We start from the raw sequence: 72089 nt of genomic DNA on the forward strand, positions 1-72089 counted from the left end.
AGACAAGATGCAGACATAAAGGGGATCCAAATAGGGAAAGAAGAAATAAAACTCTCCCTCTTTGCAGATGACATGATCTTGTATTTAAAGAATACCATAGACTCCACTCCCAAATTACTCAAGCTGATTCAAAACTTTGGCAAAGTAGCAGGTTATAAAATTAACCCTCCAAAATCAAAGGCTTTTCTATATGCCAACAATGAGAAAAGTGTGGCTGAAATTAGGAAAGCAACTCCATTTGTAATTGCCCCACAAAAAATAAAATACCTAGTAATTAACTTAACCAAAGAAGTGAAGGACCTCTATGATAAAAACTTTAAAATCTTGAAAAAGGAAAGCAACACAGAACTTAAAAAATGGCAAAACCTCCCATGCTCCTGGATTGGCAAGATTAACATTGTGAAAATGGCAATACTTCCCAAGGCTATCTACAAATTCAACGCGATACCTATCAAAATTCCACCCTCATTCTTCAAGGAAATAGAAGAGGCAATCCAAAAATTCATATGGAACAATCAAAGACCCCGAATAGCAAAAACGCTCCTCAACGGAAAGAACACTGCTGGAGGAATATCAATACCAAATTTCAAACTCTACTATAAAGCCATAGTAATCAAAACAGCTTGGTATTGGCATAAGAACAGACCTCAGGACCAATGGAATAGAATTGAAAACCCAGAAATGAACCTACAGACCTATAGCCATCTAATCTTCAATAAGGAAGCTAAAACAATAGAATGGAAGAAAGACAGCTTCTTCAGTAAATGGTGCTGGCAAAAATGGTTAACTACATGTAGAAAACTAAAGCTAGATCCTTATATATCACCCTTCACCAGAATCAACTCCAAATGGATCAAAGACCTTGAACTCAAAGCAGACACTCTGAAAACATTACAGGATGGAATAGGAGAAACGCTAGGTCTCCTTGGCTCAGGCCAAAATTTTCTGAATAGAGACCCGGAAGCACAACAAATCAAAGAAAGGTTGGACAAATGGGATTGCATAAGGTTGCAGAGCTTCTGCAGGGCAAATGACATAGCTAGCAAGATCAATAGAAAGCCCACCGATTGGGAGAAGATCTTTAGTAGCCATACAACGGACAAGGGTCTCATATCTAAAATATACTTGGAACTCAAAAAATTAAACCCCCCAACAACAAATCCTCAAAGAAACAACTGCCCAATAAATAAGTGGGCGAAAGACTTAAAGAGAAGCTTCTCTGAAGAAGAAAGAAGGATGGCCAATAGACACATGAAGAAATGTTCAACATCCCTAGCCATAAAAGAAATGCAAATCAAAACAACATTGAGATATCACCTCACTCCAGTTAGAACAGCAAAAATCAAGAACTCTAACAACAACAGATGGTGGAGGGGATGTGGACAGAAAGGAACCTTACTTCATTGTTGGTGGGAATGTAAACTTGTTCAACCACTTTGGAAAGCAGTATGGAGGTTCCTCAAAAGACTTCACATAGATCTCCCCTATGATCCAGCAATCCCACTTTTGGGCATTTACCCAAATGTTTACAAACAAGAACACACTAAAGCTACCAGCACAACTATGTTTATTGCAGCATTATTTACCATAGCTAAGATATGGAACCAACCCAGATGCCCCTCAGTAGATGAATGGATCAAGAAAATGTGGTATATATTCACAATGGAATTCTATGCCTCCATCAGAAAGAATGACATTTCCCCATTTGTTAGGAAATGGAAAGTTTTGGAAAAAATTATATTAAGTGAAGTAAGCCAGGCCCAAAGAAGCATAGGTCCCATGGTTTCCCTTATTTGCAATATCTAGTATAGGTATGAGTCAAGCGGAAAAGTTCAGATAATGTGATGTTAGGAAAATGAACCCTTAAATATATATTTTAATGTTTTCGTTTCTTTCATGTATGTGTTTCTAACTCATTTATAAGATTATTTCTTTGTTGCTGTGTATGTCCCTCCCCCACAATGTAACCCCCGCTTTCACTATATTTAATGTCATTATAACTTGTTGAGGAGATGGGGACAAACAAGTCGTTTAAGGATTCAGGTTGACCTGTTGCAACAATGAGAAGTACAAAATGTCATGTCAAAACCAACTTTACAATGTCGGTGTGTTTGGGGGGTATAATTGGGTGGGGGGAGGGGGGAGGCTGGGAAGGGAGGTGAAGGGTAAACAAAGGAGGAGGCTGCGATGCTTGGTAAGAAATGTATGCATTATCCTGCCCATGTAAATGTAGCCCCTCTTTCCAGTATGTTCTCAAATAAAATAAAATTAAATTAAAAAAAAGAAAAGAAAAATAAATCACATACTAATTTTGCACATTTCTATGTATGTATATAAATATATATATTTGTGAAAGTCAGAGCCATTTTCACAGGAAGAATCATGCAATATAGCATAAAGTGATCATTTTTCTGTCCTTGATACCAATATTTTAATTTCAATATATGAAGAGATTTAACATTAGAAACTACTGAAATAAATATTATTCAAATTTACAAGAAATTTTACTTAGAGTTTCACATTTGTATTTATTGAAAACCAACTAATGGCATTCTTTTTTCCCTTCTTAGGCTCAATAGTTTTATTTTAATAAGGAAAGTATGTAACTTGAAGGGAAATTGCCAATATTACTTAATATTTCTGATTGCATCAAGTAGCATTTGATAACCTGAAAGTGTTTTGAATCACTTTTCCAGCAACCTAAAATAATGCTTTTAACTTATGTGTTACTATTTTCATATGCTCATTGACTCAGGTGGAATATAACCACCTTCATCTTTTCTCAGTTTTTGTATTAATTTCCCAGAACAAGTTCAATTAACAAAGCATGAGGAACTCAACTTTTTTTATTGTCAAAGTGATGTACAGAGAGGTTACAATTACATAAGTAAGGTAAAAGTACATTTTTGTCAAACTTGCTACTCCTTCCCTCATTTTTCTCTTACTTTCCCTCTCTCCACCTCCCCCCAAATTATACAGATTATTTCCAACAGATTGTCTTGTGTATATCGCTGTTGTATTGGCTTCCCCTTTATCCTTTGTCTAACCATTCTGTTTTTCCCCTTTCCTTCCCTAGTTCTGATAAATGTATATGCAATACCAAGGTACCAAAATCAAATAAAGTGACAACAAGGAATATTCCATAGGAGGAAGAACATACAAAAGAATAAAAAAAGTTACATAGTACATTAAAAACAATAACAAAAACTTCTTGTATTGGATTTCATTTCGCTTAGCATCATCTTATATGGTTATGGAACTCAGCTTTTTTTATTTGTACATCTTAGGAGAATTTTGTAGTTTCAAATTAGGGTCAAATTATCCAAGTCTGTGCTCTCACTGATAACTTCTACTTGAAAAGCCAAACTGGGGACAGACTGAAATAACACAGTCCATTTCATTTTGTAAAGTAGTAACTGCAAGTGCAAGGTATTTACAAGGTATCATTAGCAAAACCACTTCCCATGCTGTAATGGTCTCTACAGCAAGGGAATACATTCTCAGGAAAATCTAAACGTCAGGGTTTTTTTTTTTTTTTTTTTTTTAGCTCAAAGTAGGTACCACTGCTATGAAAGATTTTAAAAAGTTTTCTTGAACATTTTTTGAGAATTCAAGTTATAAGAATATATTCTATTGACCAAGCTTAGTTTCAATAGGACATATTTGACAATCATTTCTATATCATTTTCCATTAAAAGTTAAATTCAGAAAAAATAGTTTTCCAGGCTTATAAATGAGTCATAATTGTACTAAGTTGCAATTTATTCTGCAACACAATAAACTTTTGAGAATCTTATTTCCCTTCTTTTGCATTCCTTAATATTATTTCCAGGCAATTCAAAACTTCAAAAGCATTTGCCATTTTAAAATCATAATTGTCACTGCTATTTTACATTTAATATACAACCCATCCCCCAAATATTCTTATTGAGATAAGTTGTTCTTTGTGAGACCAAGTATATTTTTTCCTCAGAAAATTTACATTTAAAAGTTTTAATGATTGCGAGGTTTTTAATCAATGTTAGAATATTAATTTGAACACCTATGTTATATGATTTTGCACCATGTGATAATATCAACATTAAGCGTATCCTTATCAGTTGGCTAGTGATTTATTCATTAACAGCTAGTATTTCTGGTTGCACCAATATTCCAGGTGTAATAAATCCTTAGAAACTGTTCTTCACACAAATCACTGCTTTATATTTGGGCCCACAAGAATTCACTAAAAGCAAGATAAATGCCTGGCTTCCCTGATTTCATTTTACATCAGCGTCCTTCTGCCTCTGTCTCTCTGTCTCCACTTGCCCCCCTGTCTGTCTCTGTTTCTGTCTCTGTCTCTGTGTCTGTATCTCTCTCTCTTTCTCTCTCTATATCTCTCTCTCACACACACACCTTGATACAGAATTAATAGATTACATCTTTATGACAAGAAATTAAACCACTCTAAAGAACAGCAAAACCTCACTGAACAGACCAGTTCCTGAATGATGACGTTCACCCATGCTGATAAGGCTTCTCTTTAGAGTGAAGTAAGAGCGGAATTAAATATCTCAAATGGAAACCAGATTGCTCCAGTTAAGTGGTGATAATTCTAACCACTTCTGTAGACACCCTTGTAGAATCAGAACTGAGATATGATCAACTGGTTTATAATTTGCCTGAGACTGTTAAGTTCATCTCTCCCTACACCTCAATTCTTGGTGCATTTATCTCCAAACTTTATGCACTCTCTCCAAATCTCTTTCTCCAACGAGGCTGTGTTGTATGATTCACTTCCTTTTCTGCTCATCTGCAGCTACTCTATTTGGCATGTGACCAAATCCGAGAAGTTGAAAATCTGGATTTGGGCTAGAACTTTCGTCGATTTTTTACATGGAGGAAATTTAATTGGGAACCCAACAAAACTAAACTTGTGGCCCTGGTAAAAATCTGATATTAGATTGTCTTATGTTTATTCATATGTAGTAAGGTGAAAACCCTTTTTACAGTGTCTTTATATGCTAATTTTCATAAGCTATTCTTTATGTTAGAGTTTAATTTCAGATTATTTAATAATTTAAATACTTGTTTAAAGTGGACATTAGGCTTGATCCTCTTAGTAATATTTGTTTTAACCTAAAGGATTAAAAAACACATAACTTAATCTAAGAAGTACTCAGTAGGAAAAAGTTAGTTTGCAACTAAAGTGAGTTGATTTTTGTATATTAAGTCAATTTGTCAAAAGCAGAATCAAAATCAGACCTAAAAGAATTAAATGATCTTTGGTGCTTAAGATGTCATCCTGACATCCAAAATGCTTTTTTGGTTAGAAATAACTATATTTAAATTATGATCAAAATTTGTGAGGAAATATTAAAAATAGGTGTATGGATTTTAAGTAGTTCCTTTCTGGAATATTAAAAAAGAGATTATTTTCTATCTTTTTGATTAACACAAGGATAAACATGACCAACTGAATATCTTTCACTTATTATGGAAATTCCCTTTCTCCTTTTCAAAAATTTTCATTTTGAAAATCAAAATATTAAGAGAACATTATCACAATCTATTAATTAAAATAATGAAGTAATTTCAAATCATAGGGTTAATGATTTTATAATATATGACATGGGCAAAATGACCTACTAAGTGTTGGATGTCTGATTATTTTCTTATTTAATCCCTGGAGCAATTTTCTAAAATAACAGGTACTGCCATAATACAGTACTAGAGATTGGGAAATTGAGATCACAGGGCAATTCATATCCAAAGATACAGCTAGTGTTTATAGCCGAGTTATATTGTTACTAAACAAAAGCTAAAATATCTATCATCAAATTTCAGGGTTTTTTTTTTCTGAAATAGGGATACAGGCTGACCCATTGTAACACAAGGTGTAAAAGACACTATGTTGAAAATGAACTTTACAAATTTGGGGGATAAGGGAGGAGTTATAGTGGTGGAGAGGAAAGGGATGGTAGGGGAGAAAGAAAGGAGAGGGTAACAATGCTAGATAGGAAATGGCTCATTACCTTACTCATGTAACTGTAACCCCTCTGTACAGTATCTTTACAATAAAAATATATAAAAATTATGTTTATCATTGAAATCAGTGTATATATGTGTGTGTGTGTATATATATATATATATATATATATATATATATATATATATATATATATATGGCTCACTTTGTGGCCATGTTTGTAAACAAGGCCCTGTCTATACATGATCATATTAAACTGTTGGTCACAGAAGAATGAGATTAGTTATTTTCATTGTGCATTCCAAGAGAATCTAATACAGTGTGATTAAGTCATTTATTGAAATTCACAAGTAGAAATGGTAACTTGAATTTTGTATTCATTATTCCACAACTTCAATTTGAAATTTTAAGAGGAGATGTGTCTTCTATTTGTCCCTGAGTCCTGATTGAATCCTGTAATTCCAGTCTCTTTCCATATTTAGACCCTCCCTTTCAGTCTATTATTCTTTTGTACTTTTTTTTTGAGATACACTAGTTGTTTTTATAGTCTTCACCCTCATTTTGTATCTTTTAAAAAATAGTTTATTTTATTGTCATAGTGATGCCAGAGAGGTTATAGTTATATAAGTAAGGTAATGGGACCCTCAGTAGATGAATGGATCAAGAAAATGTGATATATAAACAAAACAGAATTCTATACATCACCCCTTTTGTAAGGAAATGGAAAGACTTGGGAAAAAAATCATATTAAGTGAAGTAAGCCAGGCCCAAGGAATTATAGGCTCCATGATTTCCCTAATTTGTAATACTAGTATATGTCTAGGATAGTCCTAATAGTGGATCACAATAGCTCAATAGCTATGTAAATATGACCATATAATATGATGCTAATTAAAAAGTACTCCAAGATATCAATATATGGAAACGAGGGGTTTTTTTTGTTTCTTTGTTTTTGTTTTTCAATATACTGTATGAAGTTATTTTTTCTTTCAATTTTTTCCCTTTAGTTTATCCCCTGTTGTCACTGTTTTTGATTTTGGTAGCCTGTATCTTGTATATATGTTTATATGATTTGTGGAAGGGAAGGGAAATAATAAAACAATAAGACAAAGTTGAACCAATGCAACAGTGATACAAGATGGTATGTTGGAAGTCAACTTTACAACTTGAAGGGGGTGAGTAAAAGGGGAAGGGAAAATGAGAGAAAACAAGGGAGGTGGTAACAATGTTCCACAATCTCTGTTATTCTGGCCTCAAACTAAGCTCCCACATCTAATTGCTATGAGTCACATCTCGGGAATGGTGCTAGATTCATTAAGACCACCTCTGATGACACTGTCTTTCTGATCCTAGTACCCCATATTGGTTTCCTGGCTTTTTGGATGCTGCATGATGATAGTTGTTCCTTTCAGTGTCTTTTAGTCATGTTTGTTTTAGTATTACCTACATGGCAAAATGTCATGGGTTTGTTATTAGAAGGAATCCTTGCTGGAAACTGCTGGCTTATGCCTGTAATCCAAGCTACTTAGGAGGCTGAGAATTAAAAATTGCAATTGAAAGCCAGTTTAGGAAGAAAATGCAATGAGACCAGAAAAATGAACCAGAAAAATACCATAAGTGAAGGTATGGTTAAGTGATAGAGTGCCAGAGCAAAAAGCTAAAACAAGAGATCAAGGTCAAGTTAAAGTTTTAGTACCAGCACAAAAACAAAACAACAAACAAAACAAAACAAAACACTTTTTCAAATATATAACCATTATGAGAAAAGGATTTGCCTATGTCATCTGAATTGGTATGGATAATTGGGTTGATTAAAGAAGGTGTTTTAGTTATTTTTAGGATAAGGCCACATAATTCATCTTCCCAATTTCACAGGGCTGTGGAAGACTAAATTAGATAATGTATCCCTATTTACTTATTTAATATATATTTTTGATCCATGATTATTGTTAAATTTACAAATCTGGCCACACAGTTTCAAAACAGTGATCTAAGCTCACCTTATTATACTTTTAAAAATAATTACTCAGGCTAGGAAGGAGTGGTAGAGTGCTTGCTTGGCATACATGAAGCCCTGGGTTTGATTCCACAGCACCACATAAACAGAAAAAAAACATAAGTGTTGTTGTGACTCAAGTGATAATGCACTAGCCTTGAGCTGAAGAGCTGAGGGATGGTGTCCAGGCCCAGAGTTCAAGCCCCAAGACAATAAATAAATAAATAAATAATTACTCATTGAGTTTAAATAAAAACATAATTTTTAAAGTGCAAGTATATTTTGAAATTCTTTTCATATGAAAGCATACCTTACCTTTTAGAGAAGAGTAAATCTTTATAGTTACTTCTTGGGATTATTTTCTTGTTCTCTTCATAATTTGCTTTTGTAGTCTGACAGGACATACTGTCAAAGAAATGGCTTCATGATTAGTCTTTTCATTTTATTTTACTTGTGAGCTGGGAAAATACAGAATCTTAAAAGAGAAATTACTGCTACTCTCAAATGTGACTTTGACAATGTGACCATTCATCCTGGAGAGCCCTCAATAGTGACAGAGTTTGGCTTGTCTATGAACTTTAGCTCTCATTTAAGTAAAATGAAATGAATGACCTGAGGTTCTATAACTCCATAGAGATAATCATTAACAATTCATGGGAGAGTAGCTTCATAAGGTCAGTGGTATGCTCATCTCAGATTTCTTCACATCGATGCACAGAATCAGTAGGTAATTGAGTAAGTTAGTGCTGTCCTTTTGGCACTGAAGATTTGTTGATTGTTAGTTGATGGGGAAAATGCTATTATTATAATATCATGTCTTTCACATTATCTCTCTGTGTATGTAAAGACAGCATTTTATAACCTATCGGGTCTAAGATTTTGAGTGAAGATGTTTTACAGATCTAGAAGAAAACCTTTGCTTTCCAGAGGATGAATTACAGTTTTTACTGGAAGAGAGTCTTAAGCTAATAGCTTTCAAGCAAGTAATGTATTTCAAAGAACAAAAGAGCTTGAGAGGTCTCTTGGGTCTCTTTTCTTACTGTTATTATATATCTTATCATTCTAGGAAGTACCTTGAGATGTTATTCCTGCAAAAGAATAAGATACAACAGCACAATTTGCTGCAAGGGATATTTTGGTTTTGCACATCTACACCTAAGTTACAAAGTCAAAATCATACTTTCAACAAATATATTTATTTCGCAAGGCATATTACACTCAGTTTAAGAATTATTAGACTGGGGCCTTCACATTTCAGCTGTTTGATAGGTAGGCATCACATTAATTACCTTCTATGTGTTAGAAAGAACATCATAAAAAAAAGATAAAAAAGAATCCAGGTACAACTGGCTCACACCTGTAATCCTAGCTGCTCAGGAGGCTGAGATCTGGGCAGGAAATGCCGTGATACTCTTATCCCCAATACATTACCAGAAAACTGGAAGTGTCTCTGTGACCCAATGGTAGAGTGCTTGCCTTGAGCTGAAGAGCTGAGGGACAGCGCTCAGGCCCAGAGTTCAAGCCCCATGACCAACCAAACAACAACACCAAAAAGATTAAAAAAGAAAGAAATTTGTTTTCTTCTGAAACTGTTCCCAAGATTCCACAAATTTGAAATGAAAAGCAAGCTTCATAAATATACACATACACATGTTTATATATATGTGTGTATACATGCTTATATACATACAGATATATGCATAAGCATAAATATATATTTAAAATATTTATATTATATATGTAATGTTTTCAGCATTTAGAATTATTCCTGATTTTCATTTTTCTATTAAGAGCCCATCTTTATTTGCTAACAGGAGATGTTTCTCTTCAAAATTATCTTTCAAAATTAAGCATTTATCCTTCCACAGAGGTTGGCAGATAGAAGGAAATTTTTGTCAATACTGACATAACTAAAAAACAATTGGTGGTCTTGATGTATGAATTCAGGTTATTAGGTTAGGCAAACAACCAAAGCTCTTCCACTTGAGCCATGTCCCCAGACCTTTTGTTTTTTTGGACAGGGTTTCATGCTTTTTCTCAGGCTGTCTCAGACTGTAATCCTCCTAAATGTGCTACCCAAGAAGCAGGGATTAAAAGACTGTTCAATCACAAAGAGCTGGAGAACTGGTTACATTTTATCAGTGAATGGATATTTATATATTTGTATAAATTTATATATTTATACAAATATATAAATACAATATTTATATTGTATATTTATATACAATATAAATATATTTACATGTACATATATTTATAAATATATTTATATGTTTATATAATATATCTATGTATTTTTTTGTCAGTTGTGGGGCTTGAACTCTGGGCCTGGGCTCTGTCCCTGAGCTTTTCAGCTCAATGCAAGTGCTCTATCACTTGAGCCACAGTGCTACTTCCAGTTTTCTGGTGTTTAATTGGAGATAAGAGTCTCACAGACTTTCCTACCAAGGCTGGCTTTGAATCATGATCCTGATATCTCAGCCTCCTGAGTAGCTAGGATTACAGGCACGAGCCACCAGCACTGGGGTGGATAAGTAATTTTTAAATTTGAAAGATACTACATGAGAACATCCAAATAACACTATTTATTACATTGCATTGCAAGAATATGTATTGAACATTTAAGCACATTCACTATATAGCTAGATATTGGAATTCAAGTTCTATCTCCAAGACTGGGGAATGACTTAAATCAAGGTAATTCAAATCTCTACTACTCTTAATGTATATTAACTGTGAAACACATGTAATACTACTATTTCTTATTTTCAATGTGGGTATAATAAATCCATGAAATCATGGTTACAGATCCAGAACACATTTTACTTTTCAATTGTATTACCTAGTTACCATTGTATTCTTTTGGATGTGTATGATCTCAATGGCAGTCACTACAAATTCCTAATATTGTATTATAAAAACAATGAACCTAACGTAGAAAAATGTAAAAGGTTTATTTAAAATTGTGTGAATACCCTCATTTGTGACATAACATTACCAAGTGCCAGAAAACATTGGCAAACTAGATTTTTTTAATGTACCCAAATGCTGATATCACATAAGCAGGTTGGATTCATTGTAGCGATGCAAGACTAGTTCAACATATGTAAGTCAATAAACATAATATGGAATATAAAAAGAAGCAAAGATGAAAATCATATAAACATTTCAAGATGCAGAAAAACTTTGACAAAATTTCACATAGATTCATTTAAAAAACTTGGAAGAGTCTAGGAATAGAATAGCCTTCCTCAGTGTTAAAATGGGTATACATGGAAAACCTATAGTCAAGATCACACTAAATAGGGAGAATTTATAACTATCCTTCCAAACATGGATTGATACTCACTAGTCTTATGTAATATAATGCTTGAATCCCTATTCAGAGCAGTAAAATAAAGAAATAAGGAGAATATGACTAAAATTAAAAAGAACAATTGCAATTTCAAAAAATAATTGTGCGGTAAAGTTGCTATTATATTCAAGGTGAGAAAAGGAGAAGAAATGCAACAGCAATACTCAGATGACAATATGTTGGAAATGATCTGTACAAATTGGGAGAGTTGTGGAGGAGAAGTGGGAGAAAAAGTAGGGAGGGAGTAACAACTTTGACAAGAATTGTACTTACTAACTTCAATATGCAACTGTAACCCCTCTGTATGTCCCTGTGACAATAAAATTAAAATAATCATAAAAATAAATAATAAAAACTACAACATAGAAGAGTATTAGGTTCAGTGTCAATCTGTGGGAGATTGTTAAAATCCATAGAAAAAAATTAGTGTTATCCATCTAAACCCTCAGATATCCTTTAATAATCTAATTTGTGTTGTTCACTGAGCTGTTTCATCCTTTAAATAACCCACATATTCTATTTACATTAAAACTAATATAACAACCCAGGCCTTTTCTTCAAGGACACATTTGGCTAGTAGTATAGATTTCACAGACTGTTTTGTATTGGGTCACTTTTTTATTTGATGATAATTTCTCGATTTAATTATAACAAAAGATATTGAAATGAACATGCAAAATAGATTAAATTCATTTAAACCTCATACTTTTATTCTGTACAACCATGCTCACTACTCATGGTCTTCAGGTTATGTATTTTACTTTGACTAATACAACGGAGACACTGATGAATTTTTCTTCACTTAAAAATTCATTTTAGTAATAATATTGCTTCCCTCTTAGTAAGCTTTATGTCATCATATATAACTTCAGGATTTACCAAAATATGTAAAAATTAAAAAAAAAAAGCTTGGAAAAACAATAGAAAAAATTCACCTTAGATGATTAAAAAAATACAAGTATTGTAAATACGTGCAATTTCTTCTACACTTGATTTTAGAAATATGATTTTAGGTATTATTTTTAAAAGAATTTCTTTCTTTCATTTTTCTTATTCTTTCTTTCCTTCTTTCTTCTTTCTTCCTTTCAATTTTGTGTACAGTGTCAGTATATCATGATTAGTTGAACTGGTACACATCCATTTAACTACCTATATTAAAATGTGAATGTTTGGACCATTGGTATTTATTAGTTATTTTCAAATATTTATGTTTCTCTTATAAGTTATATTAAAAGAGTAAGACAAATCAGATATAAAATAATCAAACTGTAACATTTTATATGAATAGTTTCTCTGTTTTAGAACCATCTAAATTTTAATTTCCATTGAAGGAATATTTACAATTACAAAGTATTCATAAGTGTTCAAATGATTTTGCCCTGAAAAATTCACCATATATTTATATCTAGGGATATCCATTTATAATTTTAGTTTTAGTTATATCTAAATTAAGTTTTTAATTTACAGTAGGTTACCTTCTGATGAAGAAAATGGATGTTTTGTGCTTACTACTCAGAATTATATGGAGAAACAGAACAAATAGAAGAGATCTAGAGAAATCTGTGTATATGTGTATTTAAACATATGTATCTGTGTATACATGTACAGAATATACATGTATGATAGTATCACTATAAAATACTGTCATTTTCCAACTTTTTTATATTTATTTTTTTTCTCTTTTTTTGGTTAAGTCATATGAGCAAGGTAAGGAGCACATTTCTTATCAAGCATTGTTGCCTCCTCCTTTGTTTTCCCCTACCATTCCTTCCCTCCAATCTCCACAACTACTTTTCTCCCCTTTATCCCCCAATCCCCCTGCCTAAATTGTAAAGTTCGTTTTTCGACATAGCATCTTGTACATCTCATTGTTGCAAATGGGTCAACCTGTATCCCTATTTAAACAATTCGTTTATTTCCCATCCCTTCCCCAAATTATACCAACATCAAATACAGTGAAAACAGGGGTTATACCATGGGGGAGGGACATACAAAGCAACAAAAAATCACTTGGTACCTTATAAATATGTTAGAAACAATAGCAAAAAAGAAAAAAAAACCACTTGTGTCCTTACAATATTCATTTAATTTAGGACATGTTAATTTTTATGTGTAAAATTATATTATGAATTATATTTTTGTGTTAAAATTTATTTTGCAAAGTAAGTTTTATATTATATAAACTCTCAGATTTAACAATGAGTTTATTTCCTAAGGCTTAATACTTATAGTTATATGATGAATTTAATCTTTGAAAGTACAACCAAAAGCTAGATTTATTAAATATGCACATGTATTCAAAAATATATTTGATATTGTAAAGGGACATTAAGGGGAGGATATTGACAGTAGGATAGTCTTCAAAAATGATTAGAAATAAGTCTTAAAATCAATAAGTATCAACAATAATTTTATGGCAATTGTTGCAAATCGATTTTAGCTATGATTACTCATGTATTCAGTGGAATAGTTGAATGCTCATGTAGCTCTAAATTTATTCCACAAGATCAAAACTTACTAAAGTTTTAGATTATAATTTCACAAAATCTAGAGATATCTTTAATAGAAGAATGAATTTGAAACAAGCTTGAGTTTTAGAGTAAATATCACTACCATATCTGATGAAAACCTTCTGTTTTTCTGCTGTAATATAGATCCGAAGAAAACACATGGCTTATTTTTGATTAATGGAAGCTTTACCTCATTGATATTATTTAATATGTGCTTCTATATTTTAAGTAATCTTTAGTACTATCACAATTTTTGCATTAATTTCATTAAATTTTCATAAAATTGCTATAATATGAATTATTATCCTTAACCACTAAATAATAATAACTTACATTATTTACAATTCTTTACATGTATGATACAGTACTAAAAACTTTATCATTGCCTGTAAAGACTGGAAATGATTTCATGGAAGGTCAAAGAAAGAAAATTACAACTAATGTTCATCTTTAAGATTATATCTTACTCAATTATTGCCCATGATGTACATTCTTCATGTTTAATTCAACATAACACAATTTGAAGTGACAAATTCCTGTTTGAAAGGTAAGTGCCACACTTCTAAGCCCTTATACTATTTATTATGTAATGTTGCTTTTACCAATTGTATAGACTGTACAAATACTCTGGTGATGATTTTTTTAAGCAAAAGGTAGTTTAAATGATTTTTAAAAATTTATTTATTGAAGTTAGAAAATAAATAACATGTGGAGGAGATGGGGACAAACAAGTCGTTTAAGGATTCAGGTGGACCTGTTGCAACAATGAGAAGTACAAAATGTCATGTCAAAACCAGCTTTACAATGTCGGTGTGTGGCGGGGAGGGGGGTATAATTGGGTGGGGGGAGGGGGGAGGCTGGGAAGGGAGGTGAAGGGTAAACAAAGGAGGAGGCTGCAATGCTTGGTAAGAAATGTATGCATTATCCTGCCCATGTAATTGTAGCCCCTCTGTACAGTATGTTCTCAAATAAAATAAAATTAAATTAAAAAAAAAAAGAAAAGAAACTGACTCAATATTTTAACCTGGGCAATCTATGAAAGAGATTTTTTCCCCAGACTTGTAATTTTTAAACAAGTCATTGAATAGGAATATAGTATGAGCCATATATAGAATGATGTTCTGCATGCATGAATACAGGGTAGTCAAAATCAAAATCGATAGAAAATAAAATTGTGTGCTTCTATCACTGAATTCAAGTGCTGAATGACATATTTATTTGATTATTCAATTAATAACATGAACTGTCTTGGTACTTATTAAATGACTTACCTATTCCTTGGAGAAACTATACAGCTAGATTAAATAAAAACAATTCTCAGCTTGTTACAAATAGAGAGTTCTTCATCAAACTGAACTTCTACAAAATCCCTACAATACCTATAATTCTTAGGATTAGAAAAATCAAAGCATTTCTCTTATGATCAAAAACAAGGCAAACTTTATTCACAACTATTTTTGAATATTATAACACATGTACTAGATAATTTATACTAGAAAAATAAGTCAAAACTATACATACTGATAAAGGAAGAAATAAAAATACTTTAAAAATAGGTTATATGCTTGCCTACATATAAATGCCAAAAATGTACAAAATTTTATAGAGCTTTTAAACAATTATAGTATTTTTACAGAATATGATATTGATATGCAAAACCTAATCACTTTCATACATATCAGAAATCAACAAGTAGAATTACAAATTCAATACATTAAGCAGTCTTCAACATGAAATGTTTAAATAAAAAAATCTGTTATATATATGTATATGTGTATTCATGTGTATGTGTATGTGCATATGTATATATTTTTGTGCAAAGAAAACTATTTAACTTGATAAAAATTGAGTAACTAAATAAGTGGAAAACTATCCAATATTAATGAATATGAATGTTTTTAATCATGTTTTTTGACAACATGAGTATAGATTCAAAGCAATCTATTTTATGGATGGAAGCAAACTAATTTTAAAATTGATGTAAAGATTCAAAAGGCACAAATATCCAATACAATATTGGAAAGCAAACAAAACTAAGGATTACATTGTACAACCTGAAGATTTACTATAAATTTACAGTAATCAAGCTACGATAATGGCAAAAGAATGAAAAAAATGCAATGGAAGTTGAAACATGCACAAAGAGAACCACTCTAGTATGATTGATTGTTGATAAAGAAACAAAAACATAGCAAGGAAACAAAGCATTTACTCTAAAAACTAACTGAATTTTCCTAAGAAAAATTAAAAATCAAGACACATTCTGTTCGTTTAAATTTTGATTTTTAAGGTGTTGTACAAAGAGGTTACAGTACAATAAGTCAGGTTTTGAGTCTTTTTCTTTCTTTTTATTGTCAACCTGAGGCATAGAGTTGTAACTTTTACATAAGTGAAGTAATAAGTTCATTTCTTGTCAAATTTGTTAGCCCTTCTCTCATTTTCCTCCCATTTACCCTCTCCCCACCCCTCACCACATTGTACAGATCACTTCCAACACATTGTCTTGTGCATCTCACTGTTGCATTGTTTCCCCCTTTGTCCTTTGTCTCTCCATTCCTTTGTTCCCCTTCCCTTCCCTAATTCAAAGAAAAATGCATAAAATACCCGGGTACTAAATTCAAATACAGTGATAACAAGGGATATAACTTAGGGGGAAGAACATAGAAAAGAAACAAGAAATCACATCGTACATCCAAAACAACAACAACAACAAAGTAAAACTTCTTCCATCCATATCGTGGAGTTCATTTTGCTTAGCATCATCTTAGATGGTCATATGTACATAGAGCTATTGAGCTATTCTGCTATCTGCTAAGATTATCCTAGATTTATACTAAACAAAGAGCTCCCTTATGACTCAGCAGTCCCACTTCTGGACATTTACCCAAATGACCACAAACAAGGCCATACTAAAGCTACCAGCACAACTATGTTTATAGCAGCATTATTCACCATAGCTAAGATATGGAACCAACCCAGATGCCCCTCAGTAGATGAATGGATCAAGACAATGTGGTTTATATATATAATGGAATTCGATGCATCCATCAGAAAGAATGGCATTGCCCCATTTGTAAGGAAATGGAAATACTAGGGAAAAAATCATATTAAGCCAGATCTAATGAAACATAGGTCCATGGTTTCTCTTATTTGCAAAAAAGAGTACATTACTTTTTGAAGAGTGTTACCTCTTCCCTCCTGTTCTGGGGAGATATGTGTTAATAAAAATGGTATAACTATGGTAAGTAATCATAAGAATAGAGTTTCAACATTATAAGCCTTTAAACTTTAAACTTTCAAGGAAATCACACTAAACAAAATCTCTTCTGCTACAAAAAAATTCCAACATTTCCAAAATCGGATATATTTTGATGACATCAAAGCCTGACAGGAAGATAGACCAATAAGAAGTATCGCTTATTGCTAGTGGTGTCAAACTGATATAAACAATTTGCAAGCCATTTTCTTAAAAAGTTAAATATGCTTTTGCATATATGTCACACATAGTTACATTTAGCAAAATTAGTTGAAAACTGATTTCCGCACAGACATCATAAAACCCATAAAAACCAAGGTAGTACTGTTCATAATTGTCAAACAGATAAGCATCCAAATTGTCTTTCATGTCTTCCCATAGGCAAATGAATAACTCATGATAAAATAGAATATCATTTAGTTAGAAAATTTAAATTCATAGAAATGGAAATATATAAGGATAACTGAAATGCCTATTAGAGTGTAAGAATCTCACATGAAAAAATTTCTATATAGTTCCAACTGCATGATCTTTACTGGGAAAGACAAAAGTATAGATACAGAAAGAGAATTGGTAGGTGTTATGAGTTAGTATATGAGATAGATGATAGCCAGACAAAAATAATTCTTATGTAAATGAGAATTCTGTTTCATACTACAATGGTGAACCTTGTCATTATAAATTCATCAGAAGTAACAGAATGAACAGTGCCACCAGGAAAACTTAATGTGAGCTAGGGTCTTAGTGTGATAAGCATAGGTCAATGTAAGTGAATTGATCATAAATGAGCCTTGTTGTGATATAGGATGTCAAAAAGAACGTAGGTTGCCATGTGTTCTCAGAGCTTCTATGTGGAAACATGATACTTTCCCTCTGATTTTACTGTGCTCAAAAATTGTTCTTCATGAAGTTTATCACTTAAAAATTGATTGCAAATTATCTTATAAATATGAACAGTAATGAGCAGTCTCAAGATAATTCATGTTCACACAGATGGTTTTAAATGGAATGACACTGGAAACAAAAGAAACAAAAAGCTGAATCAATCTTCCAAAAGAATAACAGAGTCACTAAGAACATCTCATTAACAAGTTGTCCTAGCAAAAAAATCAGGAATTTTCTTGTAAATAGTTTATATGCAATAATGAAATGATTTGTTTGAAATTCTTCTACATTTCTTTACCCTTAATAATTTCTATGGCTACATATTCTGGCTTTAAAACTTTTTAATGTTTTAATTTTAACCATTTATGTCAAGTGTTCACTTTTCTGAAAAATATAATTGCTGAACTATAGCATTTAAAATAAAATTAAACTCTTTAATTATATAAGAATTTTAGAAATTGTCTTTTAAGTTCTGTTTATACTGATGTCTATATAAATAGATGCAAAACTATAAATATTTTCAATATATGTTATATCTTTATAATATTTACATGTGTTGATAGAGAATAATTAAAGTAGGTAATTACTGAGTATCTTTTCTAGGTACTCTGTTACGAGAAGTGTTTTTTAAATGGGAAAACAGATAAATTTCAATTAAAAAGATGATAAATGGTAAATATATGTGTGTTTCAGTTCATACATGTGCATAAATATATGTGTATCTCAATAAAATATGTTGCTGGATATTTCAGTTAAAAATACTAAAAAATTATTCAGTTGAATGTGATAGTTTACACCTACTATTGTCCATTCAACTCAGGAGCTTGAGGTAGGAGGATCTCAGCCAAAGGTTAGCATGTGCAAAATCACACAACCCTATCAGAAAACTAAAACAATAAGGGCTTGAAGCATAGTTGAACTGGTAGAACACTTACGTAGCTTGTGCAAGGCCCTAAATTTATTCTCCAGTGCCACCAAAGCAAGGACAAAAGCAAAAATAGAAAAAGGTTTGTAAACAGAAAAAGCTCTAAACCTTAATATGCATCAAGAAAGGTGACTTGAGAGAGTTTGGCATCCGTGGGGTATTTATAAAATATAATAAAATTGAGATTGAGTTCAAGGTAGAAATGTAGGGGGAGATGGAATTTATAGATCAAGTTGGCAGATCCCTAAGCTGGAAATGTATAAAGAGGATTAGGAAAATGATATTTGTATTTATTCTAAATGTAATAGGACAATACAAAATGCATTTTGAAATGCTAATTGTGGTAAAATACAGATTTTACATTTATTATTCTGAATCAACATAAAGCACAGTGAGGCAAATAAATTATAAGATGAAAACTTCAGAAATAAAATTAGGACATAGCTATTATATTTATATTTATAATTGTCTGTTTAGTAAACTTAAATGGTAGTTTTGATTTCCTTATATTATTAAAAATTCTCTCCACATGAGAAATCAAGCCAACAATGGAAAAGTAGTGAGGAGTTCTAATGCTTTAGACTTCATTTCCACGTGAAATAGACAACCCTGGGTACTGATGGCCAAGCCTAGCTGTAGGAAATCCTGAGAACTTTAGAGAGTTAACTGTCACTGAGCATTTTATGCTCAAGTCTACCATTCTACCAACTGAGCTACAGCTCTTTTTTTGGCTTTTTGGTGGTTAACTGGATATCAGAGTCTAATCTGTTTTTGTGCCTGAACTGACTTTGAACCATGCTCTTCAGGTCTCAGATGCTTGAGTAGCTAGGATTACAGGCATATAACACAAGTGCCAGACTGTCTCTTAAATATAGTAAACAATATAGTAAAAATAATTATCTTCAAAGATATTATTTATGAGACAGGATAGAGGAAACAGAATTTCATGTATCCAAAGTAGGTATGAAGTAGATTACTCCTTACAGAGCAGCTGTAGTTTAAGAATCCTGAAAAATATGACAAATAGAGCTTGATAGGGGTAGAAAAGAATGATCAAATAAGAATTCTTTTTTTTTTTTTTTTTTTTTTTTTTTTTTTTGTCGGTCGTGGGGCTTGAACTCTGGGCCTGGGCGTTGTCCCTTAGCTCTTCAGCTCAACGCGAGCGCTCTACCACTTGAGCTACAACGCCACTTCCGGTTTTCTGGTGGTTTTATTGGAGATAGGAGTCTCACGGTCTCTCCTGCCCGGGCTGGCTTTGAACCGAGATCCTCAGATCTCAGCCTCCTGAGTAGCTAGGATTACAGGCGTGAGCCACCAGCGCCCGGCTCAAATAAGAATTCTTAATGAAGGTTTGGAAGGTGGCTCAGTGATAGAGTGCTTGCTTTGCATGCATGAGGCCCTGGGTTTGATTTCTCAGCACCACATAAGCAGAAAAAGCCAGAAGTGGTGCTGTGGCTCTGGTGGTAGAGCACTAGCCTTGAGATGAAGAGCCCAGGTTCTTCTTGAGATGACAGTGCCAGGCCTAGAGTTCAAGCCCCATGACTGACCAAAAACATTCTTTATGAATAATGAGAGAATGCTCATTTTATGCAAGACCTATGGTAAGACTTGAAACAATCTTATTTGGATATGAAGACATTCAGGCTAGAATAATAATATTAGGGTGTGTTTTTAGCCCAACTTGCAAGTCTAAAAATGAGAGCTTTATAAGGTCACAAGGCAAATACCTAATATTATCATTCTTCTTCCAGGAACAGTAATTTTGTGTCCAAACTCCATTTACTTTCCTGTCTCACACTACCAATGTGCCAACTGCTGTGAACTCTATTTTTTGTCAATTGACAATAATAATGGTCTTTCAAGATCAAGTTGAAAATTTCTGCTATAAAGTGCTGAGATTCTGTTTCTTAGAGTTACTTTAATCTTAAAAATAAAGAGTGAAACTCTTACTAACTCCAACTCCTCGATACTATGGGACACTACCCAAGAAAGAAAGTGCCAATCCAACCAAATAAGATGACTTAACTGTTCTTATAACATCACTTCATGTATTGTATGTGTTACTGTCACCTACTGTTCATTCTTCTCACACATATTTCAACTCATGTCACAGTGGATCCCTGGTGATCCTTTACTTTAAAAATATTTTATATACCATGCTTCCATCAGAAAAAATGACACTTCCCCATTTATAAGGAAATGAAAAGACTGGTAAAAATATTTTATATACCATGCTTCCATCAGAAAAAATGACACTTCCCCATTTGTAAGGAAATGAAAAGACCGGGGAAAAATAATAAGTAAAGTAAGCCAGTCCCAAAGAAATATAGGTCCTATAGTTTCCCATATTTTCAATAATTAGTATACAACTAGGATAATCTTAACAGATGAGCAGAATAGCTCAATAGCTATGTATATATGACCATATAAGATGACACTAAGCAAAAAAAAACCTCCAAGACATGGATATAAGAGGTTTGCCTTTGTTGTGGTTTTTAATGCACAATGTGATTTTTTTGTTTCTTTTGCCTGTTCTTCCCCCTATTGTTCTTTCCCCTGTTGTCACTGTATTTTGATTTTAGTACCCTGATATTGTATATACTTTTATTCGAATTAGGGAAGGGGAGGGTAACAACAGAATGGTAAGACGAAGACCAATGCAACAGCGATATACACAAGACGATTTGTTGGAAATGATCTATACAATTTGAGGGGGGGAGGATTGTGGGGAGAAAGTCGGAAAAAAATGAAGGAAGTGGTAAGAAGTGTGATAAGAAATGTGCTTAATCCCTCTGTATATCACCCTGACAATTAAAAAATATTTAATAAACCCCATAGGAATCTTATGTTACATAATATTTTAAAATCTGAGATCAACTCTGTAAGAGAAACCATATTTGAATTAAAAAATTGTATAAGTTTAAAATATCAATTTCATGTATTGTTTTACAAATGTATATTTAGACAATGGCATTTCTCAACTTGGAATAATTTTTAAAAATAGAATGTACTTTTAAAACTAAAGAGCACTATGGATATTTTACATATAAGAATATGCACCTAGTGTATTTCATAAAATGCATTTCTAGAATGTCATCAAAAAATTGTTTGAATGTACTGATAGATAAAAGCACAAATAATCATAGAATTGCAATAATTATGTAGTACACAGAGCAAATGTAATATTTATTCTTTGGTCGGTCCTGGGGTTTGAACTCTGGTCTTGGTCACTGCCCTCAGCTCTTTTGCTCAAGGCTAGTGCTCTACCATTTGAACCACAGCACCACTTCTGGATTTCTGGTGGTTTATTGGAGATAGGAGTCTCACCAGTCCTGACTTTGAAGCGTGATCCTCAGATGTCAGCCTCCTAAGTAGATAGGAGAACATGCATGAGGCACCTGCACTTGGCCAAATGTAATATTATTAAAAGTATTTTGATTTACATTCTAGAAAAATATGTGGTTTGCAGGTTTTTATGGTAATATATTCAGAGACAAGTTTCAAAAAATGTAACATGTTTTACTTTAACATTTTTACTTAAACTGAAATTTCAGTCTGTCAGGATCAATAATATGTGATACTTTTGATTTTTTGTGGCAACAATATTTCTAAACTGGTATTAATTAGGACAAGAATTTTGGAGCAATACAAACATTGAATTTTTTATTTTTCATTTATTTTTATTTTTTTAAATTTTTTGAAATGATGACTGCTACTAATTATTGCAGACCTAAATAAGGCACAAATGTTGTTCTTCATTGTGTGTGTAAGGTCTATCCAATAAAGATGTTATACTGTGGATTTTCAAATTTAAAAGTAAATAATGTAATAAAATTAAATTATAAAAGTAAAATTGAATGAAAATTAAAATGTAATAAGTGTACACTCAGTAGAGCATTCAACATAACTAACACATTAGACCATGAGGGATGACAGAAATAAGTGGGCATGCTTCCATGTAAGAATGAAATGCAGCTTTCTAATAATTAAGATGTGACTAGAAGGATCAATAGGGCATAGTCTCACAAGTATTTAGAAGTGAAAGAGTTCCTAACTCGTTCATGTAGAGAAATAATATTAGATTGAAGAAGGAAGAAAAGTGATAGAAGGTGATGATTAATTATGTAAGCTGTTTAGTGAGAGAAATACACAGGACATGCTTTGAAGTACTGAGTAAATGGTAAATGTTTTGAATTTGATTTAAGGGTATTTTTGTCTCAATGTCCTTGAGAAAGCAGTATGAGCATAGTTGTTCAGGTCACTCTGATTTGCACTGTGAGGCATGGCTGGAGATCAATTAGAAGGATGCTACAATAACAAAGGAAACAGCTATTGACTTGGATTGTGGCAATGGGTAATGAAGAAAATTGAATGGAAATCAGATAGGACAAGATAGAATCAACTGACCTTATAGGCTGATTAAATGTGGAAAGGGTGAAGAAAAAAAATGAGAACATAACAAAAATGGTTAGGCTAACTGCAAAACTAGAAAAACACTACTATCATTTAATTAGACAAAAAGAAAATATAGGTTTGAGAAAAAATAATAATTTGAATGGTTTTATAAATGCTTAATTTGGGACATGTATACTTTCATGTGGAAATAAATGATAGGTGAACTGGATGTGTGTCCAGCACACGTGAAGAAGGGTCTGGTGATTGCTATGTATATATGTCATGTAACATACTGGAAAAAGGTTTCATGGAATTGCATAATTAAAACATAAGATAATTTAAAAGTGTTTAGAAGCATAAAAATTATGAGTTGAGGAGGCTCTGAACTTTGGTTATAGAAAAATGATTGCAAACTAAAAAAAATCAAAAGCTCTGGTTTTCCTAACAGGAATGAGTCAGTTAAGAATTCACCATCTCTTGATTGTACTCCTGGAAATCTAAAATAGAGAACAATGAATATTTATGTGCTGTCCTCATGTCTTGGTTCAGATGTAGTTGGAGCCATGTGTTCTGGTATAAGTTCAGATACACAATCATGAAATAAGCTTTGATAAAGAGACCAATCTTTACATGTAGATTTTGCCGAAATTGAGGTCAAGAATGATGAATGAACTTCTGTATTATAATGATCTTTCACAGTTACCATTAGTGTTTTCAGGCATTGATCAATTATGACATGGCTATGGGAAGACAAACTATTGTTACTTCACAATCCATGTATTGTTTCAATATAGTGTGTCAGGTACTGAATAACAATACCCTTGATTGGGCATGTTCTGGTGTGTTCATCATAAATCTACAGGTAAGTTGTGAAAATCTTTCATAAAATAAATTACATTTACTTCACTCAACTACCAATTATATACCAATGCCCGTGGATTCCTCAAATATTTTGTGGGTATTGATACAAAAGGAAAACAGACTGGACCTGTGCTAACTGACTCTACTTTGGAATTATAATCTAAGACTACTAGCATGGAGTTTGTTACTAACATCATTCACATCTGCATTTTTGGGTCTACTCTTCCTGTGATAAACATTATTAATAAGTTTATGTTGTTTTGGCATACTGTCCTGTTGGCTAGCACTAGACAGGTCCTAGATGTATCATGTATATTTCTTCCATAGCCCTAAGATGAATCTGAATATTGTTTTCATTGTATCCTTTGGGCTATCTGTACTGATATTCTTTTTGTATTTGTAAGTTTTAAAATTATTTAAAATTTATTAGTTTTTTATCATAGACTCATGAATTTGTCAGATATCTTTTGAAAAAAATTTCTATCCTGTAAAGACTCTACTTTCCTGTTCTCTTACCAGTGACTTTCAAGATACTAATTTATGGTAATTTTAATAAACTTCATACTTTTGTATGAGGCTTTTTTTCAGTAATCAAGAATGAGCTCAGGGTTTTGTATTTTGCTAGCTAAGTGCCTTTACAATGAGCTAAATCAGAAATTCTTCAATCAGGTTTTTGATAAAGTATATGTTTGATCACCAAAAACAGTTAAATAAATTTCCTTCTGTACTTCTTTTAAAAAACTTTACTTACAAAAATGACATGTGCTATATCATCCATTTTGAAGTACTTCTGTGCAATGTGTCTTTTCTTGGTTGGCAAATGGATGTTTATCCTGTCAGTGGCAGTTGTTGAAGTGACTCTCCTTACTTCATTGATCCTGCTGCACTGAATTCTCAGAGATCAGGCTCTTACATTTGTGGATTCCTTTTTCTGGACCACTCATTTTATTCTATTGATTTGGGCTTCTTCTTTGCCAGTATTATGTGTGGCTCTATAGTACTTCTTAAAAGTGGATAATATGAACATTCCAGCCACGTTCTTCATTGATTTCAGTGCCTATCACCTAGGCCTCCCACACATACTTTACCAAAATCTGGTCAAAATCTGTAAGGTGGCCTTTAAATTATTGCTTAATATCAATGAACTGGTTCTTTGATTACATAAACAGACAACTGTGGAGACAATTAAAATAGAAATATTTAGACTTCTATTCCATTAAAAGAATTGTAGATACTGGATTTGGAATATAGCAGAGGAGAAGCTGGAGGCTAAATAAGCTCTCGCATAGAAAGCAGTTTTCGTGTTCCTATGAACAGTCTTAGGATAGAGAACCACACCAAGTGTGCCACCACAGTACAGACAATTTGGTCAGAGAGGGAAAATCCAGCAGCTTGGTCAAGATCTGAGCACTTGCCAGGTAACCACAGTTGCAGCACCTGCAGCTGCCATACCAACAGAAAAAGTCTGGGACAAAGGCACCAGACTAGGCATGTATGTGGATTATAGTCACCACCAGCAAGAACTGACAAGGAGCAGATATTTTCATCTTGAGGATTGTAGACCAGGGATGGCCCAGGAACCAAGAGCCTGGCATGAGTAGAACTCTGAATCCTCACTCCTCATGGAGGAGCTGTGGGAAAGCTGCCCCTCCCAACCACTGGAGATCTCCATCTTTGATACTGACAAAGACCCAGCTGAGCAGCTAGCTCCAACTCAGGCCTTGGAAGAAAACAGAAAGAACCATTTAGCAGTTTACAGGAGCCTACCTGACCTGCCAGGCTCAGCTCCACCCAGGGGACAGTTCTCTTGCCCAGGCAGAGAAAGCTCTGCCCCAAGAGGAGTGACTGGGTAAACAGAGCCAGAGGCTGCCCATTCCAACTGTAGCCTAGACAAACAATTGAAACTCAGTAAACATAAACCCTGAGAATGGTTCTAGGCTGGGCTCTGTGAGTGTCTCAGTAGCTAGCCCCTCAGGGAAAAGCTACTGATTGGTGATAGGCCTCAACCCTACCCAGAAAATAGCTTCATCGCATCAACTCCAAGCTAGAGGAAAAAGCCATTTCCCTCTTTTATGATACTCAAAGCAGATCTCCCTCCCACTGAAATAGCCTGGGAGGAGGATCACAAAGTCTTGGGTAAGGTGGAGCATTTTTCTGCTTGCTCAAACAAACTGACTTAAGAAACCAATCAAGCCACAGGAAAGCCAAACACCAAAGCAGACCAGAAACTCCACCAAGAGACTGATTGCAGACACAAGGCAGAGTACAAGATCTCCCCCCCCTCAAAAAAATTGATGAACTCTTTTTTTTACCTATTTTTTAATTTAAAATTTTTGAATTATTTTTTCTTTCATAATTTTTATTTTAGGTGTGTATGTGTGCATGTGTGCTTTAAAAAAATCTCTTGAACTTTTCATCTTTTTTTCTCTCTTTCTTTTTTGCATGACCTAATTGCTGTTCTGCTCATCCCCAGATATATTTGTGTCATTGGTTATTAAACCTTATCCCTCATTGTGTACATACTTAATCCAGAAATTTATTACAAAATTCACAACCTCTTAGGCTTAACTTCTTTAATAGTAGTATTATTATTATATACCTATACAATTTTAAAGTATTCAAATTTTAAGATTTTTTATTTTCTATTTTTTCAGTTTTCCTTTTTATCTCTCTTCCTCTCATCCTATTCTTTTCTTCTCTCAATATCATTTATTTATAATTACATAATTTTTAAGTGTTTCATTTTTTAAATTAAAATTTTTGTTTTAACATTTTTTTCTATTTTTTTTCACCTCTCTCCTATAATCTCTCCTATCCATTTCCCTCTCTGAGATTGGGACTTGGTTAAATTCACTCTCCTTTTACCTCTCCATATCCCTCTAATCCTGTTTTTCCCCACAATTCTCCCTAAATCTAATAATTTTTGGTTTGCTGAATCCCTCTTTGATGTTCTTAGACCATTAATCCATAGTTGTTTGATGTTGAATAGATTGTATCTGTTGAACTAGATTGTATCTGCAGCCATTTTGACTGTGCAAATACAGGACTCTGGTTGATGCTTGCTTTAAAATAGTGTTCTAGGACAAAATTGATGTTACTTTTATACCAAATGGGCAGAACAAGCTGGAGAAACACAAGAAAAATGGCAAGTCTGGGTATCTCAATGCCCACTTATGATAATCAGGTGACAGAACAGTTAATGATTAATCCAGAGGAGAGTTCCCAAAAAAAGTTCCACAAACACTACTGGTGAACATGGTGAATGAAAAGATTGAACATCTGCAAAGGACTCAGTATGAGAATGATTGGGAGAGAGATGAGGCAAACCAAAGATTAATACAGGAACTTCATGAGCATGATTAGGCTAACAAAAAATTAATACAGGAATCTCATTAGTGTTAGGAAGCTATTCAAAGAGTAATACAGGAATTATGTAAGCAGCCTGAGAACACTTAAAGAAAACACAGGAATTGCCTGAGTAGGCTGAGAAAACAGTCAAAGAGAAATACAGGAATTGCATGAGCATGAGGAAGCTAATCAAAGAGTAATACAGGAATTGCATAATCAGGATGAAATTAGACAAAGATCAATAGAAGTATTCATGGAATCCATAAACAGACAGCTGAAGGAATCCAGGAAGACCACAAAGGGAATGCTGAATGGAACCCATCAGAAGGAAAGAAAGTCCAAGGAAACCATAACAGATCAACTAAGGGATTTGAGAATAAACACAAATTAAGGAAGTAAAGGAGTTCATACAAGATGCAAAACAAAGGTCCAACGAAGAATTTGAAGCCATGAACGCTGACCAATTAGAAAGAAATGAAATAAAACACAAAGTAGAAAGTCTTGACAGTAGGTTAGACCATGTAAAAGATCCAATCTTGAGGATTGAAGACAGATTAGATATTATAGAGAAAGAAAATAAAACTATCCATGAAATATGATAAATATATTCAATATTTGGAAAATATCATACAGAAAGTCAAACAAAAACCTTCCATAGCAAAGAAATTTGAAACAATGTATCTCCACCAATGAAACTTAGAAAAGATACTTAAAGATGTCCTACACATAGAAAGACTGCAATAAAGGCCAAGGAACCGCACCCAAACTGAGAATTCAAGAACTATAGGAAGAACCCAGTTGTCCCAGCCCCCAAGAAGGTGAGTAACATGGCAGGAACTACCAAACACCTCTCAGTCATAACTCTAAACATTAATGGACTTAACTCTCCAATTAGGGGACATAGACTGTATAGTTGGATTAAAAAGAAAGATCCTTCTATCTGCTGCCTTCAAGAGTCACACCTTGCCCATAAAAACAAACATATTTTTTAAAGTGAAAGGCTGGAATAAAATCTAAGAAGTAAACAGCCCCCATAAACAGGCATGAGTTGCAATCCTAATATCAGATAAAATAGACTTCAAATTAAAATTAGTGAGAAGAGATAAAGAAGGTCTCTACATACTAATTAAGGGATCTCTCCTTCAGGAGGATATTACAATTCTAAATATCTATTCCCCAAACAATGGAGCACCCAAATTTATCCAAGAAACACTACTTTCCCTCAAATCTCATATTGACACAAAGACATTAATTGTTGGGAACTTTAATCCACCACTCTCCCCACTCAAAACTCAACAGAGAAAACACAGATCTAAACAACTGCATCTACCAAATATTTAACAGACATCTACTGAATATTTCACCCAGCAGCATCAGAATACACGCTTATCTCAGCAGCAAATGGAGTATTTTCCAAAATAGACCACATTTTAGGTCACAAAGCAAACTTGTCCAAATTAAGAAACATTGAAGTTATGCCCTGCATTCTCTTAGATAACAAAGGAATATAATTAGAACTCAACACCAAAAGCCACCAAAGAAAGTCCTGTAACACATGGAGGCTGAAAAATACACTGTTGAGTGACCAATGGGTTATGGAAGAGATTACAAAGGAAATTAAAATGTTCCTGATATTCAACAAAAATGAACACACAAATTAACTCCTCCTCAGGCACACAGCAAAGGCAGTACTCAGAGATAAGTTTATATCTCTGAGTTCTTACATCAACAAATTAGAGAGATCTGAAACCAACAATTTAATGAGACATCTGAATCTCCTTGAAAAAAGAACAGCAAGCCAGGCGCCGGTGGATCATGCTTAAATCCTATCTACTCAGGAGGCTGAGATCTGAGGATCATGGTGCAAAGCCAGCCTGGGCAGGTAAGTCTGTGAGACTCTTATCTCCAATAAATCACAGAAAATCAGAAGTGGTGCGGTGGCTCAAGCAGTAGAGTGCTCACCTTGAGCTGAAGAGCTGAGGGATCATGCCCAAGCCCAGAGTTCAAGCCCCACGACTGACAAAAAAAAAAAAAAAAAAAAAAAAAAAAAAAAAAAAAAAAAAAAGAGCAGCAAGCTAAACCCCAATCCAGTAGATGGAAAGAAATAATTAAATTTAAATCAGAATTAAATGAATTAGAATCAAAAAATAGAAAGAATTAACGAAACAGATTTGTATCTATGAAAAATTTAACAAAATTGACTGATCCTTAGCAAATCTTATCAGAAAAAGGAGAGAACACACCCAAATGAACAAACTCAGAGATGAGAATGGCAACATCACCACAGGAACAACCAAGATTCTAAACATTATAAGGGAATAATCCTCAAACCTTTATGCTAATAAGTTTGAGTATCTTTAAGAAATGGATGATTTCCTAACAAATATCGATATGATGAAACTAAACCAAGATGAGTTAAACCAACTTAATAGGACCATATCAAGAACTGAAATAGAAACAGCAATAAGAGACCTCCCATCTAAGAAAAGCCCAGGACCAGATGGTTTTACAGCGGAATTCTACAAGGCCTTCAAAGCAGAATCAGACCAATACTCCTCCAAATCTTCAATGGTATTGAAAGGGAAAGTTTACTACTGAACTCCTTCTATGAAATCATCATAACCCTCATCCCAAAAACCAAGCAGGGACTCATCAAAGAAAGAGAACCATAGACCAATTTCTTTGATGAACATCGATGCAAAACTTCTCAACAAAATTTTGGCCAATCGACTTCATCCAAAAAATCATACAGCACAATCAAACAGGATTCATTTCAGGGATGCAATTCTGGCTCAATATATGCAAATCAATTAGTATAATTCATCATATCAACAAGAGCAAGGAAAAGAACCACCTAGTTATCTCAATAGATGAAGAAAAAGCTTTTGACAAGATCCAACACCCCTTTATGATGAGGGATCTGGAAAAATTAGGAATCAATGGAACATTCCTCAATACATTAAAGGCTGTATATGACAAACCTACAGCCAGCATTATACTTAATGGTGAAAAACTAAAGCAATTTCCTCTAAACTCAGGAAAGAGACAAGGATGTCAACTCCCTCCATTTCTCTTCAATGTAGTATTAGAATACCTAGCTATAGCTATAAGACAAGAGGCAAACATAAAGGGGATTCAAATAGGGAAAGATGAAATAAAACTCTCCCATTTTACAGATGACATGATCTTATATTTAAAGAAACGCATGGACTCCACTCCAAATTTCTTGAGCTGATTCGAAACTTCAGCAAAGTAGTGGGTATAAAATTAATCTTCAAAAATCAATATCTTAGCCGAGTATCAGTGGCTCACACCTATAATCCTAGCTACTCAGGAGGCTGAGATCTGAGGATCGTGGTTCAAAGCCAGCCCGGGCAGGAAAAACGGTGAAACACTAATCTCCAATAAACAACCAGAAAACCAGAAGTGGCACTGTAGCTCAAGTGGTAGAACACTCTCCTTGAGTTGAAGAGCTGAGAGAGAGTGCCCAGGGCCACAGTTCAAGACCCAAAACTGACAAAAAAAAAAAAATCAATGAATTTTTTATGCCAAAATGAGAAGAGTGCGGATGAAATCAGGAAAGCAATGCCATTTGTAATATCGCCACAAAAAATAAATAACTAGGAATTAACTTAACCAAAGAAGTCAAGGACCCCATGATGAAAACTTTTAAAATCTGAAAAAGGAAATCAAAGCAGAACTTAGAAAGTGGAGAAACCTCCCATGCTCCTGGATGGGAAGGATCAACATCATGAAAATGGCAATACTTCCCAAGGCTATTTACAAATTCAATGCGATATCTATCAATATTCCAACTTCATTCTTCAAGGAAATAGAAGAGGCAATCCAAAAATTCATATGGAACAATAAAAAGCCCAAATAAAAACAATCCTTAACAGAAAGAACAGTGTTGGAGGAACATCAATTCCAAATTTCAAACTCTACTACAAAGCCATAGTAATCAAAACAGCTTGGTACTGGCACAAGAATAGACCTCAGGACCAATGGAATAGAATCGAAAACCCAGAAATGAACCCACAGAACTGTAGCCACCTAATCTTCGATAAGGGAGATAAAAAAATCAAATGGAAGAAAGACAGCCCCTTCAGTAAATGTTGCTGGAAAGAGTGGTTAATCACCTGTAGAAAACTAAAGTTAGATCCTTATATATCACCCTTCACCAGAATCAACTCCAAATGGATCCAAGACCTCGCAGTCAAAGCAGACTCCAGAAAATATTACAGGTTGGAATAGGAGAAACCCTAGGGTGATACAGACCAACATTTTCTTAATAGAGACCCAGAAACACAACAAATCAAAGAAAGGTTGGACAAATGGGATTGCATGAAGCTGCAGATCTTCTGCATGACATAGAATATAGCAAGCATGATTAATAGAAAGCCCAAGGATTGGGAGAAGATCTTCACTAGCCATACAATGGGCAAGGTTCTCATACTAAAATATACTTGTAACTCAAAACATTATATACTTCAACAAGAAATCCTCTAAGAAACAACTGCCTGATAAATAAGTGGGCTAAAGACTTAAAGAGAAATGTCTTTGAAGGGGAAATAAGAATGGCCCATAGACATGAAGAAATGTTCAACCTCTTTAGCCATAAAAGAAATCCAAATCAAAACAACATTGAGATTAAAACTCCCCAGTTAGAATGGCTATAATCAAAAACTCTAATTACAACAGATGTTGGAGGGAATGTGGCCAGAAGGGAACCCTACTGCATTCTTGTTGGGAGTGTAAACTTATTCAACCAGTTTGAAAAGCAGTATGGAGGTTCCTCAAAAGACTCTACATAGAGCTCCCCTATGATCCAGCAATCCAACTTTTGGCATTTATCCAGACGATCACAAACAAGACCATACTAAAGCTACCAGCACAACTATGTTTATCGCAGCATTATTTACTGTAGCGAAGCTATGGAACCAACCCAGATGCCTCTCAGTAAATGAATGGCTCTCAAAAATGTGATATATAGATATAGATGTAGATATAGATATAGATAGAGATAGAGATAGATAGAGATATATGGGAATTCTATGCCTCCATCTGAAAGAATGACATCCCCCCATTTGTTAGGAAATGGAAAGATTTGGAAAAAATTATATTAAATGAAGTAAGCCAGGCCCAAAGAAACATAGGTACCATGGTTTTCCTTATTTGTAATAACTAGTATATGTCCCGGGTCAAGCAGAAAAGATCAGATAAGATTATTTTAAGTAACATGTACTCCAAGATAGGGACACAAGTGTTTTCTTTTTCTTTTTTGCTATTGATTCTAATGTATTTATAAGATACCATGTCATTTTTTTGTTGCTTTGTATGTCCCTCCTCCATGGTATAACCCCTGTTTTCATTGTATTTGATGTTGGTATAATTTGGAGAGGGAATGGAAAAAAAACCAAATTGTTTAAATAGGGATACAGCATGACCCATTGCAACAATGAGATGTACAAGATGCTATGTTGAAAAACAAACTTTACAATTTAGGCGGGGACGGGGGAGTGGGGCAATTGTAGTTGGAGACTTGGAAGGGAAGGGATGGTAGGGGGTACACAAAGGAGGAATCAACAATGTTTGATAAGAAACGTACTCATTACCTTGCTCATGTAACTGTAACTACACTGTACAGTATTTTCACAAAAAAACTTATTCCAAAAAAAATTTATACTGGATTTTAGATACTCACACACAGTGAGACCAAAAGAGGATACTCTATGGAAAGGTTGGGGGGTAGGGTACAGAAATCAAGGGAAAAGGGTGAAACGGTGCAGCAGTGGAACCCACTGGACATTGCTGTAATTGAACTATACAACTCATGTGTGGAAACAGGTGGGAAGGACTGAGAGAGAATGAGATAACATAGACACTGTAAGAAAGGAAACATACTCATTACCTAAATCATGTAACCTCTGTACATCAGCTCTATAATAAAAATAAAGGAAATTAATTTTTTAAAAAAGAATGTCTATTCATGTATTTGAGCCTTAAGTATTTCGTTAGTGATTTATATGTGTTTTACATATACATATATGCACATTATATATATTTGAATATTATCTTTGTTTTATTATTTATTTTTTCCATTGTGCTTGGATTGTTATTTGAAATTCTAAATATTTTGTTACTATGCAGGAGAGCCATTGACACTTTTTTCTTAGTCTTAATGAAATTCATTTTACATAAACTATGTCATTTCGGTATGTTTAAATGTACAATTCAATGATGTTAAGTGAAGGAACAATGTTTCACAGCAATCATTGTCATCATATTTCAGACTTTTTAACTTCCCTAAGTTAAAATTCCATATCTATAAAGAAATCACTATTTTTTCCTAATTGCACAACTCTGACAATGACTTGATGTGTTTTCTTTCTGCATGAATTAATATCTGCCAATACTATATTTTTTCTATTTGCATTATTCATTTGTTTTTATTTTGTAATTTGTGTTTCTGTGTTACTTGGGTTTAGTTAAGCATTTAGAGTATATTTGTTCTATCTCTCTTAACAAATATGTTACTGTAAAATATTATTAATTAAGTCTGCCTTCAAACAACAAAGCAGGTTGTTGCCCCAGCACAAATAACTAATACCAGAAGATTCTCTTTTCTCCTCAGCTTTGTGACATTGCTGTCTCTCATTTCATCCATATGTTATATATACACAATATTATGCAGCTTTTTAAAAATAAACAGTTGTCATCTTCAGATCTATTAAAAGAAAAAATAGTTGATTTTAAATACATATAATTCACCTTCTGCTTCCCATAATGCAATATTCCAAGAATTTAGACTCAGTGTACTCTTCCTTCAAAGGCTTACTGTTGAAAGGTTAATTCTCCTCCTAGTTTCCTTATAGGTAAAATAAATAACCAATACAACTATCTGTTTATGGCTGATTTCATTGAAGATATTTCTCAATCTGTGTTCTTTCTATGGTTTGAATATGTTATACCCCAGTGTGTGTGTGTGTGTTTGTATGTGTATTATCTGTGTCTGGTGTTCCTGTCTATCTCTGTATTTTGCATATTTAGCATTCCTTGATCATTTTGGATATCTGTATTTGTTACTAATTTAGGAAAGTTTTTACTCACTATTCTTAGGTAATATTTCTATTTATCTTTCTGCTTTTCCTAATATGAGAGATATTATCATTAATGATACCTCCTGATATTATCCCACATTTTTTCTCCTTGTGTTGTAATTTTTCCTTCCATATTAGTTTGTGATTCTTCCATTTTCACATTTTTGATTCATTTATTTATTTAGTTATTAAAGTTTAGTGATTCATCTATTGATGACAGTGTTTATTATTATTATTAACTTGTTATTATTAAACTATGCACTAGAAGCTCATACCTATAATCCTAGCTATTCAGGATGCTGAGAGCAGAGGATCACAGTTCAAAGGTAGACTGAGTAGAAAACTTTGTGAAATTCTTACCTTGAATTAACCAGTGAAAATCAGATGTGGTTGAGCACCAGCCAAGACTTTGGGGCCCTGAGTCCCAGCTCCAGTACTGAGCACAAAAATATATTTTAAAAATTTAATCTTTACAAATTAAAAATTAATCTTTACTATTGTATGCTTTCCCACACTGTTGCTCCCTCTGCTATTATCAATCTCCATGCTTGTTTCTTTTCTACTTTTTTTCACTAGAGCAATTAATATATCAATCATAGACATTATAATTGTCTTAATATCTTGTAAATAAGTCCAACTTCATATAATTTTCTTTGTAGACATTTGATATGCCTTGGATTTTCTAAAATTATTACACTTAGTAAATCATACAGTAAAGTAAGTAGGCCTTCTTCAAATAATCTTTGTGTTAACATGGAGATATTGAAGACTGTGTCTAATACTTATTGTGCCAAACAATTCCAGATGTTTTACAATCCTCTATTTTTTGGCTCATTTCATGACTGTCAAGCTTCTGTACAGATTTTTCTTCAGTAATTCTGAATTATGCATATCTTTCATCAGAAATCTACTGGGACTTTACTAGTGACCATTTGATGTGGTTGCCATATATGAGAAAGATGTTGGGTCTTTAATGTTCTAGTAAAGTTTCTTAGGTTTTCAATTTTCGTAAATGTTATGATTGTCCTCTCACAAGATAGTCTTATTCCTCACACCCTTCCTTCTCTCTAATTGGAACATTTTTTTTATCATTTGTAACTCTCTCTCATGATCTAACAAAACTGCTTAGATGAAACAGAGGAGGTTGGAGAAAGCTGTGGTTGGGTCAGAGTATTTTTTCAGAGATTAGGAAATATGTCTATGGTATTGATAAGTCTCTTTCTAATTTTCATCACTTCTTCTATACTAGAAGAGACAGAGAGGACTTTCTAGCATCCTAAATCGATAGACTGAGTGGGGGAGGAAAGCAAACTTGATGAAAATTTAGGAGATACATGAAACTATGATCCCAGAAAGTTTATCTTACTCTATTCCATATTGGCCTCTAGCTGCTGACTGAAATTGTGATTTGAATATTCTCATGGTAATTAGCTCTTAGTTCATCTATCTTATTATAAAGCACTTGTCTCTCCACATTTTAGAGCCAGAAATTTCAGTTCTCTGAGTAGTCCAATAAAAACTATTGATTATCTTTTGTTCACACAGTTTTTCTTGTTCCAATACTAATAGTGATGATTGACCAGGACCTTTAAATGTTGGAGCAGAAACTGAAACTGAATAATTGGTTTTCCCTCATCACATCTGCCCATATGCTACTTTGTGGAGAGTTGGTTATGCTAATAAGAATTAATATACCACTGAAAAGAATTAATGACTAAATCGTTACAGGCTCTGAAAAGAAATGACCATCACCTGCAGATTAAGGACTTTAAGATTGACAATGCTAAAGATTGCAGATCATATCATCAAGGGAACTTTTAAAAAATATCAATACCTATGTTCTACCTAAAAGGAATCTTACTTACTATGGGTGTGATGGGCTCAGGCATCAATGCTTTTTGATATCTCCCTAGGTAATGTTAATGTGCTCACCAGAGTTGAGAACCACAGCCTTAAAACACAACTTAAAAGGAAATGGAAAGATAAAATTTAAAATAATCCATTGACTTTTTTCTCATGAAGGAACTAAAAAGAGCTTCTAATATTTCTCAGTTGAGTTTTGAAATACATACTCTATAAATTAGAAAGGCTTTGCAACAGAAATCAAATGTTTCTGCATGTTATTCATGAAGAAATGGGTATTATGCTACTTACAGTGGCTATTCTGCTTAAATGGTCACCTATGGATTATTGCTTTACTTACAGACATTCTGTGTCTTTTGCTAACAAGGAGAATTGGTTAGCAATTCAGAAGGTGCATACTGACTCAAGTCTAACTATTTCAGATACACTTGCAAACTTATTCTAAAACAGGTGAGAAACCAATTATTTTCACTCAAAATGTGTAGCAAGAAATTTGTGGAAGAAGGATTTGTTAATCTTATCGCATATCAATGCAACACATAATATATTTAGAGGTCCTGATAGACCCTTTGTAAGCTGAGTTTGGGTAGGTACAGAATTGAAGCTTTGTAATTGTGTGAATGTGTAAATGTATCATGGCAGAGCACAAGAGCAAGGAGATAGAGACCAACAAAAAGCCTCCAGAATATTTTAACTCTAGAACTGATAGGTAACTAAAATTGCCATAGTTATGTTCACACTTGGATTTTATGAAACAGATCTTCTGTTATATAACAATAATCTTTCACTTGAGGCTGTTTGAAGAGGGTTTTTTTAAATCTTGTACTCAAACGTAGATGATTAAAATTTTGAAGTTTCCATATAATTTGGCCAAATGAAGCCCAGTTTGTTCAGCTATTGTAACCTGTACTTAAATAGCAATTCCAGTAGTTTCTAAGTTTCTAGAGAAAGCATAGCAGTGCTTGTAGGATCTTTGATCAACCCACGTCCTGCTTAGAAAACTACCTCTGGAACAAAACTGGTATGTAAACTTGAAACCCTTGATTATATTTATAGTATGGTTAGCTATATACCAATAGATAAGAATGTTAAGCTACAGAAATGTTGGATTCTAAAATAAACTTTATTAGTTCATCATAAAATTAAATGAATTCATTTCTAGAAATTCTAACTTGACACTTGAAAAGACTGACTCTATATCATTAGTGCATTTGTATTGGATGGAAGAACAGAGCTAGCCCTTATTGACATGCAGAAAGTAAAGGGCACATTGTTATTAACCATGATACAGTGGCTTCAGGGATTTTTACTTGGGTGATAAATCTTCATTGTGGTAAATAGGGTTTTGATTTATCTAAGAAGTTTACAATTATATTTTGGTCATGACAAGACTTGAGAAAGTTATTTTTTTAATTGAAGAGCCTAAGAATGAGATGAAGTATTTTAATTCTGCTAAATTCCACTCCATCTGAATACTAGGGGGAGCTATAAGTGGTATAGAACATGTCTGGATCTGTATGAATGAGGTAGTATATATCAGGGAAAATGAGACTTGGGAAATAACATTCAGGAATGCAGAAACAAATGCTCTAATGATGAATAGTTCAATTAGAAGTAAATTTACAGTATTTACTTTCTTTTAAGCCTTACACTTCCCCAAGACATATGAAGTTTTGTACAAATGAAAATGAAAATAAGAAAAGTTTCTCTTTCTTCCTCACTGTCTCTTTGTTTCTGTCATTCTCTCTCCCTGTCCCTCTGTGTGTTTCTGTCTCTCCGACCTTGACCGCTTTTCTAAGCAATTAATATATTTTGGGAACTGAGCAATGTTTTAAAAATTTTATGTTTAAGGGAGAAAAGTATTTTAGGGAAGGATGCCTGTCGTGTCTGTGACAGAATCCATTATTTCTTGCATTATTTCTTGGAGGGAATACCTTACCAACAGTGACTCAAGTTGAATAAACAGTCAAACTTCGAAATCACTGGACCAGTTATTAAAATAGTGCATAAGGAAGAATGAAAAAATGCACATGGTGTTGGAAGAAAATTAAATATGAGCCAAACCTCAATTTACTATTTTACTAACAATTCCAGTGATGTTCAAGCATTCATTTTCCTCTGTGTTGTGTATTCATTCTCTGATTTTTCCTTCTTAAACCTTAGTAATAAACTTTCTTAGTCTTTACTTCTAAATGTCCTCAAATTCTTTGTTTTAACAATATCATGAATTCAGTACCTAAGGGCCAGGTAGAAATTTCCTCCCTTTTGAAGACTTGGGCCATCTCCAGTCAGCAGATCAGTAACATGAACTGTGGAGTGACATATAAATAATATAGAAGTCTATGCAGGTGTTTCAATGAAATTTCTATAAAATAAATAATTTCAGGGCTCCAACATGGGGCAAACTATTGCACTGCAAGTACACCTAAGTAGTAGGGCTATGTGAATTCCTTGTGCTACAGACATATGAAATTATCTGGTTTTGATAATGAAGTGTTATATTGAATATCTGAGGTATGTCATCTCATCCCTTACTTTTTCCTGCAATTAGTATATATACATTATTAATTTTTTAAACCATAACTTCCTTTAATTTTAATTGTTTTTCCAAAATTTGTACAATCATCACCAATATCTAACTACTGAATATCTTGATAACTCAATTAGAAACCTCATACATATTAGCTAGTAATTCTCATTTTTCATGTTCTCTAACTTGTATAATGTTATGTTTGAATCTGTTTAGTCTAGAAAATTAAAGTCATTGAACCCATGAATTATTTATCTATTTTTTGATTTTTCTTTTCAATACATGATTCCTCAATGTTTTAATATGTGTCAATATTTCTCTTACCCTGTGGATGAATATTTCTACCACATAGCATTTCCTAGAAATAATGTAATAAAAGTAAGTGAAAAGCTTAAAACAGTAACAATGTATTTTACCATAATTGTGGAGAGAATTCTGAAATCAAAGTAATAATAGGGCCATGTACCCAATAAAACTCTGTGTTGAATGTTTACTTGCTTCTTCCTAGTAGCTCTTGGTATCTGTGATTTTCCTTGGTTTATAGTTGCTTCTTTCTAACCTCTCCCTCTCCTTTCACCTGGCTTTTACCCTGTGGGCTTCCCTCTGTATATTGGTTCTCTGTTTTTTCAATGACAAAAATGATGTTTCATTTCCAACTCACATGAACTCCATTTTTATTAAACACAATTTCAAAGATCTTATTTCAAAATAAGATTACATTTCCAGATACTCAGAGATTTCAACGAATTTTTGTGGGGACATGGAATCAACCATATCAAAAAGGCATCATCTACTATGAATTAATTAATTTCTTATTTTATGGCCATAGGAAATCTTTTGGATCTTATAAATAAGCTGTCATCAACATTATGTACAAGTTTTTCACATTGATTTTATTTGTTCATATCAAAGGCTTTCACCTGGTAATTTGGTTTATTTCTCAGGTATATATCTTGAAGTGGAATTTTTGATCATATGCTATCTTTTTTAAAAATTACCTTTATGATTGCTATTGCAATTGTATTACAATAGAATATTTCCCTCTGGAAATGTATCAAATTTCTCCATCTTCATCAATATTTCCTCTTCTTTTGATTATACATATCAAATGGGTATAAATTGTGTCTCATTTTGGTTTTGATACTTATTTCCCTAATTATAATATCAACAAACATGTTTTCCAGTGCTTCTGATCATTTCAGTATCTTCTTTGGAAAAAAATTCTATTCAAATTTTTATCTCAAATTTGAAATTGAATTTTTTTTGCCCATTATATTCATCAGACTGATGAACAGCTCATGTCATCATATCAGCAGCTAGCAAGAAAGTCAAGTCAAGGCACAGGCTCTGAGTAAAATCCTTGGTATTGGAAGATACACACACACACACACACACACACACACACACACACACACACACACACAAAACAAAGGATAAAAAAAAGAAAAAAATAAGCTCTGATATACTGTCGGCAAGATTGTAAATTAATACTTTCTAGGAAAGAAAACAGCACAAAAGTTCCTCAAAATCTAAACAGAACTACCATATAGTCCCTGCTATCCATGCTCATATATAAAACAATGTGATCTGCATACAAAAGAGTCACCTACATGCTGTGTTTTATTGTGGCACTATTCATAGCAGCCAAGATATTGAGTCACCTTTATTGCTCATCAGCAGATGATTAGATGAATAAAATGTGATGCAAATGTCCCATGAAATGTAATTCAGGCATAAATAATGAATGCCTGCATCTGTAGATAAGTGGATAGAACTGGAATATAATATTTAGTAAAATAAGAGAGAAACAGACAAACACACATGTCCCTTTCATATATGAAGTTTTAAATCAACATGAACATAGAATAATGATGAAAGATTGAAGAAAATGGAGGAAGTGCTTGAAGAGCAGATAAACAGAAGCTGAATTTGGTCTAGACTAATTCTACACATGTATGAAAATCAGATTCTGAAATAATATATTTACTTAATAAATGTTAATAAACAAAATAAAATAATTCTTAAAATAGCATTAATTCTCTAAAATGCAAAGAAATTCTTTCATGTTGAGTGAAATTGTATATTTCCATTCATTTCTATCTCTATCTCTATCTGTATCATCTCTATCAGACTTTCAATTCAGTCCTCATATTGATGTCTCTTAGAATAACTTTTGCCATTTGAAGACTAAAGAAGACCCTATTGCAAACAATCCCAATTAAAATCCACTTATCATTCTTTACTTCTTTCAGCTAAGGAATTTACCATGAACACCAGTACCAAATCCATTTCTATAAGATGTATATGTCAATATGCCCATGTTGATTTATTAACTATCTGCAACAACTTTCTTAAATACCATAGTTACAAGTAGCTTCATACTTTTGCTTCACTTGACATAATTTAAATAGTAAAATCTGTGTTTTAAAACACATTTCTTTTTAAATTTTTTTCATTACAGTTACACAAGGAAGGTAATGAGTACATTTCTTGTCAAATATTGTTACCCACTCCTTTGTTTTCTTCCTACTATCCTTTCCCTCCCCCAACTCTCCACTCCTCCACCCTCCTCCTGAAGTTTGTAAAGTCTATTTCCAACATAGTGTTTTGTGAATATCATTGCTACAATGGGTCATCCTGTGCGTCATCCTGTTTTGACATTTTGTTATTCCCCTTCCCCTCCCAAATTAGAAAATTGTATATAAATGATGCAGGGTACAAAAATCAAATATGTTGCCAACAAGGGATAAACCATAGGGGGAAGAACATATAAAAGAAACAAAAAAATCACATAATACATTAAAAACAACAAGAACAACAAAAGATCTCTTGTGTCCATATCTTGGGATTCATTTTGCTTAATATCATCTCATATGATTATATGATAGATAGCATTTGAGCTTTTCTGCTTATCCAATAGATGATTATCATAGATATATATTAATTATTGCAAATAAGAGAAACTCTGGGACCTATACTTCTTTGGCTCTTTCTTACTACATTTTCAAGTCTTTCCATTTCCTAACAAAAAGAGCAGTGTCATTCCTTATGATGGAAGCATAGAATTCTTGTGTGTGTGTGTGTGTGTGTGTGTGTGTGTGTGTGTGTGTGTGTGTGTGTGTGTGTCACATTTTCTTGATCCATTCATCTACTGAGGGGCATCTGGGTTGGTTACATATCTTAGGTATGATGAATAATGCTGTTTTAAACACAGTTGTGATGGTAGCTTTAGTAAGGCCTTGTTTGTGATTACTGGGGTAAATGCCCAGAAGTGGGATTGCTGGGTCATAGGGGAGCGCTATGTGGAGTTTTTTGAGGAAACTCCATACCACTTTCCAAAGTGGTTGAACAAGTTTACACTCCCACCTGTAACAATGCAGTAAGTTTCCCTTCTGTCCACATCCCCTCCAGCATCTGCTGTTATTAGAGTTCTTGATTATAGCCATTCTAACTGGGGAGAGGGAAAACTCAATGTTGTTTTGATTTTCATTTTTTTTTGTCGGTCGTGGGGCTTGAACTCTGGGCTTGGGTGCTGTCCTTGCCCTCTTCATCTCAAGGCGAGCGCTCTACCGCTTGAGCCACAGCGTCATTTCTGGTTTTCTAGTGGTTTATTGGACCTAAGTGTCTCACAGACTTTCCTGCCCCCGGCTAGCTTTGAACTGTGATTCTCAGATCTCAGCCTCCTGAATAGCAAGGATTTCAGGCTAATATTACAGCTAGGATTATACCAGGACCCGGCTGATTTACACTTCATTTCTGGCTAGAGAGGATGAGCATTTCTTCATGTGTCTATTTTCAATTCTTATTAACTCTTCAGAGAAGTCTTTCTTTAAGACTTTAGGCCACTTATTAATGGAGCAGTTGTCGATTTGAGGATTTGTTTTGGGGGATTTATTTTTTTTAATTCTAAGTATATTTTCTATATGAGGCCCCTATCTGTTCTATGGCTAGTGAAGATCTTCTTCCAATCGGTAGGCTTTCTATTGATCTTTCAAGCCATGTCATTTGCCATGCAGAATCTGCAGTTTCATGCAATCCCATTTGTCCAACCTTTCTTTGATTTGTTGTGTTTCTGTGTCTTTATTAAGAAGCCCTAGATTTTCTCCTGTTCTTTCCTATAATGTTTTAGGCTGTCTGCTTCACTTCGAGGTTTTGATCCATTTGGAGTTGATACAGGTGCAGGGTAATATATAAGAATCTAACTTTAGTTTTCTATAGGTTTTTAACCAATTTTGCCAGCACCATTTACTGAAGAGGCTATCTTTCTTCCATTCTATTTTTTTGGATCCCTTATTGAAGATTAGGTGGTTATGGGTCTATGGGTCTTTGTTTTATTCTGTTGGTCCTCAGGTCTGTTCTTGTGCCAGTCCCAAGCTGTTTTGATTATCATGGCTTTGTGTAGAGTGTGAAGTTTGGTATTGACATTTCTCCAGCACAGTTCTTTCTAATAAGGGTTCTTTTTGCTATTCAGTATCTTTATTGTTCCATATGATTTTTTGAATTGCTTTTTCTATTTCATTGAAGAATGAAGTTTGGATATTGGTGGGTATTGCACTGAATTTGTAGATTGCCTTTGGCAGCATTACCATTTTCATGATGTTAATCCCCCCAACTCAGGACCATGGGATGTTTTTCTACTTCTTTAGTTCTACTTTAACTTTCTTTTTCAGGTATTTAAAGTTTTCATCATATAGGTCCTGTACTTCTTTAGTAACATTAATTCATAGATATTTTATTTTTTGTGGGGCTATTACATAAGCAGTTGCTTTTCTGATTTCATCTGCACTCTTTCTCTTTATTGTCATACAGAGAAGCTATTGATTTTTGAGGGTTAATTTTATACTGTGCTACTTTGATAAAGTTTCAGATCAGCTCAAGTAACTTGGGAGTAGAGTCCATAGTGTTCTATAAATACAAGATCATGTCTTCTGCAAAGAGGGAGAGTTTTACTTCATTATTCCCAATTTGGATGCCCTTTGTGTTTGCATCTTTCCTTATTGCTCTAGCTAGGCATTCTAATACTAAATTGAAGAAGAGTGGAGATAGTGGATGTCCTTGTCCCTTTCCTGAATTTATAGGTAATAACTTTAGCTTTTCGCCATTAAACATAATGGTAACTGTAGGTTTGTCATCACAGCCTTTATTATAGTAAAGAATGGTCCATGGATTCCTATTTTCTCCAGAGCTTTCATCATAAAGGAGTGTTGGATCTTGTCAGATGCTTTTTCTGCATCTATTGAGATAATCATGTGGTTCTTAGTCTTACTCTTATTTATGTGGTAAATTACATTAATTGATATGCATATCTTGAACCTGCTTTGCATCCCTGAAATGAATCCTATTTGATCATAGTTATGAGTTTTTTTATTTATTGTTGAAGTTGAGTGGCCCAAATTTTGTTAAGAAGTTTTGCATCGATGTTCATCAAAGAAATTGGTCTATAGTTCTTTTTCTTTGATGACTCCCTTTCTGGTTTGGGGATGAGGGTTATTATGATGGCTTCAGAGAAAAAGTTTGGTAGTAAATTTTCCCTTTCAATGTCATTAAGGAGTTGGAGAGTTATTGGTATGAGCTCTACTGTGAAGGCCTTGTGGAATTCAACTGTGAATCCATCTGGTCCTGGGTTTTTTTGCTTTTTTTGCATGGGAGGACTTTTATTGCTAATTCTATTTCAATGCTTGATATGGGTTCGTTAAGTTGGTTTAAATACTCTTGGGTTAGTTTTAGCATATCAATATTTGCTAGAAATTCATCCATTTCATCCAGATTCTCAAATTCATTAGCATAAATGTTTAAGAATTTCCTTATAATGTTCTGATTCTTGGCTGTTTCTGTGGTGATGTTTCCATTCTCATCGCTGGGTGTGTTCTCTTCTATTTCTGGTAAGATTTGCTGAGTGTCTTTCAATTTTAGAATTGTTATATCTTCCTGTTGGCAATATCTCTTTATTAGTATGTATTGTCCTTCTTTATCTCTTCTCCCTAATTTTAATTTGATGTCTGTTTTATTTTATATTAGAATTGCAACTCTCACCTGTTTGTGGAAGTTGTTTACTTGTTAGATATTGTTCCAGGCTTTCACTTTCAGAATATGTTTCTTTTTGTGGGCAAGATGTGTCTCTTGAAGACAGAAGATAGTTGGGAATGATTTTTGATCTAACTAGACAATCAATGTCACTTAATTGGAGAGTTTAGTCCATTGATATTGAGAGGATTGAGAGGTGTTTGGTAGTTCCTGTCATGTTATTCACCTTCTTATGGACTGTGCCTACTAAGTTCTTACTATTTTTATCTTATTCTCTGTTTGGGTGCTGTTTCTTGGTATTTATCATGCTCTTATTGGATTTCTATGAGTAGGACATCTTTTCATATCTTTTGTTATGCTGGCTTGCTGATTTATTGTTTCAATTTTTCTGTTTATTTTTTATTTGACCTTCTGTAATGATGGAGAATTTAGCTGGCTACAGTATTCTTGATTGATAGTTGTTTCTCTTTAGCGTGTGGCATACATCATTCCAATCTCTTCTTGCTTTCATGAACTCTGCTCAGAAATCTGAAGTTATTCTGATTGTTTTCCCTTTCTAGGTGATTGATCTTTTCTCTATGAGAGTTTTAAGGATCCTTTTCTTGATCTCTATTGATCCTGTTTGGATAACAATGTGATGGTGGGATGTCTTGTTCTGGTCTGATCTATTTGGGGTTCTAAAGGCTTCTTGTATATGAATGGGTTTATCTTTTTATGTGCTTGGAAAGCTCTGCTAGAGTTCTGTTAAATAAATTTCCTAAACCTTTAGCTTCTGTCTCTAGGCCCCTCTCTGCACTCTGTCTTATGTTAGGCCTTCTGATGGTGTCTTCTATCTGTTGAATAGATCTATCATATTCCTTGGATTTGTCTTGAATTGTTGTCTGTTCTCTCTATAATGTGTAAGCTATCCCAGAGATGCAATCTTCTGCATGGTCTAATCTACTGCCAAGACTTTCTACTTTTTTTTTTAGGACCTTTGTTGGACCTTTGTTTTAGGTGTTGCATAGACTTCTTTACCTCCTTGATTTTGTTTTTAATGTTCACTCTCAAATCCTTTGGTTGAGTGATTACAGTTCATTCACTCGCTTTCCTTTAGTTCAAATTCATTGAGTTTTCCATTTATGGACTCCAGGGATTTCTCTAGTTTCTGTTTGTGTATTCCATGAATTCCTCTATTAATCTATTAATCACAATCATGAAGTTCCTCTATTATTCTTTGCGTAGCCTCATCACAAAACCCATTGCTCTATCATGCTCACATAAAGCTGGTTGCAGGTTTTCAATCTTTTCATTCAGCATGTTTTCAAGTAGTGTTTGTAGAGCATATTGAAAACTCTCATTTGGATTATTCATTAACTACTCTGTTGTCTGTTTATCATGAGAAGGAAATGAAGTTCATTGACTTCCATTTTTCTTGTGTTTCTATGACTTGTTCTGCCCATTTGGGTATGGAAGAAAAACCAATTCCACACTAGAACACTGTTTTAAGGCAATCATCAACTTAGAGCCCTGTGGTTGCACACATTTTTGACACAGTCAAAATGAACTGATACAATCTAGTTCAACAACAACAACTAGGGAATGAATGAACAAAGAAAATCAAAGAAATAGTCAGGGGAAAAGTAATTAATAGATATAGCAAGAACTGTGAGGAGAATATAAGTTTAGAGGAATTTAGGGAAGGAAAGAAAGAGAGGGAATGATAACTAAGATCTAAATTCAGAGAGGAAAAGAGAAAGAATGGAGAAAAACAATAAGGAAAAAGAAATAAAACATTTAAAAATGAAAATCTTAAAAAAATTACCTAAGTATGGACATATAATATCACAATTAAAGGAACTAAGGTTGAGAAATTGTGAATTAAGTAATCAATGTGGAAGTAAGTATGTACACAATGAAGCATAAAGCTTAATAATCAAAGATGAGTACATATCTGGGGATGAACAGAACAGCAATTAAGGAGAGTGAAAAAAAAGGACCAAAAGGAAAAAGAAAAAAAAAGAAGAAAAAAAATGAAAAGAACGAAAATAATAGAAAAAAATAAAAATTAAGTAGAAAAAAGAATTATTTGATTTATTTGGCGGATCTTGTGTCTCCCCTGTATCTGTATCTAGCCTCTTGGTGGAGTCTCAGATTTGCTTGTGGTGTTTGGTTCTCCTATGGCTTCATTGGCTTCTTAAATCAGTTTGTTTGAGCAGGCAGAACAAAGCTCTGCCTTACTGGCCTGGGATCTTTGTGACACTCCTCACAGACTAGTTGAGTGGGAGGTCAATTGCTCTGTGTATCACAGAGGAGATAGCTGTTTCCTCTAGCTAGGCCTCACTGTGAGGGAATTTGAATGTGCATGGGGTTGTGTCCTGTCAGCAATCAATTGCTTTTCTCTGAGGGGATAGTTGCTTAGATACTCTTGTGGCCCAGCCTGGAGCCAATCTCAGGATTTATGCCATATCCAGTTTTGAATTGTTTTTCTTTTAACCTTTAGCAGTTGGGAGAGCTGCCCCTGCTGTAGACGGTTTGGGCCACCTTTGGCTCTGTTTACCCAGTTTATAAAGTTGCCCTGCCTTGGGCAGAACTTCTGTTACCTGGGAAGTCAGCTTTTCCGTGGGTAGAGCTGAGCCCCACTAGCCAGGTTCCTTTGTCCTGTTAAAAAAATGGCTCTGCAGTGTCTGCTCATAAGGCCTAAGTTATCTGCTAGCTGCTCTGGCCCAGTCTTTGCCAGTATCAAAGACAGTGTTCTCTGGTGGTGGGAGAGATGTTGTGTGAGGAGTGGGAATGTCTTGTGGTTTGGGGGCCATCTACTATCTATCTGTATATGTCTGTGGTCAGCAGGATGAATATTTCCTCTCATTGTCAGTTCGGGCTGGTGGTGAGTAGAAGCCATTCTCAATCTGTCTCTCCAGCCTTTGTCCAAGGCTCTGTCTGTTGATATGGTGGTAGTGGCAGCCACTGGTACCACCACCACCATGGTCACTGGTGAGTGCTCAAATCTGTCTCATTAAATAAGATGCCTGAATTTTTCCTCTCTGGCCAAACTCTATGTGCTATGATGGCACACTTGGTGTGACTTACTAGCCTTGCATTTTTCACTGGAACACTAAAACTGCTTTCTTCACCAGAGCTTGGTGAGCCCACAGCTGCTCTTCTACCATCTTCCAACTAAAACACATTTCATAACACTCATCCTTCAACTGTTAAACAATTCAGATATATATGTGAACAATATTAGATTACTTTGTTTTAATATTTAATACTCTGGAATTTTAAATATTGTGAAAATAAATTTTAAACCCATACCACTCTGCTTATTTAAATAGAGTGATATTCAAGGACCAAAATTTACTAAAGAGATAATATCATTGAATTGGATTATATATTTAATTATATATGCATATATGAAGTATTATGTCTAGGTAATTCCATTAAAATTACTAGTTCTATGATTGCATTTACTAATATATATATTTTACATTTAGAAAACTGGTAAATATCTAAGAATACAGTTTCCTAGATAAAAATAAGAATAGAAAAATAAAATAAGTAATGAACCTCTATTAAAACATAAAATCTTAGATAATGAATTTAAATCTTTATTGTAACTTATTTCCTCCGAGTAAAATTGGTCACTCTGAAAATATTCATAGACACATCTCTATATCTATGTATCTGACAATATTATGTTAAAAACAATGAGCAATTTATTTTTATACTTACATTTCATAAGGAAGACAAACTTTTTTCTTAATTTGTTTGGTATTCATTAAAATTTGTTTCTACCTGTTCACATTTGTAGAAATATTCATTTTGTAATAAAGATTTAAATTTTATTAAATTGTATTTAATTACAACATTTACAATTAATGCCAACATTAAAAAAAATTCTGCTTTCAGAGCTCACACCAATACTCCTCCAACAGTTCAATGAAATTGAAAGAGAAAGCTCACTACCGAACACATTCTATGAAGCCATCATAACCATCATTACAAAACCAGGCAGGGACTCATCAAAGAAAGAGAACTATAGACCCATTTCTTTGATGAACATTTTTGCAAAACTTGTCAACAAAATTTTGGCCAATCAACTTCAACAATTCATCCAAAAAATCATACACCATGATCAAACAGGATTCATTTCAGAGATGCGAAGCTGGTTCAATATACGCAAATCAATTAATATTATTCATCACATCAACAGGAGCAAGAATAAGAACTACATGGTTATCTCAATAGATGCAGAAAAAGCATTCGACAAGATCCAACACCCCTTTATGATGAAGGTTTTGGAAAAATTAGGAATCCATGGAACATTCCTCAAAACAATAAAGGCTGTATATGACAAACCTACAGCCAGCATTAAACTCAATGGTGAAAAACTAAAGCCATTTCCTCTTAACTCAGGAACAAGACAAGGATGCCCACTCTCTCCACTTCTCTTCAATCTAGTATTAGAATGCCTAGCTACAGCAATAAGACAAGATGCAGACATAAAGGGGATCCAAATAGGGAAAGAAGAAATAAAACTCTCCCTCTTTGCAGATGACATGATCTTGTATTTAAAGAATCCCATAGACTCCACTTCCAAATTACTCAAGCTGATGCAAAACTTTGGCAAAGTAGCAGGTTATAAAATTAAACCCCCAAAATCAATGGCTTTTCTGTATGCCAACAATGAGAAAAGTGTGGCTGAAATTAGGAAAGCAACTCCATTTGTAATAGCCACCCAAAAAATAAAATACCTAGAAATTAACTTAACTAAACAAGTGAAGGACCTCTATGATGAAAACTTTAAAATCTTGAAAAAGGAAATCAACACAGAACTTAAAAAATGGCAAAACCTCCCATGCTCCTGGATTGGCAAGATTAACATCGTGAAAATGGCAATACTTCCCAAGGCTATCTACAAATTCAATGCAATACCTATCAAAATACCACCCTCATTCCTCAAGGAAATAGAAGAGGCAATCCAAAAATTCATATGGAACAATAAAAGACCCCAAATAGCAAAAACGCTCAACTGCTGGAGGAATATCAATACCAAATTTCAAACTCTACTATAAAGCCATGGTAATCAAAACAGCTTGGTATTGGCATAAGAACAGACCTCAGGACCAATGGAATAGAATTGAAAACCCAGAAATGAACCTACAGACCTGTAGCCATCTAATCTTCGATAAGGGAGCTAAAACAAAAGAATGGAAGAAAGACAACCTCTTCAGTAAATGGTGCTGGCAAAATTGGTTAACTACATGTAGAAAACTAAAGCTAGATCCTTATATATCACCCTGCACCAGAATCAACTCCAAATGGATCAAAGACCTTGAACTCAAAGCAGACACTCTGAAAACATTACAGGATGGAATAGGAGAAACCCTAGGTCTCCTTGGCTCAGGCCGAAATTTTCTGAATAGAGACCCGGAAGCACAACAAATCAAAGAAAGGTTGGACAAATGGGATTGCATAAGGTTGCAGAGCTTCTGCAGGGCAAATGACATAGCTAGCAAGATCAATAGAAAGCCCACCGAATGGGAGAAGATCTTTACTAGCCATACAACGGACAAGTGTCTCATATCTAAAATATACTTGGAACTCAAAAAATTAAACCCCCCAACAACAAATCCTCAAAGAAACAACTGCCCAATAAATAAGTTGGCGAAAGACTTAAAGAGAAGCTTCTCTGAAGAAGAAAGAAGGATGGCCAATAGACACATGAAGAAATGTTCAACATCCCTAGCCATAAAAGAAATGCAAATCAAAACAACATTGAGATATCACCTCACTCCAGTTAGAACAGCAAAAAACAAGAACTCTAACAACAACAGATGCTGGAGGGGATGTGGACAGAAAGGAACCTTACTTCATTGTTGGTGGGAATGTAAACTTGTTCAACCACTTTGGAAAGCAGTATGGAGGTTCCTCAAAAGACTTCACATAGATCTCCCCTATGATCCAGCAATCCCACTTTTGGGCATTTACCCAAATGTTTACAAACAAGACCACACTAAAGCTACCAGCACAACTATGTTTATTGCAGCATTATTTACCATAGCTAAGATATGGAACCAACCCAGATTCCCCTCAGTAGATGAATGGATGAAGAAAATGTGGTATATATACACAATGGAATTCTATGCCTCCATCAGAAAGAATGACAATTCCCCATTTGTTAGGAAATGGAAAGGTTTGGAAAAAATTATATTAAGTGAAGTAAGCCAGGCCCAAAGAAACATAGGTCCCATGGTTTCCCTTATTTGCAATATCTAGTATAGGTATGAGTCAAGCAGAAAAGGTCAGATAATGTGATGTTAGGAAAATGAACCCTTAAATATGTATTTTAATGTTTTCGTTTCTTTCAGGCATGTGTTTCTAACGCATTTATAAGATTATTTCTTTGTTGCTTTGTATGTCCCTCCCCCACAGAGTAACCCCCGCTTTCACTATATTTGATGTCAGTATAACATGTGGAGGAGATGGGGACAAACAAGTCGTTTAAGGATTCATTTGGACCTGTTGCAACAATGAGAAGTACAAAATGTCATGTCAAAACCAGCTTTACAATGTCGGTGTGGGGGGGGAGGGGGGTATGATTGGGTGGGGGGGAGGGGAGAGGCTGGGAAGGGAGGTGAAGGGTAAACAAAGGAGGAGGCTGCAATGCTTGGTAAGAAATGTATGCATTATCCTGCCCATGTAATTGTAACCCCTCTGTACAGTATGTTCTCAAATAAAATAAAATTAAATTTAAAAAAAAGAAAAATAAAAGGAACATTAAATCTTAAAAAATATCTGCTTTCTATTATGTTTACTGTGTATATAACATGTCAAATTAAAAAGGCATGATATGACATTTTTGCTTTAAATCCAAATAGTGACCTATATGGTCTTGCTTTTTGATGTTTCATTAAATTATTGTACTTACCTAAAAAAATTTGTAAATGTGATTGTTATCTTTCATTCCAGTTATTGAAATCTCTTTATAATTTTTGCTCTTATTTTTAAGAGAGGTTTATTTCAAGTACTAATTTAATATCATATTAAACTCTATACACATTCAAATTTTCCTTCATTTTTATAAAGTAAGGATTACAGCATATTATATTCTTGTTGCCTGCTTCATTTTTCCCTATGACATATTTCACTACATTTAATCCTATTACTTTAATCCTAATAAGATTTTTTTATTTGGTTTAGCAACCTGTAATTATTTTGCATAATGGTCCTGTTTTTGACTTTTCAGTTCTTTTGTTCATGAAAATGCCACCATGTTCATCATTGTATGAGGCTTTAGAAGAAAAGCAACCACAGATCATTGAAAAATAAAGCATAGAAGACCACCTTAATATCACTTGTTTTCTAGGCCACTATGGATAAATCTGTTTGAAATTTAAAAGATTGCTGTGAGATCGTGCAGGTCGAGCCCTGTTTTAATGACATGATCAGATAATTTTGTTTCAGGTTGTAGATAAGCATAATCAGTGCTTCAATCATAGTGTTGGAATGGTACAGGGCTTTTCTACAAAATGCAATAAATTACTGTTTATAGTTATTATTTTAATTTTTGGAATATTTGTCCTGGCTTTTGGTCTTGGCAAAGATAAACCAAGTCTAAAAATAATGGATTTTTTAATTCACTAAAATGAATTATAAGTAATTTGTAATATCTATGACCCCAAATGCATTAATGTAGTTCTTTAGTAATTTAGTCTGAAATTGAATAGAAAATAAAATATTTTCTATTTCTTATATTACACTATGAACATAAAATTCTATTGAATTTTACTTGTAGAGATAAAACATTCAATAAAAAACTTCCTAAAAAAGCATTCTTCTAGATGCAATAGAAATATTTAATTCTTTTTAAGTTGTGAGAATAGAGCCATAATGTTTTATTGTTTATTTCATAAATTATTGTAAGTATTGTTACTTGGTGAAGTCAGTTATTTTATTGTAAAGTTGGTGTACAGAGATGTTACTGTTACATAAGTAGGTAATGAGTACATTTCTTGTCAAATAGTGTTTTCCTCTCCTTTGTTTTCTTCCACTTTCTTGCTCCTAGCCAAGCTGTAAAGTTCATTTCCAACTTAATATCTTGTGAATATGGCTGTTGCATTGGTTCACCCTTTGTTCTTTGTTTCATAATTTCTATGCTTTCCCTTCCAATCCCCAAATCAGACAAACTTATATACAAGACAAAGGCACCAAAACATTGACAACAGGGGATAAACCAAAGAAAAATATGAAAGAAAAATAAAATAACTGCAAATAGTATACAAAACAACAACAATAACAAAAAGCCCTCTTGTTTCCATATCATGTAACTCATTTGATTAGCATCATTTTTTATGTTCATATGTACAGAACTATTGAACTATTGTTATCTTCTTAATTTTTATTTTTATCTTTGTCAGTCGTGAGTCTTGAACTCTGGGCCTGGGTGCTCTCCCTCAGCTCTTCAGCTCAAGGCTAGCACTCTACCATTTGAGCCATAGCACAACTTTGTTTTCTGGTAGTTAATCACTGGTAAGAGTCTCATGGACTTTCTTGCACAGGCTAGCTTTTAACTGCAATCCTCAGATCTCAGCCTCCTGAGTTGCTAGTATTACAGGTGTGAGCCACTGGCACCCAGCTTATTGTTATCTTCTAGAACTATCCTAGACATATACTAAATATTACAAATGAAGGAAAACATGGAACCTATGTTTCTTTAGGTCTGGCTTACTTCATTTAATATGATTTTCTCCAAGTCTTTCCATTTTCTTACAGATGGAGCCTTACCATGTTTTCTGATGTATACTTGTATCCATTAAGAATGTATATATATATATATATATATATATATATATATATATATTATGTATATATTAGGTATACATAATCCCCAATCCTGAACCACAATGCTCCTCCCCCACCCAAATAAAGGAGAAGTGGATAGGGGAATACCTATGTATGATTTTGAACCTCTAAAGTCTGTACAATTACAGGACTTTGGGTTGATTCTTGTCCTAAAATTGTGTTCTATGTGGCATTAGATTACTTTTGCTTCCAAATGGGCAGAACAAGCCATAGAAACACAAGAAAAATGGCAAGTCAAGGAACCTCAACTTTCACTCAAAATAAACAGGCAACATAGAAGTCAATGAAAAACCAAGAGGAGAGTTTCAAAATGCTCTACAAACACTACTGGTTAATAAGCTGAATGTAAACAATGAAAGTCTGCACAGGAATATGTGTGAGCGTGATGAGGCTAAGCAAAGATTAGAAGAGGAATTCATGAAATCCACAGACAGAAAGCTGAATGAATTCCAACAGAAAGAAAAGGAATCCAATGAAAAATAGCTATTTCTTACAAATGATAAAGTGTCATTCTTTGCAATAGATATGTAAAATTCCATTGTGTGTGTGGGATATATATATATATATATATACATATACATATATATCATATTTTTTGATCCATTCTTCCATTGATTGGCATCTGGAGTGATTCTGTACCTTTTCCATTGTGAAAAGTGTTGTAATAATCATGATTGTGCTGGTGCCTCTACTGTATCCTGGCTTGTAATCCTTTGGGTAAATGCCCAGGAGTGGAATTGCTGAATAATAGGATTTATTTCAGGCTAGTTCAATATATGTAAATCAATAACTATAATATATTGCATCAACAGAAGTAATCTTCATCTCAATAGATGCTGAAGAAGCTCTTAGTAAGATCCAACACCTCATTATGATAAGAGCTTTAGAGAAGCTAGGAAGATATAGAATATTATTCAATATAATAAAAGTTGTGTATGATAAACCTACAACTAACATTATTCTTATGGCGAAAAACTAGAAAAAAAACTATTCCCTCTAAAATCAAGAATGAAACAAGGATGTCCAGTCTTACCACTCCTCTTCAATATATAATTCTGGATTTCCTATCCAGAGCAATATGGCAAGATAGAAACATAAATGCAATCCATATAAGGAAACAAGTAAAATGATCACTTTTTACAGGTGACATGGTCCTGTGCTAAACAGACCCTATGTACTTCTCCTCCAAGCCACTATAGCTAATTGAAAGTTTTGGTAAAATGGCGGTATATAAAATCAACTTACAAAAATCAATAGTTTTCTGTATGCCAATATAGAGAAGATGAAGACCATGAAAGCAACACTTAGGAATTAACCAAAGATGTGAAGGACCTTTATAGTGAAACTTGAAAATTTTGAAGAAGGCAATTGAAGAAAAGTTAAAGAAATGGAAAGACCTTCCATGCTCCTGTATTGGAAGAATTAACATCATGAAAATAGCAATGCTGCCCCAAACAATATACAAATTCAATGCAACACCCATCAAAATCCCTACATCAATCTTCAATGAAATAGAGAAAACAATCCTAAGATTCAGATGAAACAACAAAATATCCTGAATAGCAACCAAAATTCTTAGCAGGCAAAAAAGAAAGGCTGGAGGAATAATAATAATAATAATAAAAGTAATAATTAAAGGGCTCTGTGTTAAAGAGCCCTCGTAATGAAAACAGCTTTGTATCAGTACAAAAGTAGGCCTGAAGATGAATAGGACTAACAAACTGACATACCTACAGCCATGTAATATTCAAAAAGGTTGCCAAAAACTGGTTTAATGAAAGACAGTTTCTTTAACAAATGGTGTTGACAAAACTGGATATCCACATGTTATTCCTACTTGCCAAATTGTTTTGACTTAAGAGTTTGTGTTTTCTACTATCATGGCCGTTATTATTGAAATTCTTCTTTGACTTTGTTCGTTTCATTTGTAAAATTCATGAATTTGATAATAGTTGTTTTACCAATTTTGAACTGTTAAATCAATAGAGATTGTGGCTATTGAGTCTGGATGTTCAGTACCCTGATATTTCTGAGTTATATGCCTACAAGTAATTGTTTTCTAGAAAGATTTTATGATTGCTAATTAAATATAAATCCTAATACAGGTAAAAATATTCTACTGGTCATTGTTTGTTCCAGTTTATATTATGACTGCTAATATAATGAGAATAAAAAACAACTGTATACAATTATTTACAGCTTCCTATATATGTTTTATGCTTTCACAAAAATTGTTTTCAAATCATTTTTAGTTTCCTTAAATGTCTACTAATAGAAATTTTCTTTCTTTGCATGAGCTAAAATACTCAGCATGTCTTCCAAATACAGTGAAAAATATGCACAAATCCCTGTACTTGCAAATGTGATTTGCCAGGTTGGCTCTTTGCTTTTCCCGAGTTAGCATTTTTCCCTTATCTTTTACATCATTTTGGTTTGTAGAAATATACCTCATATCTTAATTTTATGGCACATGCACCAGAAATGTTTTGTTTCTCTCATTCATGCTTTTAAAAAATATATGCTATTAAATAGATGGATAGTCCACCTAACTCAGTGAATCAGTTTTCTGTACTTAAGTTTTATGAAATGATTCAAGTCAGCAGTTCTGAAAGTTGACACATTTTCTTGTGAAGTGTGATTTGATAAAAAGACATGCTGATGTGCTAAAAGCTAATGTAGCTTCCTATGGTGCCAAATTTATATCATGGGAGTGTCTTATGTAGGAGAATCTCACTTGGTATTCCAGTATTTAAGGTCAATGGTTTGAGGTGTTCTGGGACATAAGCAAGGAAATGGAGAAATGTCACACAGAGTGCCAAAGTCATGCTTCCTACTCCATAAGTGTTTAAATTGGGAACTGATGACAAAACTGCACTGTACATTGAGAACTGCTGACAGAGAGACAATATTTCATCATTACAACAAAGGTTAAATAAAGATTAAGCTCTAAGCAGCAGCAAGTGCTCTGGAGACCTTGGGTAGACAGGATGCCCAGATGTTCTTTCTATCCTGTTGGTCTGGCATGGGAGCTAAGGTGAAGGAGGTCAATTGAGCCAGCAGCTGATGGGAGAGGAGACAGAGGCATCGTCATCAGTTATTGAAAGTCTGAGAATAGAACAGCCACTGCCAGCTGGTCAAGTAATGATATCCTGTGTGTGTTTAAGACTCCACTGAATTTAAAGCACATCTGAAACCAAGACCCTGTTTTGTACATGTTACCACTATGCATTGGTTTTTGTTACATTCAGGACAATTAATGTGGTTTTCAAAAAGAATTAGAAAAAGAATTTTGTGATTTTCATAAATATATAGCAACATGGGTGGTACCAAATGATAGTAGCACACTAATCTAAGAATATAAGGATTGCAAATATCACAATATTAAACAATGAGATTTTTCCTTTGAAAAAAGAAGACAAATTTATGAAACTTTTCCTGCTGAACCATTTTTATTTCCTACATACATGATTATATTTAGTCTACCAAAATGACACTGACACAGACATGTGTACTTTATGCTTGTTAATTCTCTTCAGGAGACAATGTTTAGTACTGGCCAGAAAAGGATCATGTTAGAACAAAAAACAGCATGGGGTTTTACGATGAATTTCAGAAATATTTATAGTCAATGCTTTCTCCTGGTCAAATTGCCTACAGACATAGTCACAAATTGCATTGATAATCAAATAGGTATATAGCAATACCTTATTTTTCAGGAACCCAGACACCCAGGAAATAGTTCCAATTCCAACATAGTTTGAGTTTATGGAATGTCACTTCTCACTTCTCATTCAGAACTCTCATGGCCTTACAGATAATACTAGATGTATCTTCTCAGTATTTCGTGTGCGTGTTTGTGTGTGTGTGTGTGTGTGTGTGTGTGTGTGTGTGTGTGTGTGTGTGTGTGTGTGTGTGTAGATGTATTTGTGTCAGTTAGCTTCAAAGAATCTTAACAGGACTCAGGTACCATTGAGGAAACAATTGCAGTCACAGAGACTCAAAACTATGGTCATGCTAAGATTAGGCAAAAGTAGATTTTAAAATGTTTGTCCATGCAATAAAGAGAAGCAAACTAGAGATGGTGCATGTAACAGTGCACATGGGTAGGAGTACATGTGTATATAGATGCACACATGCTAGGACACATATACACATATATGCACACACATGCAGGAAGAGAATGGGAAATAGAACAGGAGAAAGAAGGGGCAGGAAGAGGCTAATGTATTTGAGACATCAGATAAAATGAGATGTTAAATATGGAAACAAGAAACTGAGCACTGATGGCTCACAGCTGTAATGTTAGATACTCAGGAGATTGAGATCTGAGGATTACAGTTCAAAGCCAGCCTTAGTAAGGAAGACCATAAGACTCTTTTTTTCAAATGATCTACTCAGAAAAAGCTGGAAGTAGAGCTGTAACTCAAGTGGTAGAGCAATAATAGCCTTGTGCAAAAAGAGGCTCCGAGATAGCATCTAGGCCTGGAGTTCAAGCCCCCAGAACAGGTGAAAGAAGAAAAAGAAACAAGAAATTTAGACAATGTCATTATAGAAGTATTGAATCTAATAAAATTAGAGGAACTGCAAATAGTAAATGGGATTCACATTTGTCTCAACAATTGTATCAATCGTATTCCGTGACATTCTTTGTATTTTGTCCTGTAAACTTTAACCTACATATCATATCACCTTCCTAAGAAATTTGCAAATTTTTCCTCTTGTGACATTTCTCTTATTCTCGGCATTAAATAACACCACCTCACTGAATGTATGAGAGCCAAAATCTTCTCAAACATGTGCTAAGAATACTTGTGAAAATTACAGTTTTCAATACCATGAAATGCTGTACTTTTTCCATATACTTTCTTCTACATTTTTATTAAATTTTTATTTGTCTAACCTGTTGCTTCTTCACCTTTTCTTTAAAAAAGTTGGGAAGGGAACTAACAAAATGTTTAAATAAGGATACAGGTTGACCCATTGTAACAATGAAATGTACAAAACACTAAGTTGAAAATGAACTTACAACTTGGGGGGGATGAGTTTGAGAGGTGGAGGGGAAGGGATGGTATGGGAAAAACAAAGTAGGAGGTAACCATGCTCAATAGGAAATGTATAATTACCTTATACCCCTCTGTATAGTATTTTTACAATAAAAACATAAAAATAAAAGGTTGGTGTAAACTTGAAAGACAACTATTAGTTGTTCAATTTGGCCAAAACAATATAACAAAAGCCAGTTTATCATCAGTTGTTGAAAACAATTGGTGGTTACAGAATAAAGCAATATAGGCAGCACTGGTTCAGTGGTACAAACTAGCATGCTTTAGGTTTAAGGTTCACTCCCCAGTGTAGCAAGACAAATGGGAAGAAAGAGATGGGGGAGAGGATAAGATAGAGAGGGAGAAAGGAATGGGGGAAGGAAGATAGGCATAAAGGAAGGAATAAACAAAGCAGACAATAACTACTGTAGGTTCTTACAGAATCTGGTTTCCAGAAAAGAAAATTTCCTTAGGAAATTTTTGCCAATTTTCAATTTTGTCTTACCAAATATACCATTAAAGTTACATTATCATTTTGAGTCCTTCTCCTAAGAAAACTACAGTGTCCTTCATATGATTTTCCTAGGCCATGACCTCTCAGTTTCTGGCTTACTGTCAGAGAATTTCAAATTCCTCTATTTTATTTTGCAGAACATAGAATTAGTGTGTACATGATACAACTGAAACTCAGCATTTCTAATGTGCCTATAAGGTCAATTTCTACAGTGCTCAAAGCATTTTTTTCCTGATCTTTAATTCCTACAGAGTTTTAATCTCTTTGCTCTGGGTTCTGTCATTTCCAAATCCTCCTTCAAAAATCTTCAAAGAAGTCCAGAAGCAAAATATAATTATATCTCCTGCTACCCGGTATTGAGGTTTCAGAATTCCTAAAGAAGAAATGTTAAGTTTTACTTTTAGTAGGAGTATGAAATTGCAATGTTGAAGACATAACTGCATGTATATCTATTTTTGCTCTTGGCTGGCACTCCATCTATCTATGTATTGATATCACTAGCAACTAAAAACTACAATAGAATTTTCATCAGTTATTTATTGAAAACTAAATTTGATATTTGGAACAATATTTCCATGGATTTATGTGCGGTTAAGCAAGAAACACTTTGTCTTCTACAAGCATGCTAATGAAAATTGCAGTCAGAAATATACATTCTTTTATTGGTCCTTACCTAATTTAACTGTGTTTACATATATTTTGTAGCAGGGAAACATTTTTTCTCATGCTTAAATGAATAACTTTTAAGTTTGAAACTTCCCACAAATTTTTATACAACTATCTCATAATTAACTTAGTATGAACATGTTATCTATTATAGGAATGTTAGGCTTATAACTACTAGGACACTTTACAATAAACATGTTATTTTTTCACTTTTAACATTGGTTTCATTAAGTAATGTAGCTATTTGAAAAAGAAAACATTAAGATAATAGAGGAAAGTAAAGGATTACTCTACTAGGAGAACCTCTAAACAAAATCCACGTATTATGAAGTTGAATTCCAGTGAAATTTGGCACCAGACTTAACACTAGTATGAAGTCCCAAACCCTTTCCTTAGAGAAGTTCTGATAATTTCAGCCAGCAGACTCTCAGTAGCTTGCCAACAGGCGTGCTGGAACACAAGCTCAATAATAGCAGAGGGGCCCTGCTGAAAAGAATTTCAAACCTAGGAGGAATGTGAATTTGCAAAACTTTCTCCTTTGCTGAGACAGAGCTCTTTTCCTCTTGATAGATATCTATCTATCTATTTATCTGTCTATCTATCTACCTTTCTAGTTCCTGCTCCAAAAAAATCAAAAAGAAGAGGGAGATACTTCTTTCTCCAATAAGATTGCTAGGTTTTAATGCCTAGTAAGTAAAGCTAACAAGGTTTTATTTTAGTGAGATGTTTGTGTAATTTCAATGTGAAAAATTTTACATGCGTTTGTTATTAAAAATCTCAATCTGTGAGATGGGAGACAAAGAATAAACGGGTTTGAGCCAGTGTGTCACAACAGGAAAGAAAAAGCATTTAATCTCTGGTGATTTTTCCCAGCCTTTACTCCTAAATTATAAAATCTAAACATGGTTAGACATACTGTATATTGTGTGGTATTCCTCACTTCCTGGTACTATGGCTTATTCTTTAATGCCTTTTACATTTGGACATAGAGTTACATTTTCTAGGGTTTTACTGAGATGTTGTCAAAATAAGTGTTACTGTGTTTAAAGCTTGATTTTTTTCCCCCTCAAAAATGTCTTAGCAATGGGTCCACTTGTATCCCTATTTAAACAATTTGTTTTTTCCCTTCCCCTCCACAAATTACACCAATATCAAATAGACTGAAATGAGATGTACAAATCGTTATGTTGAAAAACGAACTTTACAACTTCGGTGGTGGGTGAGTAGGAGGGCGGCGGTGGGTGGAAGGGAGATTGGAAGGGTTGGGAAGGGGAAACAAAGGAGGAGGCAACAATGCTTGATAAGAAATGTACTCATTATCTTGCCCATGTAATTGTAACCGCTCTGTACGGTATTTTCACAATAAGAAAAAAATAGGCAAATTAACCTATTTAATCACACTTAAAAAAATGTCTTAGCAAAAGTTAACATCAAATTTCTAAGTCAAAGCCTACATTTTGGTGTGTGACATGGGATAATTTTTACTTTACATTGACTATGGCTGGGCACCTGAGAAGTCTAGGTGGTGGGCACTGGGACTGCTTACCTAGGTCCTGGCAAGCCCATTCAGGCTCTTGGATAGAGCTAGATGAATTCTTTACCTTATTAGCTGATGTAAACAATCGTTTGATAAGGGTTTTGACTATGCTATCTTAAAGGTAATGTACAAAAATGTGCATTGTAACAATGAGGTGTACAAGACACTGTTGAAAACCAACTTTACAAGTTGTGGGGGGGAGGGAGGGAAAAGTTGGGGGTATGGGGAGGGAAGAGATGGTAGGGGAAAAACAAAGAAGAAAGTAACAATGCTTGATAGGAAATGTGCTCATTACCTTACTCATGTAGCTGTAACCTCTCTGTACACTATTTTTACAATAAAAAAGTATAAAAAAGTGCATTATAAACATTCTTAAATTGTTTGCCTTATGCAATAAAGAAAGTGCCTGGATCTTTCTGAGTTAATTACAACTTTTAAAAGGAATGTAGTATATTTATAAAGATATTATCCCTTTGGATGACTAACATTATTTTACTTTGAAAGTCTATTAAAAGCTACACATTGGGAGCACGAGTAGACATACCTTAATTTTGAACTTTACATGGAGCTTACTTACAACCCCAAATGACATCAAAAGCTGGTCACTGACTTGGAGGCAAAATCTGTGGTAGCCAGGGCCTTGCTATGGTGGTGTCTTGGGTCAGAAGATGAAGGATTTCCACTTTTGGTTTTCTTTCAATTTTTCTTTCTTTCTTTTCTTTATTTTTTGTCAATCATGGGCCTTAATTCTGGACCTGGACACTGTCCCTCAGCTCTTCAGCTCAAGGCTAGTGTTCCACAACTTGAGCCACAGTCCCACTTCAGTCTTTTTATGCTTATGTGGTGCTGAGGAATCGAACCCAGGGCCTCATGCATGCAAGGCAAGCACTCAACCACTGAGCCACCTTCCCAGCCACTCTTTCACTTTTTAAACTTACTGACACTTTGAAAACTCTGTTATATTAAGCTGCAAATAAGTCTAGAGACTGGATAGACTATTCTATTTAAAAATTACATGATACCAAGTAGAAACCATATTTCAAGCATTGGAGAAATTAATTTTCAGTGATGACACATTTAAAATTTTGGTTCAATACTTTGATTTTGTGACTTTCAAGCATACCTAAAATTTAATCTTTCTAGCTATGTTTATTATTTGCTTACAGCTCCTTAGGGGAAAAATGTTCAAACTATCCCAGCAATTTTCCTGAATGAATTTTTTAAGTACAAATTTTCATTTCTATCAAATAAAATTTAAGATTTTTAAATATATGGCATTATAGATAAGAAGATTTAGTCATTTCTACTCATTAAACTTTAAAGGTTTTGTTAAGACTACACTGAACCCAGCTACCTAGTTTACCTCTTCTTTGGTATATTTGTCCTTAAGTTTCCTTAACTGTTTTTCAAAAGTCTGTTAGTCCAGTATCAACATACATGTATATATATATATATATATATATATATATATATATATATAATTGTAAAAATACCGTACAGAGGAGTTACAATTACATAGGCTAGATAACAAGTACATTCTAATCAAGCATTGTTGCCTCCTCTTCCTCTTTGTTTCCCCTTCCCATCCCTTCCCATACTCCTCCTCCTTCCCCTACCTGATCCCCCCCACCCCCCACCAAAGTTGTCAAGGGAAGAAAAAGCATTTGAATACTTATCTCTTTCTCTTTCCTTTTAACAGACAATTCTATGAGTGTCTCCCAAGGCTCCATAGATGTAAAATCACATTTTATAATATATTCTCATTAAGTAACAAAACATTGCATGCATATAGATGCATGTATATAATTAAGAAGCAATACTAAGATATTTAGTCTACATTTATCCATTAGCGTACATTGCAAATGATATTTGAAATACTTGACATACATTTTTGTGTCTGAAAATATTAATATATGTAAGATAAAAAATTTGAAACAATAATGTTCAAACAAACATCCTAATGAAACTTACTCAGCAACAGGAGACAAGTGGTTTTAATTAAGCAGCACAGTAGTCCTTCACTTAACAATTGCACTGGTCAGAAGGAGAAGTAATTAAAGACCTACGTTGGGTTTTTCTTTAGTGTCAATAACTGATGCTCATCTTTTACGAATTTAATACCTCCTTCAAGTAATGTGTACAGGTCAAAAGTTCTCATAATCCCTGCATAGATCAGTTTATGCCTGTAGTATTAGCCTTCAGATTTTCATTACTAAATTTTTCATTTGCTAATAGGGAAGTATGTTTAAGAAATGTAACATTGCATAAGACAATCTGCATTGATTTGAACATTTATTCCAGGTTATATTTTTTGTCGCCTATTATCTGTGCAAATATTTTAGAAATAATTCTGTGACACATAAGTTCATGTAAATCCTGATCTACACCTGCCTTAACATATTCAAATTTACATTTACTCAAAGTAATAGTTACTCTACTAGTTTCATCTCGATCTGAATTACATGGGAAAGTCTAAGATTCATGTAATTTTTTTGCCAAATCACAAATATAGTTTTTTAAGTTTCCATGTGCGTATGCTCATATGATAACATTAATCCATTCTCTTGGCTTCTACTGAGTTTTTATCTGTTATCAAGTGAGTGATTTTTTAAGGCTTCTTAGTTCCTTTCATAATTTTCACAACATATGCTCAGATTATTTTGGTTATCATTATGCTATAACTCCAGATACATTAAGGGCATTCCATCTTCAATGAACATAAAATCATTTATAGCTAAGCATCAATATTTTCTTAGCACTATTCTCTGCACTGGTAACCAAGACAGAATTCTTATTAGTAGCAGTAGTATTTTACATTTTCTTTTGAACTGTTTACCAGAAAAATAGAATTTTCATTTCAAAAGAATTTTCTATTCTGGTGATAACAAGCAAATAATAATAATAAAAAGAACCATGCTGAGGGGTGCTGGAATAGAGTCCCTTTCTAGGTAAGCATTCTTGCTGTGTGAATTACTGAATTTATAAGAAAACATGATTTTAAAACCTCATATTGTATGTCTGTTTCCTTGAAAAACTTAAAATACAAAAGACATGACATCTCTGCAGAATTTATCTCTATTGATTCTATATCTGAAAATGTGTGTGTGTGTGTGTGTGTGTGTGTGTGTGTGTGTGTGTGTGTGTGTGCGTGCGTGTGTAAAAAGGTTTGTCTTGATTTTTTGTGGTGCTAAAGATTGAACCTATGGTCTTGTACATGGTAGACAAGTACTTTTCTACTGAGTTTTATCTTCAGCCCATGTTTCACACACATATAAGTATATATGTATATATGGATTTTTATAACACATTTATTGCACCAATAAGAAGGACAAGTGTATCAAACTAGCACACATGCATATGAGCACACAGACATGCACCCAGATGCGTACATTCACACAATCAGAACAAGCTCTATGAGCTAAGGACAAATTACTATGAAAGTGAGAATTTCTTGACTACTAATTCATGTCAAACTAAATATCTCATCTCATAAAACATGGAAGTAACTCTGATACTAATTTTTATCAGGAACTGCAGTGATGTTTTAATTATTAAAGTTTCAATTTTTCAATATTAATTTTATCAGTGTAATAATTATAATTAATTTCAGTTCATCTTTCATATTGAAATGACCATATCACCTCCATTTTCAATAAATTCTTTGTAATTATTTTTAGCTATTTCGATATTTAGAAGCAGGTTAAAGAATTCATATTACTTCAAAACCCAAAATCCAGTCTTCAAAGGTTATAGTTCTTACTAGAATGAGTAAAATTGAAGTCCATTTTCTAGGCCCATGATGTTGATTAAATTTAATTTCTCCTACACATATCAATGTAAATTATATGTTTTGCAAGAATACTCTCCTTTAATTTTTAATTTTTATTTTAATGTAATTTCTTAAAGAGAGGTTCAAAATCTCAAATAATAGCTTATATAAGCAGCTTGGACTAAAAAGTCTGTTAATGATTTCAGATAGTTTTAATTTTTGCTTTGTACCATGCTGACACATCAATGGTCTTGTTATATACAGATATCAGTGAAGTAGGAATGAGGAGACTTAAATATACAGAATACTCATATTTTTTCTGTTTAATTTGGCTTAGCTTTAGATTTGAAGATGTGTATCATGTCTTTATCAATATGAAAAACACTTTAACTTGTTTCAGTATATGAAGAAATTTTTTAACTTTAGAATAGATTATTTTATTTTATTTATTTTTGTGGTCTTAAATATTTATGAGTAAGCTAATTTTTTGTTACTATAGAATAGTTACAGTTACACAAATCAGGAAATGAGTAGTGAGCACAAGCAGAAATTTTTAGCCAGAAAATAGGACACAAGTAGTTCTGGCAATGGGCAATAGGAATCCAGTCAATGCTATAGTTTGATGTGAAAAATATACTAGATGCCACAAATCATCAGAGAAGGAGAAGCCAAAATCAAATGTGATAGTGCTTCATGCCAGTAAGAATGGCTACTATTCGAAAGACTAAAGAAAACAAGGATAGATGATGGTATGAACTGAAAGGTACCTTGTACAATCTGATGAATGGACAAAGAAAATATGGTCTACATGCACCATGAAGATTACATTTTGTGAAATACATTAGAGATATATATTTTTTACAGAAAAACATGAAGATAAATATCAGCAGCTTCCTTCCCAACAATGCAACCTGAGAATCAATACACATTTTCATGAAATGCATTCAAAGACACCATAGATTGGTCCCTTGAAGCCAATATTTGGTATTTTACTATCTAAAAAAAAAACCCATAGGTTCTTTATAGCCATTTCTTTGGAGAATATTAGCTCCTTAGAAGTTTGTCTTATTTTTTTTATCAAGTGCTTAAGAAAAAAATTTGGCACATAATCATTTTATAGAAATTATTTCTGGGCATATGCATAATGCTAATTATAATTTTTTGGAAACTATTTTGCTACTTTTCGATAGTTTTCTAGAGGTCTAGGAAAGGGTATTTCTTTTTTGGGGGGGGTCAGTTTGTGGGGCCTGAACTCTGGGCCTGGGCACTGTCCCTCAGCTCTTCAGCTCAAGGCTAGCGCTTTACCATTTGAGCCACAGCTTATGTGGTGCTGAGGAATCGAACCCAGGGCCTCATGCATACAAAGCAAGCGCTCTACCACTGAGCCACCTTCCCAGCCCCTGGAAAGGGTATTTCTTCAGTAAGTATCACTTGTATTTGAGTGAGTTAAATTAATCTCAAGATAGATTTAATGTCTTCAGAAAGCTTCTTTACCAATGTGCTGCAAGTTGGGTCTTCTAAACATTATCATCATGGATCTCCTTATGTTTCATTTTTTACTGTAGTAATAATTCTCAAAAGTTATTTTTTAAGAAAATCAGCTAGATACTATTTAACTCTGAATATATAAAGAATTTAAAAAAATCAGTGACCTCTTATGACCACTGCTAGAGAAACAATATATTCTAGTTTTGAAGTATTTTACTACACATTCTTTAACAAAATCATCTTAAAAGTATAGCATAAGACATTCATTAATTTTTATACTCACTAATAATATATAGTATTAAGAAATTCGTTGTCAAAAATCTGTTACAGCATGTTTGATTTTTAGCATATATCGTATTATTATCTCTTAAAAACCTTGCTAGTGGTTTTTGTTTGTTGTTCCACCTACTCAGAAACCAGAAATAGGAGAATCACAATTCCAGGCCAGACTAGCAAAATGTTTGACTCCACTTCAATAGAGAAAAAAGCGAAGCTTGTTTTTGTGCACCACCATCCCACACAGTGTAGTGAAGGAATAGTAATGGAGAATTTCACACAAGGTAGGGGAGCCAAAAGTAAGAGGCTGTTTCAAAAACATCAAGAACAGAAATGGCTAGAGGCATGTCACAAGCGCTTGATTGACTACCTATCAATCATGATGCTACCCCAATGCTACCCCAAAAGAATAAGAGAAACAAATGCTTGCAGTGAAATTTATCTGTAATCTACTAAAGATACTTTCCTCTACTAAAGAATCTTTTTGTTCTCACAATATTATTCTAAGTGTAGGCACAGGTATTATTGAAACAATATTATAAGAAATGAATCCCCTTATATGTGATGAAGCTCTTTCAATGTACATTTTAGGCAACTATGCATTTTTGTTTCCCAAATATGATGTCCCAGGCATTTAAGGTTTTCATTCTTCCTGAATGAATCTAGTGTTAAGATGGTTTGAGAAGACAGAGAGAAGTATAAATCGAAATTTAACAGGCATAGTGACCCTAGAGACCTCTTGTTAAAAATGTATATGGTGATTTAGTAGGTCTTGGATAGAGCCCGTGTTTTTTGCGTTATCTAACCAGCTTCCAAGTGATGCTCCTGCCACGGGTTCATGAACCATATTTTGTGCCTCAAATGCAAGGTTTAGAGGTGAATGCTAAGAAGAAAGGTAACAAATTAGCTCTTTTTGGAAAGAGGGTGAGGAAAATAAGAAGGGACTGAAGAAAATGAAGCAGAAGCTTGGAAAAAGTTTTGAAGAAAAAAATTGAGTAGTGTTAGCTTAGCATCATCAAGCTTTATTTATTGAATACTTGGATTCAAATCCAGGAAAATTGCAATCGCTTGATTTCTTTTACTTTTTTTTTCTTTGTTTTGACGTGTACAAAAAGTTCTTGAAAAATCATCTTGATTCTAAATGGGTTTTGCTCAAATATATTGTCTCCAGGTAAAAGTTTCTAAAAGAGTAAAGCACACATTACAAAGCAACCTTTGTGTCCAGACACTGAGGAGCCTGGTTGTTCTTAGTCTTTTTTTCCTCAGTCCAGTTTTTTGGTGTCACCACACAGCCATCTCCAACAGGACAGCTGGTGAAGACTGCTTGCATAGCTCCCAGGGGAATGAAGCAGGTGAAGAGGTTGGATAGCAAACAGTTAGCTGGCAAAACCTGGAGACAACTCTTGGCACCGATTCAGAAGGTATTTGAATGTAGGCGCTTATTCCATCAACATGCTTTGGTGGAAATGGTTACCACCTGCCCTGTTTCCCAGGGGCTAATTTTCCTGCTGTCTAAGGTAGCTTATAGTTCACGAGGCTGTCACTGTCTGCAGAAGGAAGGATCTGGAGTCTTGCCCTTGCAGCCCAGATGGTGGCTGTGGACATCAGGTACAGTATATTTAGATTGGCGGTGGTCCCTGCTTAGTACTCAGAGATCTGTATACTTTGCTGCTATTCAGTTGGGCAGCTGCCTCAGGTATAGTGAAGGCAGCACATTTCCAAAACACCTAAAAAGGTTTGTGCATAGAAATGTCAGATTGGATTTATTTTGACATAGAATAACTCAATACAGTTCAAGGAAAAAATAGTGTGCTCATTTCCCACATTAATAAGTGAATTGATAAAGTTGAAGTCTCTAAACATGTCAAAAATTATAATGAAAGTTTGTATGATTTTATTTTCCTTATTTCACATTGTGTAACACACACTTATAGTTCCATAAGCATAGTTAGAGCTATGGATATAGTCATGCAAGCATAAAGTTATATGTATATTTTTTATACATCTTATAACACATTATGTAAGATGCATTAGCTTACCAGTTGTTTTAGTGGAGAAGGCTAAGTAAATGGCTAAATGTGATTATAAAGCTATGTAATTTGATAGTTTTAAAAATTCTAATCTTCAGGTAGAACTACAGCATTGGGAATGGAGACACGCAAGAAAAACAATAGGAATAAACAAGATGAAGGAAAACTAAGAGGTACAACGACATGTAAATTAAGAGTTAAGACATAAAGAAAATATCAAGGAAAAATTTTCCAAAATTCTTCCCACCATTATAAAATAGTTTCACAGAACTTAAGCTCCACTTAAATTTATGTTTGAGGACAGTTCTATGCTTGAGGAAACCTAGTATGATAAGCAGTTTCTTTATCAGTGATTTGTTGACAAGAAAATTCATAGGAAACTCAAGGTTAGATCAGCTATATTAGAAAGTGTGAAAATTTGCAAGGTTAGTGCCAAGTGTTAAGTAGGCATGTCAAACTATAAAAAAAAACCCAGTAACATTCCTTATTCACCATGCTCTCCATACTTTATTTTAGTTTATAGGTGAGAACTGGTCATAATAATAAAGTATAAGTTTCACATAGACAAATGGAAGTTTTCATAAATATTATAACAATATTCTGATTTGGTTGATTCAAAACATATTAGTTGGCTCAGTGGTAGAGTGCTTGCCTCGCATGCATGAGGCCCTGGGTTCAATTCCTCAGTACCACATAAACAGAAAAAGCTTGAAGTGGCACTGTGGCTCAAGAGGTAGAACGCTAGCCTTGAGCTGAAGAGCTGAAGGACAGCACCTGGGTCCAGAATTCAGGCCCCACCACTGACCAAAAAGAAACTATGATTATATGGAAAACATAAAATACTAATGCGCAGCTCAAGTGGTAAAGCACATTTTTAGCATGTGCAAGGGCCTAGGTTTAATCACCAGTGCTGAAAACAAAATTGTTGGCCTTCTTAAAGTAGAGGTATGAAAAAACACAAGCATGAAAAAGCAAAAGAATAGAATTGATTACTGTATCTAAGGCACAGAAGGTGCAGTGCACAGCAGAAAAGTCATTAACACTTCATGAATTTTCAGACTAGTCTTCAAACCAGGAAAATATCAAGTAAGATTTCCCAAATGAGTCTTGTCAATGTAAAGCAGATGACAGTTTCTCATTTGTACTCAGTTTTCATCTTAATATTTCATACTAAAAGCACTTGAATCCAATAGTGAGATGAATATTATCAAAATATAGGCATATTAAACATCTTTTTATCCAATAATATATTGGACAGATAAAGGGCTCAGCTCTCTCAATGGAGGTCTAAGAACAACTCTATGTACCATTGTCTGGATACAAATATGATTTATGCATGTATACATGAATATATGTATGCACATATGCTTATATACATATAGAGATAGATATCTATTTACATAATCATTACATAAAACTATCTGTACAGAAAATAATTGACAAAGATGCTTTATAGCTATATGATGAAATAGATAACAAAATTATTACATGATCTTCAATTCCATAATGCTGTCAGGAAAATTCATATTATAAATACAGTGTGATGTGGTTATATACAGACCAGAAAAGCTGGAAGTTATATGCATACCTGGAAAACCAGAAGTTAAAAGAACCTACAAGAAGATTTTCACCTTTCATATATTCTTAGAAAAATATATACCTTTATCCTATTTGGAAAGCTCTAATTTTGTGTGATAAATTAATACAGACATAAAAAATACACCTATGGCTCAGTTATTTTTGTCTATCTTATTCATTTGAGAGAACTAGGAACTATTTCCCATGGCAGAAGAATGCCCCACAAGAAAATATTTTCAGAAGCAATTTACTTAGGAAATAAACTATATTCAGTTTAGTAGCATACTGTGGAGATTATATGATGTATATTATATTCAAAAATATTTAATACTTATGATCAATCTTGTCTGTTAAGCAGTGCATGTTCTTTTTTTTTTATTAAATTTGCTTCCATTTCATTATATTTCAATTAACATAAAAAGGAGCTCTTCTATCAAAACAATTGCAACATTTCTTATAAAAAAATTTCTTGTGATTTTAAAGCTTTGCAGTCCCCTGGTATTGATACTATGTTTATTATCAAAAATATAATTGATTTTCAACTTATCACAGCATAAGGCTTAACCCAGTTTTTAATGGTCCCTCCCTTTGTGGTATGTGTAAGGCCTATTTCCAATCTGCTTATCATATTCCACTGTTCTACCTTGCCTATTATTACTCCGTTTTTAAACTGTCCTAATTACTATTGCTTCATAAAGGTTCTCAATACCCTATAAATTTCTCAGAGGACAATTAGTCCTCTTCCTCTATCATCATCTTGTAGCCCACATGATAGCTATTTTTAAACATTACTATACATTTCTTTGAGCTCCTGTCCTGGCAGTTCCCCATTACAGTCAGCAGAGTACCTTGAGTATTACTTAATAGAGAATGTAATGGCTTCCTGGCCTTCCACCTACAAACTTATCGCATCATCAATCACCCTTATAGTCTTCTTTCTAGTTGTAGTGCAGGAGATGTTACTACTGTGGAATAGCAATAAGTATAACTGTCCTCTGAATCCCTTCTTCCATTTTGTCAAAACCATCTATTTCATTCCACATATTATCTACTGGAAATACTTTTGCCTTGCCTTTTAGTAAAATAATAATGATAATAATAATAATAATAATGGCACTTCTTTGTTTTCAGAAGGAATGTGTTTTCTGGATAAAATCCATATGTTTTTATGTTTATCTTTATGATATATAAGGTGTATACACAGAGTTCACACTGCACTCTAAGTAGTCTTGTACCTGCAGATCCCCTTCTAAAGACTGAACATTCCTATACCTTCCATTCTTCATACATATGAGAACTTCTGAAGAGAGTTCCCTTATATGGATGCAC

The sequence above is a fragment of the Dipodomys merriami genome, unplaced genomic scaffold, assembly GCF_024711535.1.
Source record: "Dipodomys merriami isolate MVZ:Mamm:240054 unplaced genomic scaffold, mDipMer1.0.p SCAF_1, whole genome shotgun sequence".
Taxonomy (NCBI): domain Eukaryota; kingdom Metazoa; phylum Chordata; class Mammalia; order Rodentia; family Heteromyidae; genus Dipodomys; species Dipodomys merriami.